The sequence below is a fragment of the Solanum dulcamara genome, chromosome 3 (genome assembly GCF_947179165.1).
Source record: "Solanum dulcamara chromosome 3, daSolDulc1.2, whole genome shotgun sequence".
Classification (NCBI taxonomy): domain Eukaryota; kingdom Viridiplantae; phylum Streptophyta; class Magnoliopsida; order Solanales; family Solanaceae; genus Solanum; species Solanum dulcamara.
The window spans coordinates 79,643,677-79,714,495 of NC_077239.1; the positions used below are offsets into that span (position 1 = coordinate 79,643,677).

The 70,819-nt window shown below is 34.6% G+C and overlaps 8 protein-coding genes across 9 annotated transcripts; 5 read left to right on the forward strand and 3 right to left on the reverse strand.

The window, feature by feature from the left end:
• Positions 1-355: 355 nt before the first annotated feature.
• On the forward strand, positions 356-6,117 carry LOC129883217 (chaperonin CPN60-2, mitochondrial). The gene is made up of 17 exons (XM_055957830.1): positions 356-619; positions 732-756; positions 841-972; positions 2,339-2,498; positions 2,626-2,801; positions 3,125-3,220; positions 3,611-3,715; positions 3,838-3,924; positions 4,018-4,107; positions 4,193-4,273; positions 4,360-4,428; positions 4,621-4,698; positions 4,791-4,886; positions 5,025-5,124; positions 5,203-5,306; positions 5,457-5,641; positions 5,749-6,117. Exons 1-17 carry the CDS (start codon positions 582-584, stop codon positions 5,864-5,866), a joined length of 1,740 nt encoding a protein of 579 aa, XP_055813805.1. The 5' UTR covers positions 356-581; the 3' UTR covers positions 5,867-6,117.
• A 3,472-nt stretch (positions 6,118-9,589) lies between these two features.
• Positions 9,590-18,638, reverse strand: LOC129883219 (PHD finger protein ING1). The gene is made up of 7 exons (XM_055957831.1): positions 18,479-18,638; positions 17,762-17,833; positions 17,009-17,196; positions 16,085-16,148; positions 15,882-15,978; positions 9,994-10,144; positions 9,590-9,906 (listed from the first exon to the last, which is right to left on the reverse strand). Exons 1-7 carry the CDS (start codon positions 18,504-18,506, stop codon positions 9,796-9,798), a joined length of 711 nt encoding a protein of 236 aa, XP_055813806.1. The 5' UTR covers positions 18,507-18,638; the 3' UTR covers positions 9,590-9,795.
• A 10,433-nt stretch (positions 18,639-29,071) lies between these two features.
• LOC129881887 (uncharacterized) lies at positions 29,072-34,069 on the forward strand. Of its 2 annotated transcripts, XM_055956000.1 has the most exons (13): positions 29,074-29,217; positions 29,960-30,177; positions 30,584-30,660; positions 30,805-30,964; positions 31,117-31,141; positions 31,254-31,343; positions 31,505-31,676; positions 31,926-31,999; positions 32,281-32,350; positions 32,604-32,675; positions 32,883-33,016; positions 33,256-33,329; positions 33,572-34,069. In XM_055956000.1, exons 2-13 carry the CDS (start codon positions 29,973-29,975, stop codon positions 33,661-33,663), a joined length of 1,245 nt encoding a protein of 414 aa, XP_055811975.1. In that variant the 5' UTR covers positions 29,074-29,217; positions 29,960-29,972; the 3' UTR covers positions 33,664-34,069. The 2 variants fall into 2 exon arrangements, with proteins under 2 accessions (XP_055811976.1, XP_055811975.1); XM_055956001.1 differs by lacking the exon at positions 33,256-33,329 and having other exon boundaries at positions 29,072-29,217.
• A 1,594-nt stretch (positions 34,070-35,663) lies between these two features.
• On the forward strand, positions 35,664-36,931 carry LOC129881888 (dirigent protein 16-like). The gene is made up of 2 exons (XM_055956002.1): positions 35,664-36,191; positions 36,466-36,931. Exons 1-2 carry the CDS (start codon positions 35,726-35,728, stop codon positions 36,759-36,761), a joined length of 762 nt encoding a protein of 253 aa, XP_055811977.1. The 5' UTR covers positions 35,664-35,725; the 3' UTR covers positions 36,762-36,931.
• Positions 36,932-37,222: 291 nt separating this feature from the next.
• LOC129881889 (F-box/kelch-repeat protein At3g23880-like) lies at positions 37,223-38,587 on the reverse strand. The gene has a single exon (XM_055956003.1). The coding sequence runs from the start codon at positions 38,585-38,587 to the stop codon at positions 37,373-37,375; it is 1,215 nt and encodes a 404-aa protein (XP_055811978.1). The 3' UTR covers positions 37,223-37,372.
• Positions 38,588-39,252: 665 nt separating this feature from the next.
• LOC129883220 (beta-glucuronosyltransferase GlcAT14A) lies at positions 39,253-45,307 on the forward strand. Its single transcript, XM_055957832.1, has 4 exons — positions 39,253-40,063; positions 41,616-41,691; positions 41,817-41,932; positions 44,429-45,307. The coding sequence occupies exons 1-4, from the start codon at positions 39,472-39,474 to the stop codon at positions 44,953-44,955; spliced, it is 1,311 nt and encodes a 436-aa protein (XP_055813807.1). The 5' UTR covers positions 39,253-39,471; the 3' UTR covers positions 44,956-45,307.
• Positions 45,308-46,043: 736 nt separating this feature from the next.
• Positions 46,044-52,642, reverse strand: LOC129883221 (protein PAM71-homolog, chloroplastic). The gene is made up of 10 exons (XM_055957833.1): positions 52,310-52,642; positions 50,849-51,008; positions 49,922-50,105; positions 49,443-49,490; positions 48,783-48,879; positions 47,529-47,692; positions 47,292-47,357; positions 46,877-46,927; positions 46,653-46,757; positions 46,044-46,568 (listed from the first exon to the last, which is right to left on the reverse strand). The coding sequence occupies exons 1-10, from the start codon at positions 52,461-52,463 to the stop codon at positions 46,503-46,505; spliced, it is 1,095 nt and encodes a 364-aa protein (XP_055813808.1). The 5' UTR covers positions 52,464-52,642; the 3' UTR covers positions 46,044-46,502.
• A 6,661-nt stretch (positions 52,643-59,303) lies between these two features.
• LOC129883222 (GATA transcription factor 1-like) lies at positions 59,304-61,643 on the forward strand. Its single transcript, XM_055957836.1, has 2 exons — positions 59,304-59,595; positions 60,786-61,643. Exons 1-2 carry the CDS (start codon positions 59,413-59,415, stop codon positions 61,440-61,442), a joined length of 840 nt encoding a protein of 279 aa, XP_055813811.1. The 5' UTR covers positions 59,304-59,412; the 3' UTR covers positions 61,443-61,643.
• Positions 61,644-70,819: the final 9,176 nt, after the last annotated feature.

Consider the following 70,819-nt stretch of genomic DNA (forward strand, 5'->3'; position numbering starts at 1 on the left):
TTTTATAAATAAGCAGTTGAGTGTTTGGATAAAAGTGCTTATGCCGAAGAAATAAGAAAAATAATGTGAATTTTAGGGTTAAAAGAATAAAAATGGTAGTTTAAGAATTTAGTTTAAATATAAGGGATATAAAAGTAATTTCGATGGTGAAAGAAAATGACTTTAAACACTTATAAAAAAATAATTAGAAATCCTAACTTTTCATTTTTGACTTACTTTAAAAATTTTATGACTTAAAATTAGTATTACGCAAATACCACAATAAATTAAAAAGGCTTATAAGTTGATTTGATCCAAACGGGCTCTTAATGAAGTTTTCTTTTCTTCTTCAAATAAAGAAAAACCCTTTTTTGGGTTAGAAACTTTTGAAGCCCTTAAACCCTCATTCATATAAAACTTTTACATGATATATTGTTTATATGAATTTGAGATAAAACCCTAAAACCCTAGAAGGTGCTTCTTGAGATCTTCTAGACCCTTCCACTTTCCTCCCTAAATAAAATACCTTCATTCTCACTTCTCTCTCTGTCCTTCAAAACCCCTTTCCATTTTCTCTTTCAGCAGCATTTCTCAGTTTCAAAATGTATCGTTTTGCAGCAAATCTTGCTTCTAAAGCCAGGTAATTTGCATATTATGTAACTTGAATTTTTTTTTCATATTTTTTGGTCTTCTGTGTGTTAGAATAATGTAAGTTTTACTTTTAACAAATTCCCATTTTCTTGTTTGTACAGAGTTTCAAGAACCAGTTCCCAACAGGTGAGGTTTTTTTTTATGCATTTTTTGTGTACAGATCAGATTGTTGTTTGTTTTAGCTTGTTGTTTGAAATGGGTTTGTTGCAGATTGGTGAGAGGTTAACTTGGAGTAGAAACTATGCTGCAAAGGATATCAGATTTGGAGTTGAAGCTAGAGGTTTGATGCTTAAAGGTGTTGAGGAGCTTGCTGATGCTGTTAAAGTCACTATGGGTCCAAAGGTAAAAAAATTCTCAACCCCATTTGTGAATATACTCTGTTTGCACTATTTTATGTGGCATTATTGCTATGTGGGTTGTGGGGTGGGGGTGGAATAGTTTATTACATATTTGTATATATAAATATGGTTATTTAGAACTTGTTACCTAGCAGTGTTGTCAAAGGCGCTCTTAAAGCCCTTGAGCGAGTCTCAAAACACATTGAGCACTTCGCCTCGGTTAATGTGCCCCTTCATTGTCGTCATCCATACATACTCTTAAGACTCTTGTCGTTATCAAGGCTCTGAGACAAACTTTTCCTTGCGAATGAGTGTTTCCTTGCGAATGAGTGTTTCCTGAAGAGACCACATCAAACAATTCATATATTATTTTGTTGTAAATGAATTTAATTTCTTTGTCCATATATATGTTATTTGGATGTTTTCTCCATTTGCGCCTTTTCTTATTTTTAAAGGCCATGCTTTATCTGTGCTTTGCACTTAAAGCCTCGATAGACTTTAGAGCTTTTTTGCGTTTTTCGCTTTTGATAATACTGTTACCTAGTTTCCAGATATGTAAAGTCCTTCTGTGTTGTCCAAAAATTCAATTGTTTGACCCTTGGATGGATTACTTGTTACTCAAGATTGTAGCAAAGCTCATTACCCATGGAAAAAAAAACAAAAGATTGTAGTGAAACTCATGTTATGTATCTGAATTTTGGTGAAAGAATCTTGTTTTTAGCAAATTATAGACATCTATTTTCCTACATGTTTACATTGCATATTATGTTGATCTGATGGGTTGTGATGAGACTGTTCTCTTTCATTTGACTTGTTCTTTTGTTGGATCTAATGCTTTAATGCGTACAAAAAATGCAAAAATGTTGGACACGTGCACATAATTTTTTAGAAATTGAAAACATGAATGCAGTTATGCAGGCATGTCAATAGATTCCATCAAGCACTAAAATATTGCTATTTTCAGATGTTCACATGCTTCTTATAGTGTTATGGAAAACACTCATTAGGGGCATATGCAACTTAAATGACATTTTAGAGGGACTCCTGTGTTTAGGTCCCTACTAAGAAAAATTGTTGTACCAGCTGAAAATTATGTCAAGCTGTTGATAAGCTTCTCTCTCTGGTTGGCCAAACTCCAACATTTTGGGCCAACTCGTTCCATTGAAGCAAAAGTGAAATAGTTGCCTTTTTTTCTTATCACTCCTTGCTTCTGCTATTTGAGCTTGGAGAACACTGAGGCAGCAATACTCTCTCTGCCGACATATTTGTAGGAGATGAGAATTATTCATTACCACCATGTCTTCTATGTTTCTGGGGGTAACAGATTCATCATCATCAGTGACAAATGATACTAGATGCTTATTTTTTAGGGGCGTAATGTGGTGATTGAACAAAGTTGGGGTGCACCCAAAGTAACAAAAGATGGCGTCACTGTTGCAAAAAGTATTGAATTCAAGGACAAGATACAAAATGTCGGTGCTAGCCTTGTAAAACAGGTTGCCAATGCCACAAATGATGTTGCTGGTGATGGTAAGTCTTTAGAAGTCCAGTATTGCCTCTACTGCTGGAGTTTGATGTATCTGTCGCTTTGTTGGACTGAATTTATGAATTTCCAGCCTAATACAATTGGTGGTTCTGTCTTTTTTCCGTTTTTCAGGTACCACTTGTGCAACAGTCCTCACCCGAGCAATATTTGCTGAAGGATGCAAGTCAGTGGCAGCTGGTATGAATGCAATGGACCTTAGACGGGGTATTACCATGGCTGTAGATTCTGTTGTGACAAATCTGAAAAGCAGAGCACGGATGATCAGCACATCTGAGGAAATTGCACAGGTATCTTTGCCAGTTTTTAAACTTGCTCATAAAAGTAGTGCTTTTTTTGGCACATACAATTCTCTCTTTTGCAGGCAACCTCCTGCCTCCCCTTCTATAAGCCTGACCCTTCCCAACCTAACACAAGAAAAAGGAGAAGGAAAAGAAAATAAACAGTGAAAAGGAACTCAAAGGGAAGCAATACTAGTAGAAGGGGAAAAAGGCAGAAGTAAAAGATTTCCCAGGAAAGAAGATTTAATTATGCACTGAAGAGTTCTATGTAACTTCTTTGCTCAAGGGATGCACTTATTCCCATAAGATTTTGATATTGTAACTTTTGATAGGTTGGGACTATCTCTGCAAATGGAGAAAGAGTAATTGGCGACCTAATTGCGAAGGCTATGGAGAAAGTAGGCAAGGAGGGAGTCATCACTATTCAAGTAAGTAATTCTATTGTCTATCTATGTATGCAGAGATTGTATGCATCTTTCGGTCACTATGGTCCTAAATTATCGATATGAGCTTTAAAATGTGTGTCCTAAACTAGGAAACTTCTGATTTCAATATGCTCTTGGGATGTGGCTGGAATTGAAGGAGAAGATATCTTTGCTGAGTTCTACTAATGAGACCTGATGAATTTTAGTGGATATATGGAAGAATTTGGGCTAGAAATCTAGCATGTGGAATTTTGATTAATTATTTTGTTGCTCAGTCATGAAAAACATCTTGTCATAGTCCAATTTGTGTCCATTTGCTGTACACTTTGGCTAATATGTGGGAGACTTGTTACTGTAAAGATGTGTAGCTAACTCATTTCTACTATCACACAGGACGGGAAGACGTTGTTCAATGAGTTGGAAGTTGTTGAAGGAATGAAGTTGGATAGAGGTTACATATCACCATACTTCATCACAAATCAGAAGAATCAGAAATGTGTATGTTTTTGGCTTGCTAATCTTAGTTAAGCTGGCACGTGATTGCTTGCTGTGCCAACATTCTTTACATATTTTGCACCATTCTCTTGTTTAGTACTCATTATTCTCCTGATGTCTGGCAGGAACTGGATGACCCACTAATTCTTATTCATGAGAAAAAGATCTCAAGCGTTAATGCTGTTGTGAAAGCATTGGAGTTGGCTCTGAAGGTGATCCTCTTTCTGAGATTTTCAATTTGGTGTCTATGAGATTGATCATGTAGCTGTCTATCTTACTCTTACGGTCTTACTTCATCTATGCAGAGACAAAGGCCTCTCTTAATTGTGGCTGAAGATGTGGACAGTGAAGCACTTGCCACACTTATCTTGAACAAACTCCGTGCTGGAATCAAGGTATGCTGATCTGTATTTCCTGTTGTGTGTGTTGTTCGACTTGTCCTCAGTTTGGTGATTATGTATTGTCTGTAAATGTTTACAGGTTTGTGCCATCAAAGCACCAGGCTTTGGTGAAAACAGGAAAGCTAATTTGCAAGATCTTGCTATTTTAACTGGAGGCCAAGTGAGAACTGTTCTACTGTGAGTATGAGATTGTTGATGTTTGTCTTAATGATAACCTAACCAGCGTCTATTACTGCTGTATGGTAGGTTGTAACAGAAGAGCTTGGACTGAACATTGAAAATGTGGAGTTCGAGATGCTGGGGACATGTAAAAAGGTATTTTTGCTGCGTTATTTGGCTGTAGTAGTTTCTCTTTAGTATATATGTTTTCTTTTGAATGTATAATTGCGTGAGAAAATTGTGCGTAATGTGATCCATGCTTGGTTTTTCTAGTGAGTTCTACGGGGGACTTGACTCTATCTATTTGTCTCTTACTGTCTTAGTCTACTCATGCATTCCTTTTCCTAGGCGAATATCTCTAAGGATGAAACTGTCGTTCTTGATGGTGCTGGTGATAAGAAGTCCATAGAGGAACGATGTGAACAGGTTGGTCTTGCATACTTTTTCACCAATATCGGTACAAGCACTGCACTTCAGCATGGGATTGAGCATATACTCGTGCTCTTTGTATTTGGCAGATTAGATCAACCATTGAACAGAGCACATCTGACTATGACAAGGAGAAGTTGCAGGAAAGACTAGCTAAGATTTCAGGTGGTGTTGCTGTGTTAAAGGTATGCCTTTGTTTGCAACCTGTGTAAATTCAGTTCTAAAGAAGAATTCAAACTTTTCTCTAAGTAGAAAGAAGTTGCAACTGTTAGTTCAGACTCATTATTATAATATGCCATCATAGAAAGTGTATTGATTTTCAGATTGGAGGAGCCAGTGAAGCTGAGGTTGGTGAAAAGAAAGATAGAGTAACTGATGCTTTGAATGCCACAAAGGCTGCAGTGGAGGAAGGAATTGTTCCAGGTTAATATATGTCCGTGAATCCCTAGCAAAATGGGAAGAGCCAATTAGTCGGAGATTATTGATCTTTTTGTCTTGCAGGTGGTGGTGTTGCTCTTCTTTATGCAGCAAGAGAATTGGATAATTTGACAACAGCCAACTTTGACCAGAAGATTGGTGTACAAATTATTCAGAATGCTCTGAAGGTTTGCTATGCTCCCTTTTAATCCTGCTAGTTAGCTTGTAGAAGTATAGTAATTTTGCTCGATGTATAACTTGTGTGGTGATGAGAGGCCCATTTTTGAAAGATCTTGTGTTGTGAATAACTTATGACGTGGTTGAACTTGTGTTTGCAGACACCAGTACATACAATAGCCTCTAACGCTGGAGTAGAGGGTGCTGTCGTGGTTGGTAAACTGTTGGATCAGGAAAACCCTGATCTTGGATATGACGCGGCCAAGGGTGAATATGTAGATATGATAAAGGCAGGAATCATTGATCCAGTGAAAGTGATTAGGACAGCTTTGGTTGATGCTGCCAGGTTAGCATATGACCCCCTATCTATTTTCTTGTTCTTTCGTCATAGGCGTTGACTTCACGTTCTTCTTGGTAACATCCCTTGTACATTGTGCTCTATCATCTATGCAGCGTCTCATCTCTCTTGACCACAACTGAAGCAGTTGTTGTCGAGCTTCCTAAGGATGAAAAGGAAAGTCCAGCAATGGGTGGCGGTATGGGTGGTGGTATGGGTGGCATGGACTTCTAATGGAAAAACCATGAACAGTAATTGCAGCTGCTTGACATACAATTGTTTAGAACAAAGGAAAAATAAATTTAGTGTTGTTTCCCATTTTGATGAATCTTTACGAGAGAAAACGCGCTCATTGTAACCATAGCAAGAGAGACCATTGTGAATTCATGTTTTTGTAGGTTCAAAATTTGTAGTCTTTTATTGAATATGCAGCTTTTTGGTTAACTAAATTTACAGTTCGTTAATGCAATAGTGTGTCCATTTCAGTGCTCACTCTTGTTTTAGTGTCTTTTCTGGTTTAAACTACTATTTGGCGGTGATGAATTTATTCCCCTGGCAGCAAATTATATATAAACTGTTCTGGTCTTTATTTCGAGGTGTTTTAACATGCTTTCTATAGTTTTTTATCATTGTTTTTTGCTTTCGCTATTTCTTGTTTTGACATGCTTTGAAATGTTCTTTTATCTTGAGCTGAGGTCTATCGTAAATAACCTCTTTATCGCTATACTTTTTTCCCTTCATATTTATCCTTAATAATAATTAAAAAGGTAATAGTGGAAAGCAATATTTAGTTTATGTCCTTAAATAATTTTTTAAGAGGTGTACTATAACTCAACAATTCATTACATGGACTAGTGGGAGTATTTAGGATAAAATAGTAAAAAATTAATTAAAATGTCCTTTAATTTTTTGATTTTAAATATGTCATGTGAAAAAATAAAATTAAAGAGTTGCCAAAAAAAAGGAAAAAACATTTTTTTTGAAATAAACTAAAAAGAAGTAAGACAAACAAATTAAAATAAGGAGAGTAGTTAATTATATCATGGTTTTCTAAAATGATAACTATTTTGAATCATCAATTTTTAATAAGAACGACAAGTAAAGTGGACCAGAGGGAGTAACACTTTAAGTCCGGTGAAGAATAACGATGCTTCCTGGTTCAAAATAAATGAATTGTTAGCATTTTTTCCATGTTTCAAAATGAATGATCTTTTCAAAGTCCAAAGATATATTAATTATTTTTTCCTAAATTACCCTTCTTTGTAGTAAGGTTTCAACTATATTTCTAGTTTTGGAAAATATGATTTATGCCTAAGAGGGAATGTGCATTCACAATACTGCCTAACATTTAGAAATCAGATAAATGTAATTAAATAAGATACCCTTTTCACACTACTATTAGTATTAATCAATTATTCATATGGGAATATTCTAAGAATTTAAATATAATTATATTTATTTTTGTTATTTTCAGACACACCTTTGAAGTATAATTAGAATATTCTCTTTTGGTTACTGCAATTTATTTAAGGTATCCCCATATATATATCCATTCTATTGCCATATTTGGCATTTGAAGGTCTTTATGGATATAACTTACATATAATGTAAAAAGTGTTTACAGATACACATAGAAGTATTTTAAGCGATTTGACAGTATAAAAGTCGTCTACCCTCTATATAGAAGTTAAAGCCAAACACAAGAAAATTTGAACATTTTTTTTTTTGGTATGGATTATTCACAAATCGAAGCTATTTTCTTGCTATACATCTTCTTTTTTTTTGGTTTGTGATGGGCCAAAATTTCATGTTTATGTATGGAATGCCCTTCCAAATAATTCCCCTACACTAAGGATTCATTGTGCATCAAAAAATATGATATAGGGTATCAACTGGTCATTTCATGCTAGTATGTTGTTGAAAACTATGTTCTTTTGTCATTTTTGGTGGAATTCTAAGGTTAAAGCTTTTGAGGTATTCAATGATCTTGATTCGTGTGTGAAGGATTCAAATATCACGACTCGTGCAACTGTTTGTCAATGGACTGTGAGGGAAGATGGTTTTTATTTGGCTGATGGTCAAAATGTAGGTTATAAATATGTTGATTGATGAAAGATAATAGTTTATTGGCAGAGTTTTCAACGAGTGAAAGAAGTTCCAGAAAGTAAAGCCCCTTTTGTTGTGTTGGGCAACATGAGCATTGTCCGAGTGAGTAGGCAGCGCCTACCAAGCAAAGCTTTCTTGAAGAGGCAGGGCTGGTTCCTTCGGTGGCCTCCTAAAGTTGGCACCAACTTTTACTTAGACACATTAATTAGGCTTTGTTCATTTTAGACACTTCAAGTAAGGTCTCGATGTGTCATTTTGACACTTTGCGCTGACTTGTCACATTGCGTATGCTGCATCCATTTTGAGCGCGTGAAGAGAGTTTTCTTTTTGAAAAAAATATTTTTTTAATTTTTTTTCTTGTTCTTCATCTTTTCCATTTTCTAGCTACCATTTTTCATCCATGGTGAAATAGATTTGATGATGCCAAATATAAAATGAATTCGAATGCCACGAGATTTCCTCAAGCTTAAATGCCTTTTCTTGTTTTGTTGCATTTTTCCTCCTCGAAATAATTTAAAAAATATCGACAAAGATTTTTAAAATTCTCCAAATCATTTTAAAGCCATCTTCATGTAATAAATTTTTTTAGTAGATTCATTAACTTATAGATCTATAAATCATTGTTCACATATTCTAATTCCTTTGCATATACGAGAATTGATTTTTTTTTCTTCCACTATTTATTAATAAATAATTTTTAGAAGTAAAGAAGAAAAAGTTGTGCTTTTATAAACTAAAATTTTCAAAATAGCTAAAAAAAATTAAAGTGTTTCTGAAGATAATATGGGTAGGGTTGGGGTGGGTGGAGGTGGAGATGAAGATCTGATGGGGTGGGGATGGGGTGGGTGGGGTTGGAGAAGGTGACGGGAGGGGTGGGTGGGGCTGGAGAGACGACTGGGAGGGTGGGTAGGTTAATAGAAATTGTTAATTTTTTTTCAAAAATATCACATGTCATCAAGTTATTGACCATTTTTTTCTACTTAAAAGTTATTATTTGAGAATTATTTTTGATATGTATATGTCACATGTCTTCGTTTAATTCGCCACTTTGACACTTCATCGGCGAGTGCATTACACACACTTTATATATTTGGGTGATTGTCAAAAAAATGTCAAAACGATACATCGAAACCTTACTTGAGGTGTCTAAAATGAACAAAACCTAGTTAAGGTGTCTAAGTGAAAATTGGTGCCAACTTTAGGGGGTCACCGATGGATTAACGTTTTTATTTTCAAATAATTTGGAGAAAGCAGTAAAATTAATTATTTTACCATCTTTTCGAATATCAAAAATATAATAAAGAAGGCTGAAGAAGAGATTTTACAATACAAAAATAAGAAAAAAATTTGCCTAGTTTATTTGTTCTAATATGTAATAGTTCATAGTAATAAATAAGAGTGATTTTTTGTTGAGTCGTGAATTTCTCAATGTATTGAATTATTAATTAGTTTTTTTTCTTTAACAAAAGAACTTAGGTTTTTGTTCTTTACCTAGACGTGGAACCAATCAAGGCAGAACACTAGCCTCATTTTGTAGACGGGTGTAAACAAGTATTCCTTATCCCCGCTCTTGAAGGAAGACGCGGTCTTAACAAGATTCACTGCTACAAGTAGAAGTGAATACCCAATTAGGACATGAATTTTATATGAATCAATGAATCATGACAAGTCATTACTACTAGCAATGACTTCCTCTTTCATTACTTCATTCTTTCCATATCCTTCTCCTTTGTTCGACATGATAACAGGTGATAAGGTGAGGAAAGTCGAAGTTATTTTTTCCATATCCCTCTCCTTTGTTCTGGTAAGTGATTTTTCTGTTACAAACAAAAGAGAGATGACTTGACTAAGTAATTTTAAATAGTTGAATGACCATTTGAGTAATGTACTCCGAAAAGCTTTTACCAGAAGAGTCGAACAATAGACATACATAAGCATTGTCAATAAAACGGCTAAGACATAACAAAATTACAGTAGCACAGTATCTACATAAATTTATTCCATTGCAAAAAAAACGCCAAAAATCAGTATACTAGGCAATTTTTCTGCTGCTACTATCATTTTCCTTTACGCTTCTTTTGCGTTCCTGCACAATCCGAGCAAAACCACTTCCCCTTGGGCTGTTCTTTGAGGCCAACGCAGCCGTAGTGGAACCACTCAATTTTGCACTGTTGGAAGGGCATAATCAATTTTAGCAAATGTTCAATCTAATAAAGTTTAAGGAGATGATTGGTGAAACTTAGCTGAGTACGTACATTAGGATTGTCGCAAGCAACCATTTCACCATAGCTGACTTGATTGCAGAAACAGTATGTTGGTTCGTTTGGATCAACAGGCAGATCCAAATCCATTCCACTTGGTGTTGCTGCAGTGGCTGTAGCTGCAGCTGCTGTAGCAAGACGTGTTCTGCAGAACAAATTATTCCCTTCAACACAAGTTTAATCTATACTACACAAGGACAGATATATACATTCACACAAGAGTTTATCATTCATGCCACAGAAACTGACAGACAACAACAAATCCCACGAGTAGCTTCCCTTGGCGACAGAAACTGACAAATGGCCAAAAAAACGTTGGAACTTGGAAAACTAACACCAAGAGTGAATTAAGTTGGTTAAGTGGCCACGGGAAACCACTTCTTTCCAAACTCATGCATTTTTCTGCAGTAGAAGACCTGAAATGACTTCTGTTACAATGTGAATACTGCTTTTCCAACTAATTATCACACTTTGTAGAAACCCAGTAGATTAAAAAAAAAAAACTAGGTATGTCTTTGGTGCAACACACAAGACAAAGCAGTTTGCGATCCGGCTGTAGTGAGATTTGAGAGGGGATTCTCTGGTTTGCAAAAGATGTATTTATTAAAGCTCAAAAGGAGGGAAATAACTACGAATTAAGAGCACATTGTCAATTATCGCTACTTATTACATGTCCCCTCATGTATGCATTGGCTGCAGTTACTAGAAAGTTTGAGAGACTACAAAGAAACTTTTTGCGGGTCACAAGGAAAAAGGATAAAATGTTTGGTTAGATATTACAAAACAACTACATTTCCGAAAAATGAATAGTAACCTAGGATAAAATATTTGGAGGCAAAAGTACAAGGCAAAATAACATGATATACCTCATTATCTACGTAAATATTTTTGCTAATTGTGAAAAAAGAGAATAAAAAAGAAACGAGCATTTCTCTTGAATCTCTATAAGTAGCATATTTTTCACGTAATCAGCTGAGAGGACAACACATCCCCAAAGAAATGGAGAAAGGAATGGGGGGTCTTAAAAAAATCACACTTCCTATTGAATGTGGATGTTGGATATTATGAAAGGAAGGAAAAATTTAATCGGCAACATAACCTTCAGAGTAAGGGATGAAAGAAAACCAGCTTTGGAATCACAAGTGGTGTAGCAACTGGTGTTGGGACTCACATCCCCGAACATGTGCAAATCTCAAGCAGAAGGAGATGAGAGTACAAGATCTGAAAGTTATGAGAGGAAGAAGTTCATGGGGATGTAAGGGTCAGGAAGAACCTAAAGGACTGACAAGTAGTTGAATTCCAAGATCAAGTCAAAATGTTTCACAAGCAAAGTACATCACATGATTGTCAAAGCTCATGGAGATGGGGTGGGAAGAGAAAGATCGTTTTCAGTGAAATATTATTTTAAGCTCTTTGTAAGGGAGAAATTGGATTTTTCGCATGTATTAAGTTTGAATTCCCACTGTACCAAAAAAGGTTTGCATTCTTACTCTCCTGGAAGCAAGGGAGCAATATTGGCTTCGTGTGCAAATGTTCACGTGAAGATGTCACCAGCACTTCCTACGTTATCTGGTGGCAACTCGTTTGTGGTGTGATATTTTGAGATGGTTTGGACTGCCATGGGCTATGCAAGGCACAGGAAGGAGGTGCTCTCTGGCTAAAAGTTTAGAAGGAGAAGGAGAAGAGTCTGGGATATTTCCCCATTAGCATCCATGTGGGTAGAGCCTAAGCCAGGATTTTGAGAAGATGGGTGCACCATTGCTTTTAAGATAAGATATAAAATTTTATAGTGACAACAACTTGGCGAGCAAAAGATAATTCTATTATCACAAAAAACATCATCAGTTTACAATTGTACTCAACGAAATTTCATACTTTGAAACAACAACATCATACCCAGAGAAATCCCACAAGTGGGGTTTGGGGAGGGTAGAATGTACGTAGACTTTACCACTACCTCATGGAGGTAGAGAGTCTGTTTTCGAAAGATCCTCGGTTCAAGTGCAACAATTCCAGGTACAAAGAAGAAGGAGATAGTGAAGAAAATATAGCAAGTAACAAGTAAACAATGCAAAGTCTACCAAAAGGGAGCAAAAACAACAACAAAATAGTGCGATAATCGAAACACAAAAAATAACATATTAGGATAGATTATTGAAAAACAAACAATGATAAATATAAAAAACAAGAACTACAATAACTAGTACAATGGCAAACACCAACCACCCTAAGCAAGACAACACTACACTATCTACTAACCATCTACCCTAATACATAACCTCCACAGTCTACACCCTCATACTTTGAAAGCGATCCATAACAACATCATTACTTACCGTTGCAAATACCTTACGCTCTATCTTACAAACTAAACAACCAATCAAAAATTCTTCACCAATGCTATTATGTAGATAAGTTTTTATGAGCTTCATGGAGGAGAATGGTCTTTCCACGCTTGCGGTAGCAATAAGTAAAATTAATGTCAGCTTCACAAGTAAATAAACAAGAGATCAAGTTTGATCCAATTTTGTTTTTGCCATCGCAATAGCAAACTAATAATTTTAAAGAAACAAAGTTATCGTAGATCATTTATCAAAAATTATAATTTTTAGAGATAATCTTCATATTTCTTAGATGTAACTTGTAAGCAATACAATTTTTTTAAGAAAACCCAAAATCAAAGCCCCGTGCATTTTGGTTTAGCTAGTTTGCTTCCCAAGAAGAGGAATCATGAACGGAAAGGAAAGAATGAGATGCCAATTTGGCCTATGCGATGGTGATTTAGCATTAAGGTCTTAGAGCGATAAAAAGGCAATACCAATTAGATTGGGGTTTTAGTTTTGCGATAAATTGGGATTAGACAGTGATACTATAATATATAACAATATAATTTTTGGGATGGAGAAACCTCAAAGTGTTCCAAGCTACGGAAACAAGAGCTTTTTCTTTAGAATAAAGAAAGGAAAAGAAGGAAATAAGTTTTGTGGGCTGGGGCTGCTATCGATGTTGTTAGAAGAGAGAAAGAGGGTTTAAATGGAAAAAAGGACAGCTGCTAAAGAAGAGAGAAAGAGGTTTAAAAGTAAAAAAAGGAGCGCTGCTTTGCAGCTTTAGAAATAAAAAAGGAAAAAAACTAAGACGAAAATGAAATCAAGCGGATTCGATCCCTCGGCCATCAAATGGGATTCACTCAGACTAGAGCTCAAGCCAGTGAACCATTCAACCTCTTTTGACCAATGGTTCCTTCAGATACTACTAGATATATTCAACAAATTATACACATAATATATCTAGTTTAGTCGGGTGACCACAAGTTCACGTGAACCATATTTTATATGGTAAATTTGCCACTGCGTGTGGGCCTGTGGAAGGAAAGAAGTAGGAGAACTTTGGATGGATAGAGAATAGCTATGCAATGTTTGAGCAATAGCCTCTCATTTCTAGTATCTTTTTGATGCACCTATGAAGTTCCAGCTTGTATAAATGATTGGTTGTCGTACTTAGAAAGTCATATTATGTTGTAGATTCTCTACTTTTGGTATACTTCTATTACACGAGAGATTTTACCATTGTATATAAAATTATTTACCTAATAAAAAAAACTGAGGGTTCCTTACATAAGAGCTTTAGATTACATGAAATTAAAAAAATTAGGCAAACAAGGAAAGTATAAACTAAGGTATGTTTCCTAAATAAGGAAGTTTACATTGACGCAACTTTCCTAAATACCCAAAACACCTAATTATATCATTACCATTTAGAACATTTCATACCTTTAATAGATATATCTAAATATAAGTGCAATAGTTTCTGGAATTTCATATTACGTTGTAAATTCTCCACTTTTTGGTATACTTCTAGTACATGAGAGATTTTACCATTGTTAATAAAATTATTTACCTAATAAGAAAATTGAGGCAAACGAGGAAAGTATAAACTAAAGTAAGTATCCTAAATAAGGAAGTTTACATTGAGGCAACTTTCCAAATACCCAAAACTCCTAATTATATCATTACCATTTAGAACATTTCATACCTTTAATAGATATATCAAAATATAAGTGCAATAGTCTCTTGAATTTCATATTATGTTGTAGATTCTCTACTTTTTGGTATACTTCTAGTACATGAGACATTTTACCATTGTTAATAAAATTATTTACCAAATAAAAAAATTGAGGGTTTCTTACACGAGTTTAGATTACATGAAATAAAACACAAAACTGGGCAAATGAGGAAAGTATAAACTAAGGTAAGTTCCCAAATAAGGAAGTAAACATTGAGGCAACTTTCCTAAATACCCAAAACTCCTAATTATATCATTACCATTTAGAACATTTCAAACCTTTAATACATATATCTAAATATAAGTGCAAGTCTCTTGAATTTCATATTATGTTGTAGATTCTCTACTTTTTGGTATACTTCTAGTACACGAGAGATTTTACCATCGTTAATAAAATTATTTACCTATTTTATCAAAAATAAAATTATTTACCTAATAAAAAAAACTGAGGGTTCCTTACTTATAGATTACATGAAAGAAAAAAAACTAGGCAAACGAGGAAAGTATAAACTAAGGTAAGTTTCCTAAATAAGGAAGTTTACATGGAGACAACTTTCCTAAATACCGAAAACTCCTACTTATATCATTACCATTTAGAATATTTCATTCCTTTAATAGATATATCTAAATATAAGTGCAATAGTCTCTTGAATTTCAACATGCCCTGTCAAACCCAAGGTGATAAAGCAAATCAAAATGGGAAAATCAATTCAAGTATAGCAGACGAAATTACTGTTGACTTGACTTTATGACACAAGTATACCACAAGCAATCAAAACGGGAAAATCAAGTCAAGTATATTCGTTTCTCCAAAAAGTCATTGGTAATGCACACCAAAAGATGCTTCTTGCAGCATACACCGAAAAGAAATGTATTCCCATTAATGAAAGAGGTATGATGACACAAATATCCAAGACATCATCAGCTTAGCTTGAATCGGCCGCTGAAGAGTAACTGGAAAAGTGATCAAACAATGGTGAAAAATTCAATGTTCAAGGGAGATCAATATCTAAAATCTAATAACAGGAAAAAAGAAGAGACGAAAACTCTCGGCACAATTGAAAATCAAAACTCAAATGAGGACTTCAGTGCACAAACTCTAGTACCATGAAAGAAGGAAGAGAAGAAGATCTCTAAGACAATGAGCAGAAATTCAATCTTTAAAGGAGGAACTCAATACTCATACACTTACACAATTATTAAAATATGAAAAGGAGTTTGGAGGAATGGATAGAATAGTGGTCTACGAGACGGTGCCACCAGGGGCGGATACAACATGTTTGGTGCAGGTTCCCGAGAATCCAATAGCTTTTGCTGAAATCCTATAAATGTATTAAAATATTCCCTAACTATTTATATTTTTTTATTGTGAACTAGTATTATCGTATATTAGCTAGAAGTCATCATAAGAACCCATAAATTTCAATCTTGGATCCGCCCCCACCTTTGGGTGCCACCAAAATGATCACCAAAAAAGACGCATAATAGTCATCAGGGAAAAGAACAAGAATATCGAACTTATGAAAAGAAGAAGAAGCTTTGGCAAAGTAGACATCATAAACAGGCCATCAGTAGGGCGGTGTTACATTGGTCTTTACTGATGACATAGAGGCTCTGATACCATATGAAAATTAAAAAAAATGGAACTTGTCTAGAATTGGTTGGTGAATAACATAACTAAAAGCTCCTTGTAAGAAAAATTTTAAGCTGAAGCAAATAAGGAAAGTTGCGGATATACCGATATAGCAAGTTTCCTAAGAAAAGAACATTCAGTGATTACTATGACGGCTTTATATTCAGGAAAAAGATATAGCACTTACTTCTTACGCCCTCCCTTGCCCTCACCAGACCTTCCAGATTTGACATTATTTTCTACAGCAGTAGCAGGAGCTCCAGTAACAACAGCAGTATCCATTTCTGCATAAAAGGGAATCCATAAAGAGAAAATTGTTCTACAGTCAGAGAATGAGTAAGTTTGGCCATTGTTCTTGGTGAAAAGATGAGGAAACTGATACAGACATACCTCTTCGGAGATCTTCGTCAGACTTTTTCAAGTACTGATCGAGCTGCTGAATATGAGCATCTACCTGTTGCAAGAATTTTCTCACTGATTGCCATAAAGAGTTGATTAATGATGCAATAATAAACAAAACCTACTACTCTTACCAAACCTCAATTTCAAACCACACAATGATCACTTCATCTGAAAAAAGAATAAAAACAATAGTGTATACCAGAGAAACAATATGTGTACAACCAGTCATTGACTCCTTTTCATTTTATCAGTTTGTATTTACGCAGGATATTCATTCAGCTAACACCTGCCAAATCTTGTCTTAGTGCATCTTGGAGCAAATTTTCAAGGAAGTTAACATCTAAAAATTAGTCTTATAAGGGATTCAGCAACCTAAACTAAGTTCATGTTTGGGTTGCTCAAATAAAAATCTAACAGAAGCTCCTTAGATAGTGGCCCTAGGAATTTATTCAACTTTCTTGGGACATGATTTTATGATCACAATTCACAATTATGATCATTTTTGTGTCCTTGAAATGTCAAAATGAAGATTTTCTCATCCACCATATAGTCAAACAGGGACTTGGTAATAATCGTTATTCAAAACGACTCTCTAGGTAATGCCGAAATGTTTCTCTTTTGTAATTCAGGAACAAGGGAATTTAGACAAATACTTTCTTCTACAGGTCAAGCATTAACAATTTTTTTCAAAGATTAACTCATAAACATTTCTACATTCTATCCCGTTCAAGCATCAAGTTTATAAGACTAACTTCACCAGGATAGTCCTCATCCAACTTACAAAGGAAGCTAAAAATAGGAGAATGAACAATTAAGCTTAAAGCAAATGCTCCTAGAATAGATTGAACTGTGAATATTGAACGAAACATTTTGCTTGATGTAGAAAGAAGATGCAGTTCCCAAAATCCCTACCAGATCATATGCCTGAGCAGCTAATGCAACTTTCTCATCAGCAATTCTGATTGCATGCTTTTGCTCATCCAATGCCTCGTCAGAGAATTTGATTAGTGAAGAGTCTGGTGTCACATTACCAGCCTTAATACGCTGTATCATATCCTCTATTTCTTTCTCACAACGTTGTTCATTTTGTATCTGGACTCCTGCTCAGAAAATAAAAGCACTTATTTGGTAATAATGCCACACACTAAGCAATGAAGAAACAGCATACACCATTAAACCTGCTGTGCTTGTGTCGAGCTACTAAAACAGCAATGCTAAATGCTATTGAGAATCTTACAAAATTACCCTATTTTCCCTTCTCCAATCAGGAGTATATTTATAAATATCGTTTTTTGCATTCTAAAAAAGAACAAAGGGGCAGTGGCAATCAAAATCTCAAAGCATTACTGTTTTGTTCTGCAATTTAACGAGGATATGCCAGTGAATCTTCTACTACACTAGGTAATTGCATTAGCAGACATTTCATTAGATATAATGCAAGGGGACTCCATGAAGATTAAGCTTCATGTCAGCATGTGACAAAGACAGCTCCTTATTCCACTCAAAATGCATAACATTTCCAGATTCAGAAAATTATCAGTCGACTCAACATTGTACAAGTGTACTTAACTAAGCACATCGCAATGGAAATTTAGAAAGCAACTAACTTGCATAAGAAAACATTAATAGTCCAATAATATATAAAATTTGCACTATAAGTAATACCTTGCAGACTTTTATCTAAATCACGCAGCAACGCATACTTCCTCCGCAAATGGTTTGGAAGAGCTTCGATATCTGAGACAATGTCAACAATGTAGCAACTTGTTAGAAATCAAAGCATAATTGCACAAAGGAGCTAATTCCTCTATAATTAATCACACATCACTCTTGCACAGACAATACTTAAAATCATGCTCGAGTATTTCGCATTGCTTAGGCAGCGCTTCAATTCAGGGACCAGAACAGTAAGGCATGCATATTATCGCTAATGGGTTCTGTCATGAAGTGGGTACCACTAAACAATAATCATTTCACTTAATCATCAATATTGACTTAATCTAATCCAATTTAGCTCCAAAAAAATAATCAAATTGATCAAAAACCATAAGCTACACGTAAATTCTCATTGGCTATTCATTTAATTCTTCAGATAGCACCACTAGATGTGGAAATTCTCGTATTCCGAATTGGATGAGTATTCTTGTTTATATAATTATGGCTATAAACACTTCGTTTTTGTTCCTATTAACAAAACATCCCAATTTTCATCGCAAGCAAAACATGACAACTATTTTGCCACAACATCCTTAAAATAGTAGTGAAATCTTTTCTCAAATTTAGGCTTTTGAATTTGAAACCAAAATTGAATCTATAAAACAGTAATTGGAACAGATAAAAATTATTAAAAAATCCAAAATAAAAATAAAAATTGAAACTTACTGGCTTGAAATTCTTCGATGAATGACATTTTCCTGAGAATCTTCCCGCCAGCGATGAATTATTGATTTTGTGTTTCAAGCCCTAATTTTTAATTAGTCCAACGACATTTATACCCCTAAAGTTTTTGGATTGTGTAAATCTGTCTTCTGAAGAGTTTTTATTTTATTTCCAAGAGAAGATATGGGCATTTTGTTTATTAAAAAAGTCCAAATAGTCATTTACTTTGACTATTACATTAAAATGATTTTTTTAGGGAAAATTTAAGGAAAAAATATAATTATCGAACTTACATTGCAAAAATATAGCTTAAATTACAATATAAATCTTTAGCCCAAAACTCAATCCGATATATAATAATACATAAAACTTTCATATATTTTATACAAAAGTGTTTAAAAACTTGATATACAATATTATATATTCGATATACGATATTATACAAAATTATAAGAAGTATTTATTTGTCCATATACAATAATATACAATTTTATAGACTATTATATAAAAATTGACTTCGTCTTCTTCCTTGAATCCAAGCATCATATCTATCCAATAACACCTCAAAAACTACACTAAATCACTCAAAAATTCAGATTTAGGATTCTCAATTTGTAATTGATTTTTCGCAACAACATCCACTTGAAACATAGCTTATTTGCAGAAATTCGATTTTCAAACTAATAAGTTTCGAACCCCAATAATAGTTGAACACTAATTATTAATATGTAGTCGATTTTTCTTACATCTGACAATTTTGTTGTTACTTAGATATTTTTTTAAAGATCTTTTTGAAAGGAATTGAGAGAGGCGGTATCCATTGATCAATGATTATATATCTGTGATTTTCGTTTTGTGCACGCTAAATCATGAATTAATAATTGTTACGTTTTTCTAAAAAAGAAATCTCAAATTGTGTCGAAAATTTCATTTTTGAAATAGTTACAAAATCTCCATAAATATAATTTAACATTGTTCCATGCTATTTCCACGAGATTTCTTTTAAAGAAAATTCTCAAAAAAAAGAAGTAGATCAACGAATAATATGCCGATATTTATATACTATTCCTTGTTGATTATGAGGAAACATAGGAAGTTAGATTAGCTAAAAGATGATTATCGGTTCAAGAACCCTCTTTCACATAACACTTGCATATATAATGCCTATATTCCAGCTAAACTTCAACAAATCCACATTTCACTTGCTCCCAAAAATAAGGGAACTGACTCACTCTAAAAGACACAACTAAAACCAATTATATCATACCTAACAACTTATATCATTATTACTAAGATCTTATCAATGTACTAAAAGAACAAAAAAGGCAGTTCAAATCATTTTTTTTATAATTATCATTGTCGGTATAATCTTAAAAAAAGCATCAAACAAAAACAGAAATAACATTTGAAAAGGGTAAGTAAAAAGACATTTAAACATAAATCATAGTTGTGCACATGGCAAGAAATGATTTGAACTATGTCACCTACTAGCTAATAGAGTAATAATTTTAAATCCCAAATTTCCGAAGAATAATTGATTGTTTCAAAAATATTATTTTATTTTCGTAACTTCTAAAAATTATTTAAAATATCCATAAGTTTGTATTATAATTTTATAATGAACATGTTTCGTGAAAAAAAAAATTATAACATAATTGATAACAATCAATAACAATAAAATAACAATATATACAAGAACAATATATTAACCGCATTAAAAATAAATTGTTCTTTTTTTCTTAATCTTATCACTCAAACTATTCTTTTTCGGAGGAGGTAGATAGGGATGTTATTTAATGGTGTTGGTTGACCACGTTAATGGAGTAAGTTGGTAAATAAATATTTGTTAGAATTAATAAATGATTGGTGTATTTATAAAATACAAAAGTTTGGGGTGATTTTTAAATTTTTAAAACTTCCCAAACTTGGGAACTTTGGATGTTTGCCAAATATATTTGCCAAGTAATGACAAATCATATGGCCAAATACCAGTTCCCAAGCTTTTTTCAAATTTTTCCCAAAAATTATTTGAAGTGTATCAGAGAAATTAATTAAGTTTGCACGTAAAAAATATGTTAAAGATATAATTAAATAAATTAAAAGCATGATGTGTGTATATATATAGGTGAAATGGGATAACACACTTTTTCCAATATTTTTCACTTTTTTTTTCATGGTTCTTGTTAATGATGATTTGCTTAATGTGTAATCAACAAGATTATGAAAATTGATATAGCCTCGAGCACCGCTCCATCTGTCCAACGGTACTTACAGTAATATAATTAATTAATTATAATTCCCCTCAAACGCGTAATTAACATGGACCCATTTTTCTATTAAAAAAGAGTTTAATTTATGGACACCGTCAAGGCATCAATGTAAATAATTTTTATATCATTTTGTCATTTTTATTTGTTATAATAAGTTACATGTCTTATTTATAAAATTATAAATCTCACATTTTTAAAAAGTTCATCTGTAGATATCTATAGAGTAAACTATTGGATAAAAAATTGGAATACTTACAATGTATATAACTTAAATTTAAGAAAAAGATTCAAATTTGTCAATAAATTTCATTTCGATGCTCAAATTACTATTTATTTCAATTGAGCACCTGAATATATGATGACTGGCGTGTTTTGATTCAAATTTTGAATTTTTTTTTGGGAGTGATCTCAAAGAGAACATGCATGCTGTCATGGATATAGGGTCAAACTTGTTTGCACTAACCTAATTTGTCATCTTTTGTTCGTCTTGCATGGCACAAAGTCTTTAAAAACAATCAGTGTCTGCTTTTTTCTTTTCCTTCCATCCATGAGTGTTCGGAGTGCTTGGAGTCCCGATTAAATTCAAATCGTGCATTAGAGGATTTATTCGGAGGCGGCGCTTTCAACGGAATTTTCTTCATTCCTAGGGCTCTAACCCAAGACATCTGGTTAAAGATAAAGCAGTACCACCACTGCACCACAACTCATGTCGGTCAAAGTGTCTGCTTTTACAAGCCCATATCCTCTTTTTTCCTCTTCACTCTTTTACTCTTTTTTTTTTATCTTTTGACTAACAATTTTAAGAATTAATAAGATTTGGCAAAAATTGATTAATTAACTCATATGTGAAAATATGATAGGGGATAAAGAAAAGTACTTCAAGTTTTCATTTTTTCCTTGATTTGGTGTTGAACATTCTGATAATTAATACTTTAAAGGACCAATTAAACGTAAACTTGGTTAATCAAACACAACATATTACATGATTATCCTAGCTAGGCGTTATATTGTGGGAAAGAAAATAAAACCATGTGTTAGATGATAAAAATATGAGGCTCAAAGACGGATTTAGAATTTTTAGGTTATGAGTTTTGGATCACAATGTTCACTGGGTTCTGAATGATTATTTATACATATTAGGTGATATTTTTAAACTCAAAATTGATACATTAATTTGAACTAAAATTACTGAATTCCACTGAACTAATAACTATAACGGTGAATTCGTATCTGATAGGGTAACTTAGAAACACTTATGGGTAAATATTTATGAAAGAGATTAATCCCTTGATTTATTTCATTAACCACAATAGTTTATATACACAAATACAAGAGTATAATTAGGATATAATTAAGAAAACTAAATATCTCTATATTAGGAACTAGATAAACTAAATATCTCTATATTACGAACTAAATATATACAATCTGTCAGAATATATTTTTATATATTCTAACACACCCCCGCAGTCGAAGCGGGAGGTCGCCGAATGTTAAGACTGTCCCAAAAATCCTCAAATAACACCAACGGAAGGCCTTTGGTGAAGATATCTGCAATCTGATAACGAGAGGGGACATGTAACACTCGAACCTGGCCACGAGCCACCTTTTTCCGTACAAAATGTATATTCATCTCAATGTGCTTAGTGCGTTGATGCTGAACAGGATTACCAGCCTGATAAATAGCACTAACATTATCAATATAAACCAAAGTAGCCCGCGGAATAGGACAATGAAGTTCCAAAAGCAAGTTTCGCAACCAACATGACTCAGAAACCATATTGACAACCCCTCGGTATTCTACCTCTGCACTCAAACGGGACAAAGTAGCTTGACGTTTGGCGGACCATGAGATCAAGTTATCACCCATACAAACACAATAATCCGAAGTCGAATGTCGTGTATGAGACAAGAATGGTTGTGGAAGAGGGATAAAGGTGAAGACCATAATCCAAAGTACCTTGTAGGTAGCGCACGATGCGCTTGAGAGCGTGCATGTGCTCATCATGTGGGTCATGCATGAATAAACATACCTGTTGCATATCATAAGTAATATCCGGTCTCGTGAATATGAGGTATTGCAGTGCCCCTGCAAGACTCCGATAAAGAGATGGGTCCTCAAAATAGTATGCTCATAGTAGCCCCAAGCTTCGATTTTGGAGAAACCGGAGTAGGAGATGACTTACATGATGGCATGCCAACTCGGTCAATGATCTCGGCCGCATACTTCCTTTGAGATAAAAATAAACCACTTGTATGATGAGTGACAGCAATGCCTAAAAAATAACTTAACTGGCCCAAATCCTTCATAGCAAATTTGGAGCTAAGAAGCGATATGATAGGCCGACGGAGCACATCAGAGGAAGCAGTTAAAATAATATCATCGACATACAATAAAAGATAAGCCATAAAAGTACCTTGATGATAAACAAACAAGGAATGATCGGTCTTACTGTGAGAAAACCCAAGGGTACGGACATAATCAGCAAATTGCTTATACCAAACCCGTAGAGCTTGTTTTAGCCTATAAAGAGATTTCTTTAGCAAACATATATGATTAGGTCTATCAGGATCCCGATATCCCAAAGGTTGATACATGTAAACAGTCTCTATAAGTTTGTCATGTAAGAAAGCATTTTTGACGTCAAGTTGATGAATCGGCCATGCCTTGGAGAGAGCCAAACTAAGAACCGTATGAATAGTCGCCGGTTTGACAACTGGATTAAATGTCTCACCACAATCCACGCCAATCTGTTGGATTTTATCATCACCTACAAGACGAGCTTTATGTCACTAAACGAACCATCAGATTTTTCTTTATGAGCAAAAATCCACATACACCGAATAATATTAACATTTGGAGGATGGGACACCAATTACCACGTCTTATTTTGAATAATAGCATTATATTCATCATCCATAGCTAATTTTTAATTAGGGTCACGAAGAGCAGACACAGGGTTACAGGGTAAAGGGGACTTCGAGACGAATGTAAGAAGGTTGAAGGACCTTTTAGACTTATAAATCCCATGCTGACTCTTAGTAACAAGATTGGTGGGTAGACTAGAAGGAGAGATGGGAGTGGGTGGAGGAGGAGAGTTAGGTGGGAGAGCGGAAGAAGATGTTGGGGCCGACCCAGTAGGCAGCGAAGGAGCGATCTGCCCAGGTGAGGGGGCAGATCTGCTGACTGGGCACAGCGGATGTGCAGCGGTGCGGGAGAAAGATGGTGATCCGATGGATTTGTGGAGGTAGTGAGATGACGAACCACATAGAGAGATAGTCCATCGTTTAAAAATTGGTATGTGTGATTTTGAGGAGTATGTAACTTGAAAAAAGAAAATTGCGGCTCATCAAATATTACGTGATGACTAATGATAATTTTTTGAGATGATAAATCAAAATATTTATACCCACGATGTTGTGACAGATATCCCAAAAAAAACACGGAGTTGACCGGAGTTGAAGTTTGTTATGAGTGTGGAGGGAATAAGAGGATAACATAAACACTAAAATACATGAAGATGGAAATGAAAGGGATTCTTCCGATAAAGAATGCGAACAGGGGATTGATAGTTTACCAGTTTATGAGGAAGAATATTGAGAAGATAAATTGTCATTTGCAAAGCATGATGCCAAAAGTAAGGAGAAAGGAAAGAATGGGCCAATAAGGTGTGAACAATGTTATTAATCATACGGATTTGTCTTTTGGCTTTTCCATTTTGAGGAGATGTGTGAGGACATGACAATCGAAACGACAGGCCATTGGCTCTACAGGAGTCCCAAAAGGGGCTATTATCAAATTTCTTGTCATTATCATATTGAATATTCTTGATGTCCCTCTCAAAGTGAGTTCGAATAAATGTCTTGAAAGTTAAAAATATGGAAAAGGTTTGTGATTTGTGTGATAAAGGAAACGTCCACAAGAATTTAGAATAATTATTCATAAACAAGACATAATATCGATGACCTGAGGAATTCAAAACGGGTGATGTCCAAAGATCTCTATGTATAATATCAAATGGCATAAGAGAGCTAGAATTCGAAGCATAAAATGGAAACTTAACATGTTTTCCAAGAGGACAAGAGTGACAAATACGAACATCTCTACTTGGATTACAATCAATCAATTTATTCTTCCTAAGGATAATCAACACAGGTGCTCCTGGGTGACCCAAACGAACATGTCAAAGATATGGTGCCAAAGCAGCAAAAGTAGATGATGAAGTGACTGAATTGGTGATTGGATAAAGCTCTCCCTAACTGTTACACCTCATTACCAGCCTCTTCTTCTGAAAATCCTTCATAAAAAATCTAAGGAATCAAAATTAACAGAGACAGAGTTATCAGTGGTAAATTTACGGACGGACAATAAATTTTTAACTAGGTGATAGGCATGAAGGACATTGTTTAAGTGCAAGAGAGGACACGGAGAAGACAAAGTCGTGTGATCATAGCCATGAATTGGAATTGATTGACCATTACCAACAAGTTTACCACGTTTATTGATCTTATTAAAATAAGATGTGAGGTTACCTTGCGTGGATGTCATGTGAGAAGTGGCACCGATGTCCATGTACCAATTTGCATCCGGAGGAGTGATCCCAAGAGTATGCATGGTGGATTCAATGTCTATAGGAATAGTGGCTGTCGTATAGTCCTGCTGAGGTCGGGGGACAAGAACACTGTTGCTCTCCAAACGCACACGCAAGTATACGTGGTCTCAAAAGTAATATAGTGGCTCTTTTTGAGAGCCGAATGTCAAACCTACAGGGAATATGCAACTAGACTCAGTTAACTTTATAATGAATTGAATTATTAGTGTGTGTCTTAAATATTTGAGTTTGTTTATATCTACTAATGATTTTATCAAAACTAGGTGCAAACTACGTAAAAGATGTCAAATAGAATTTATCAATTTCAAGAAGAGTCCTTGGGTTGTAGCAATTTAAGATTTCCAGTTTAATATTCATTACCTTGGTATCCAAGAGGTTCCCAATTACTGATTTACAGGGTTGATTTTACAATTATGATTTTTCAATCTCTAATTGCCTATTCTTGTTGACAGCTTAACTACATTGTTGAGCGGGGATAAGCATGAACCAACAAAAATGCCTTAATCTTTTCATCCTGTTTAGCAACCAAACATGGTGTATAGATATGTGTCACAATCATTCTATACACTAATTGTTCTAGACAACTCAAACAAATATGCTCCTTATATTCTAGTGTTCTATCTTCCTTTCATCTTCCGAGTTAAGGATAGACAACAAATATGTTCCAATGGTGATCAAGCATTAAAATAATTAAAAACAAGAATAAAAGAGTAACTTCATATGAAACCCATTTTCAACCAAAGCAAACAAGAATTAAACTTTCATCTTATGGCTACAACCCAAGAACAAGGGGATTTAGCCTCTCATAGTTTGTGAGGCAATTACATGAAATATTTCTAACATAAATTTGGATCTAAGATGAAAAAGAAGGGAGAAAATATCACCAAACTAGGCCTTGATTCGTCTTTCTTCCGCCTCTTCCCAACAAGAACAAGTACTCTTGATATAAAATGTAAAAGTGCTCTTTATAGCACCAAAAAATGCGTTGTTAAAGCAATCACACTAAAGTCCACGATGCGGACTTGTCTTGTTTCAATATACATTTCATTTTTCCGCTTTTGGGATGAATTCAACTTGCACATGTCCAAGGTCCGCAATGTGGACTTGTCACGGACCACACTGCCTGGCCAAATAATTTCACATTTCAATTTTTGATCAATATATTACCAAGGTCCGCGACGTGGACTTGTCGCGGACCACACTATTTTGTCAAATATTTTTACGTTTTGATTTTGATAAACATAATTCCAAGGTCCGCGACGCGGAGTTGTCGCGGACCACACTGTCTCGTAAAATAATTCCCTTTTTTTGTTTATTGATTCTTCATGTCCAAGGTCCGCGACGCGGACTTGTTGCGGACCACACTGCCTCGCCAAATACATTCCATGTGTTTGGAGTAAAAAGTGTAGGGACTTACTCCGTGATGTCGATTTGCGTTGTTGCAGTGGATTTTAGTTGCCTTGTGATTTTATTTCTCCCTTGAGTCTTAATTTCCATCAAATCATGCTTCTTATGTCCATTTGTACTCACTTAGACCTGAAAGTTTCTAAACATGCTATTTAGTTGCAATAATACAAAGTATGCACATTATGAACTCAACTTTAGGAGTTTTGTTTTCAAATCTGGCAATAATATATGGGTTTTATTTACTATTGGGCACGTAAATGTGCCCAAGATCAAACACCCACTCGTGGTGGCTGCTGCTGCTGTCCATAATTGGATTGAGACCAAGAAATTAAAGGATATGAACACGGTGATATATCCCAAGAACTCCATAATTCCATCTACGGCCACTGCTGCCCTCCAGCCCATGGAGAAGAGGGCGGAGAGTTCTGCCCCACTGACTGCTGCCAAGTGCCGTACCTGTTGCCGCCTCCCAACTAACCACGATGGCCTGCATTACCGCCACTGCCGGAAGCTCCTTTGCCGCCTCCACGACCACCATTGTTGTTGCGATATATTCCCCCATTATTGCTTCGGTTGTGGTTCTTCTTTCCACCATTAGAATTGCAGTTGGAAGATGAATTATAAGGAACATTAGGAGGAACCTCGAACGAGCGAGCAACTAAGGTAGCGGAGGAGCTTTGGGCCACTTTCTTAGCACGGCCAGCCTCCTCAAGAGTGAGCATCGAATGGGCTTGATAAAATTGAGGCAACCGGTCACGTTGGCGAATAAGAGTGGCCATATCTTGGTAGGGCTTGGTAAGGCCAGAGACCAGTTGAAGAACTAGTCGATCGTTAGAGACCGGGGAGCCGACATTCTTGAGTTGATCCGCCAGAGATTTGAGATGTTGACAATAGGCAGAGACATTCAGAAAATTTGCCATGTCGACATGAGTGAAGTCGTACTCAAGGGTGAGAGCACGAGAGTGTTTGTTATCCTAGAATATGTCACGCAAGTGATTCCAAACCTTCATCTTTGTGGTGTCGGGTTCCAGAATTGTATGCAAAAAATCATGAGAGATAGTAGCTTAGAGCCATTGGAGAATGGTGGCATCCAAGGTGGACCACAGTTCTTTGTCCTCCTCTTGTTGAGGTCTTTTCTTCGTGCCCGCTTTTGGAGGAATAATATGATCAATCACCCGATGGGATCTTGCATGAATCTTAAAGAGTTCCGTCCATGTGGAATATTGTACGTTCTCCATTTCAAGAGTGATGGGAACATGGTTCTTAATGTTGGATACAACAAGAGCAGGATGAAAGGAAGATTTGGAGTTAGACATGGTGATTGAGAAGAGAGAAAGAGGGAGAGGAGGGGGGCGGCGGTAGCAGGAATTCGAGAAGAAGAAGAAGGTTTGATCGTGACCTAGAAATCTGATACCATGAAAGAGATTAATCCCTTGATTTATTTCATTAACCTCAAAAGTTTATATACACAAATACATGAGTATAATTGGGCTATAATTAAGGAAACTAAATATCTCTATATAAGGAACTAAATAAACTAAATATCTCTATATTAGGAACTAAATATATATAATCTGTTACAATCTGTCAGAATATATTTTCATATATTCTAACAATTTAGGTTACATAAGTTGCAACATTTAAAATGTAACATGTTAAAATATATTAATAGCGTATAGTTTGTTTACACTATCAAAATAAGAGCAATTTAGTGTATTAAGCTTCCACTATGCATGAGGTCCGAAGAAGAGTTGGACCACTACAAAGGTCTATTGTATGCAATCTCACCTTACATTCATGAACTTTGAATCTTGGTTTTGCTTCTGATTCTATGTTATAGCCTCTTGCATACACGTAAGGTAAGATTGCGTATAATAGATCTTTACGGTTCCGACCATTTTCCAAATCCCTCATATAACAAAAGCTTAGTGCATTGGCTGCTTTTTTTTTTAAATGTGAAATAAATGAAACTCAATATGTACAACACTGCTAAGCCAAACTATATTATGTATAATAAATTCCAGCGTCTATTCACTTCTATAGTTATAGTCAGGGTACTCTGCATGTGAAAAGGTTGGTAGTTGTTATTCATGCTTCAATTATTTAATATAACCTCTCTTCTTTATAAAATTGAAAAACAATCATTCTCAATAGCAGAATTTAATACTTCCATCCGTTTTAATTTATTTGTCTGATTTTAACTTGACACAGAGTTTAAGAAAGTAAAAAAGACTTTTGAATTTTATAGTTTTAAAATCTTATGATTTTAAACATAGCATGTGGAAATTCAGAATTAAAGAGTTCCAAAAAGGAAAGAGATGTTATTTTTTAAACGGAGGGAATATAAAATTATAAAGAGCCTCATTCTCTCTCACATGCTTTAGAGGGTCTTGCTTACTTGCACTTAAGTCTTAAACTCACACCTCCAGCTCAATCTTCAAGAAAATAAAAGGTTAGAATTTACTTTTTACTTTGATAGCTTTAAGTAAATGTTTCTTATATTATAATCATTCTGTATTACTTGTTCTTAATATGCTTTCTTCATTCTAGATTGTCCACTATATTGGCCAATATATAGGCTTAGTTTTCTTCTGTGTTTTGAACAAGCTTACAAGTTTAACCAATTAACTCATTGTTACAAAGTCCAATTCTAGTGAAACAAATGCAGGTACATTTTTGGTTATAGTGGGAATTATAAACAATTGTAATGTCTTGCTTAATGCTTCACACAAGAGAATAATTGGTCCTATACATGGGATGCTTTATTATTTGTCTAATTTGGTGTGAAATCCAAATAGTTAAATTTTCCTTGGTAGTTAATAGTTGGTAAACAGATAGAAAACTAGATGATTTTAACTAGAACTCTTCATTGTACCTTATTTTGTACGTACTAATGAAGTATGAAGATCCATCATAAATTGGTTAGTTTTACGTTGACTGTCAGCTTACTACAACCCTCCTCCTGATTTGGGATATGCAATGTGAGCAAGCTCACACAAGTGGAGTTATTGTAGCTTATTTTATTAGCAATAGTAAATTTTCTCCTTCACAAGTTATTAATATTTAATTTCTGAAAAGCTTAAGCAATTTTGAGTGTTTGACTATGATTGTTGTTCTATGTTGTGCAAGCAATCCAATTTTTCAAAATATTTTGGATTTAATTCTAACAGAGGAAGGGTGCTATTGCTTTAAAGGTTAAGAGGCAAGATGTTAGAAGACAAAATAGATGACAATGAGATAGATCAATGGGGAGAATTCCCTGTAGTATTACAACAGAAGAGTATGGAATATTCAATTAAAAGCAAGAGATCCTCGCGAGCTCGTTATTCCTATGGCATTATATTCTTGATAACAAATCTTATAGCTTGGTTCGTCCGTGATTATGGTGAAAGGGTTCTTCCTCTGCTTCATTGTAAGTCCAAAATTCTTACCGTTCCACATCATTGACATTGCAAACTTTCTGTCAAATATAGCTAGCAATGAGGAACACAGAGTTCAATTTTCGTTCTCAACTCATGACCAATATGGCATCTGGATGGATGATCAGGTCATGGCCATAACGGTCTTTTATGACATGATCAATAACTCACTTCATTTTCAGTTAGGCCTTATGGTTCATTTCAATCTTACATATGACTTAGGTTCTGCTTTCTGTACAACTGTTTCTAATAATTTCACAATATATGCCTCTTGAAAACTATTTAATATATACTTACTATAGTGATAGTCATCTTGTTACCTAAAATCACCGTTTACATTCTTCTGGCAACTCTAACAAGGAACTTGATTATATTTCCTGTTTCAAACTTTATCTGCAGATTCAAAAGCATGTGGAAATGGCGGAAGTGAATGTTCTCATACGATGGGGGTTCTTCGTGTGAGTTTAGGTTGTTCTGTATCCTTTTCCTTAAGCATGTGTTTCTGTATAAATATGTGAAGATTTTGAAATGCTTTCTTCTGTTCTTTAATGTTACCGTTTTCGTTTGATAAATAAATGAGAAAAATCTTTCATTCTTGCATCCTTGACATACATTATTAGGTTTTCTTTTTAGTAATGTTTTTTACAACATGTTTCACAAGCAAGTTGTATGACGTTCGCAATGTATGGCATTCTGGATGGTGGATTTTGAAGTTTGTCATGTTGATCATTTTTACGGTGATTCCATTTTTCATCCCCTCTGATTACATCCAGTTATACGGTAAGTTAATGCTTAAGCTTTCTGATCAAAGCATTTCATTGTAGCTTCATATGAAGTTTTCCATTGAATACAACTTCCATGTTAGTTATTGTCTGATTATACTTAGTTACTTGAAATACCAAAGTAAACGGGAATTGCTATCTTTCCTGCAGGTGAATTTGCTCGAGTAGGTGCAGGGTAATATTCACATCCATTATTTCACTTCTCTTCTACCACAAGGGTCCGAAAAATAGTGGCTCAAAGTATATATAATACTGCAGTTGACACTATTTTTGTTATGTATTTGCAGAGTTTTTCTCATCCTTCAGTTAATAAGTGTGATCGAGTTCATCACGTGGTGGAATAACTATTGGATGCCTGATGAAAGAAAGAAACAAAGGTATAGTTATCGCTTTCAGCCTTATATTTTTCCAAAGCAAGTAGACCTTTAGGATATATCGTCTCAGGCTACATCAATTATGAAAAGCGAGTCCTTTGTATCCAAATGAAGTTTTTTAACTATAGTGTACTTACATTATATCGTTTTTTTTGTCATAGCAGCTGCTCCCTTGGCTTATTCATGTCGACAGTATGTTACATTGCTTCCATTTGTGGAATTGTCGTGATGTATGTCATTTATGCCTCCAAAACATCATGCATTCTGAACATATTCTTTATCTCCTGGACTGCAATTCTGCTGGTAGTAATGATGGCTGTATCTTTACACTCTAAGGTATGCTTTTATTACAAACTAGCTTCCCTTCGGATATTTTCCTGGATGGTAAAAGAGTTTTTCAAGCACCTCTTTTAAGCCAAACTATGGAAAGATGCAATAATTTCTGTGATGGACTTATTTATCACTATGCTTACACACTTTTCTGGTTTTTGATCGTCCCATCTGCTCGATCATCTTTAAGGTAGCTAAAACTGATTCTATTGACGAGTCCACATGTTATTAATACATGTTTAGCTTATTTTGCAGGTAAATAGGGGACTTTTATCTTCTGGGATAATGGCTTCTTATGTTGTCTTTCTCTGTTGGAGTGCTATTCGAAGGTCAGAAACCTTGTGCTGATATTTTTATTTTGCTTTGGAGTTGTCCTCTTCTCTTATTTGTTTAGTCTGTGAACTCGACATTCAGTCTCAGCGAGTGCATAGATCAAAATGATCAAAATGTTTAGTTTGTTGGATGATCATCCCTATAATAAAAGCATATTTGACAGGGCGATAAGCGCATGTTTAACTGAAAACTTACCATTCTTTCCCTTTCCTAATGTAGTAGTTGTTTGGCTGTCACTTATGTGATGAAGTCGATTTTGGTGACACTTTGTTTACAGTGAGCCTGTCACTCAGAAATGCAGCTCTCAGCAACAAAACAGCGCGCATGGTGGTTGGACTACTGTAATTGTAAGTTGTTTTTTCATCTTGTTTTGCTTACTTGTACTCATGCTTTTTAAATTTCATCTATATGTATGCATATGTTAATGTCATCAACTTTTGTTCAAGATTAACTAATGTATTCGAGGCTGATTATATTTCATAAACATGTCTCACATTCCCCTTTATCCTTGAGGACAGAGATAATCTGTTTAATCTTCATTTGAATCTCTCATTTCACATGCTTCACTGGTTCACTATCTTTCTTTTCCTGGTAAAATAGGGCTTCTTGATTGCTATATGTGCCATCGTCATGGCAACGTTCTCCACTGGCATCGACTCACAAACATTTCAGGTGTTCTTGACTTTCTTTATCAGTAAACAAAACAAGATTGAATGATCAATCTTAGAAGTTATAGTTTCTCCTGTATGGATCCTCAATGTCTATGTCACTCTATCTGTTCCATTCTGATAGACAGAAGGCGCAAAAATCTCAAATCATCTTTCGTGTGTATTTTCCTTTTTGCTGATACATGACTATATCTTCTTGCTCTTGTTATAGTTTCGCAAGGATAAAGTTCAATCAGAGGATGACGTTCCGTATAAGTATGGCTTCTTCCACCTAGTGTTCTCCTTAGGAGCAATGTACTTTGCTATGCTATTCATCAGTTGGAATCTTGATGGTTTGCCTAGAAAGTAAGTACTATATATTAATACCTTGCTTAAGTTTCTTTTTTCTGTTGAGTCGAAGATCTATCGGAAACAGACTCTCTACCTTACAAAGGTAGAGTAAAGGTCCGCGTACATCCTACTCTCCCCAAATCCTCACTTGTGGATTACACTGAGTATGTTGTTGTCGTCTAGAATATTAACTTTGAACATGTGATAATTGCTATAGCAGCAAGCAATTTGCTTCAATTTTCTTGTTTTAACAGATGGAGTATTGATGTTGGTTGGGCTAGTACATGGGTAAAGATAGTGAATGAGTGGTTTGCTGCCACAATTTATTGTAAGTCAATTTAGCTTGAACTAATTTTTGAGTGAACAATTGATCAACTTTTTATGTTTATTGCGCTAGAGTCATAACATTAGTTTTTGTAATGAAAAATTAACTCAAATAATAGAAGATAAAAAATGTCCAAATTGCCAAATTTGTGAAATTAACTCAAATAATGGAATGATCATCTGTGAAATCAAAGTCTATGCAATTCATCATGTATTTCTTACATTCTTCACCTCTCATGAATACAGTGTGGAAATTGATATTGCCAGTAGTGAGACAGACAAAAGTAATGGATCATGAAGAGACAGAACAAGAAATGGACAACTCAACTTCAGTGTGATTTTTGTTCCTAGATAAGTGTCACTGGGGCTATGTTTGTTCGAATTTTTCAAAAATTTCGACGATTGTGTATGGTCGAATGCTTCAAAAGTTAAATGTTTTTTGAGAATAAGACACGGACGTGAGAACATAGGTTGTAGGCAGTAAAGGTGGCAAAATGGGTAAAATGAACAACCAATGGATGACAAAATTTACATGAGTTCAACGGTTGTTAAGTGGGTGATAAATGGTTATTTCATGTTATAAAATAATTTATTGGTAAAGATTCAAAATAATTTACATGAGCCAATTTATCACCCTTCATTTACTCTTTTTACCACTTGTTTTGTATCATGTGTTTGTCATTTTTTAAAAAATGTACTTTTAGGCCTTGTAGATTCTTATTATCATGGGAAAGTTGATGAATTATAAAATCCCCTATTCTTTTTGTTTGTTTTTAATCTTTATGCAAGTCGTTGATTTAGAAAGTTCTCAGTGATATAATATCTGAAAATTTTAATAATGAAAACTTTATAATTTTCAAAATTGAACCTTTCATTAACAAGTAGAGACGAAATTTTTATATACTGATAATGTAAAAGTATTTTTACACTATCAAGTTACATAAAAAAATTATTACAGACAACTACATTCTCATAATAAGAGATATATAGTATTAATTACGCAGAATGAGGCTTACGATCTTATTTTAACTATACTAGCTATATTTTAATTATTTAGAATTTAAAAGTTATATTTTAAAAAATTACAAAAAATACTCTAAATCACAGATCATTTAGTTAAAACTATTTCGAAATTTGTAATTCACAAAGAAAATGGTTGACATCTTAAAATAATAACAATGTAAATTCCCAAAGTTTTATATCTCGATTGGACAAACATAATCGATAATTTTTCACGAGTTTTTCTGAACTAATGCTCTAATAAAGAAGTTAGAATAGTGATTTTTTTTCCAGTTACAAAGGACATGCTTTGCCTACTCCCTCCTTGTATCCACTAGCGCTTTTGTCAACAACATAAGCAGACTTCTATGGCTACTTGTTAGTAATAACAAAAAAAAACAATATAAAATAAATTATTTCTTAACTCGCAAAAAAAAAGGAAAAAATGGAAGCTAAAAATGAAAAAAAAAAAGAAAAAAAAAAAGAAGCGAGAACAAAGATGGATTAGGTTTTACAAGTAGACTAATATCATCATTATCTTCTCTGTAATGGACCAGTCTATAAAATTAATTATACTAGCTTTTTACTAATAATTTCCCCTTTCCACTTAGATACACATATTTAAAGCATCCATAATGACTAAAAGAGATATTACAGAATAAATAATTTGTACATATTCTAAAATATATTTTTTGAATTTTTTATATATAAATTCCTGATTCCGTCATTGAATTTAAATCATATTCACTCACAGGACAATTAATTTATGCACCATCTGTTCAATTTAACCATTGACAAGTTATTACTAATTTTTTTCAAGTTACCGTATCGAGCTTGCTATATTAAACTTGTTGTTGTAGGTCTATTTAAGTCGATGGTGTAAAGCACAAAAAAAATTAAACTCGAATATAGACAGAAAAAAAAGGAGATAAAATGTTGTGCCTTTTATTACATAGGGGGTACCGGGGGGTACCGGGGGGGGGGGGGGAGGGAGGGAATGGAGGAGGAGATTACAAGCTGGAGAATCAAATCCTCATCAATAAAGTGAAAGTTTTGGTAATCAGCCAACTGAGCTACTAAAATTCCTTACCGGTTAAGAATTTGTTACTGCAAACAGTTTTCCCCAAATAATATTATTATCTTTATCATATGGAAGAATTTTGAGACCTTATTATAAAGTTATAATATTAAACAAAATCTTGTAAGGTTCTGTTGCACTTGCCACACTAAGGAAACTCCAACAACACCATTTTTATTCTCACAACAAATCCACCTCCTTTTTAAAAACTATATAAACTACAAATCTTGTGTTCATTTTCATACTCAACCAAGAAGAAGAAAAAACATCTCAATCCAAAATCCCACAAGCAAAAGAAAGAAGGAAAAAAAAAATCTCAAAAAATGTTCATCAAATTTGCAATTTTATTTGTATTACTATTTGTATCCATCAAATTTTCACCCTTTGTAGTTGCAATTGATCATGCAAGTACACTACCACAAGAACCAATTCTTGAATTGTACATGCACGATATTCTTGGAGGAAATAATCCAACAGCTCGACCAATAACCGGTTTATTAGGCAACATTTATAGTGGACAAATACCATTTGCTAGGCCACTTGGTTTTCAACCACCAGAAGATGGTGTTGCAATTCCAAATGCTAATGGTGCAATGCCAACATTCAATATCAATGGTGTTCCATTAGGGACAGGGCTAGCAGGCACAATATTTGCTGGAGGAAATAATAATAATAATAATAATAATAATGGACAAAAGGTGAATACCCAATTAGGCCCTGATGGCTTAGGGCTTGGTTTCGGAACCATCACGGTTATCGATGACTTCTTGACATTGTCTCCTGAATTAGGTACAGTAGACACGTAATTTTTGACCTTACCCATCTTTTTAAAACTGGATACGAGTTTAAATTATCTTTTTTATGTGTCACTTTAATATCTGAGTTATATTGAAAACTGTAAAAAATAGTACTTGACAATTAAACACTTTAACTTTGAGTATTCATCATGCCTTTATTTCTTTATATCTCGACTCCGCTAGTGAAAATTCTAGTTCCATGCCTCCGCCACTATTTAGGAGATGTAATATTGAGTGATTTTTTATTTACATTCTTGATTTTACAGGTACACAAAATCTTGGAAAAGCACAAGGAGTATATGTTGCAAGTTCAGCTGATGGAAGTACTCAAATGATGGCATTTACAGCTATGTTTGAAGGAGGTGAATATGGTGATAGTCTAAATTTCTTTGGAGTTTATAGAATTGGAAGTACAATGTCAAGAATTTCAGTAACAGGAGGAACTGGTAAATTTAAAAACGCGTGTGGATTCGCAGAAATTCGTTCACTTATACCACCTGGTCAACATGTTACTGATGGTGCAGAGACATTGTTGAGGATTACTGTTCATCTTACTTACTGAATTTGCTTTAATTTGATGTAATTTTGTGTTTGTTATATATCACTAAGAAAAAAAAATGTAACAGATTGTGTTTTGTGTGATGACTATGAATATTAGCTTTGATTTTGTGTTACATGTCTTGTCTCATTGTGGCAAAAGTGAATATAAATTGATATCTTTGGTGTTCTTAATGACTCAGTTTTCTTTTCTGTCAACTCTATTTATTCCTCTATCTGTAGAGTATATTGAATGTACTGAGGAATAAGGAAAATTGGAAAACATTTTTGAAAGAGTGGGATGTGTGCAGACCTTGCCCTTATCTTTGTAGGACAGAGAGGTTCTTTTTGATAGACCCTCGGCTCAAAAGAATATGTTTCAATCACTATGTTCTTAAATCCAATGCAGGTAGCAGAGTTTATGGAAACAACAGCAGAAACACAAAAGTTACCAAGTTTTAAATACTTATCAGATGACACAAAACAAGATTGAATGCACAATAATGTTAATACCTATAGTAAAACTTCAAATTTGAAGACAAAAATTGAACAAGCACAGAAATGAAACATGTTAAAACATTAACAGATTCATCAAATGTAAACACAAGAAGGAATACACGAGTACTAGCTAGTATTTTACCACTCTTGCATCTCGAATGTATTTTCAGAACTGTCAAGATTAGGGGAAACAAGGCTCTCAGCATAGACAGTTGCTGCTCCAACACCATTACCATCCATTTCATGAATCTCCACGCGTTTGTACTCATCATTCCTCGCGTCATACACCATAACATGTGTTCCATCGTGTAACAACACTTCACCGATGTCTGATACACACAATGGTGAAATACAAGGCCCTACTCCAGCTATATAAGGAAGAGAAACAGATTTAATCCAAGACCCTTTCGCGTTATACTCCTTCATTATCCATACATCCAACTTAACTTTATAATAGTCACAAAACAAACAAAGAAAATTCCCTAATTTCTCTAATGCCGAATTCAGAGTCCCTAGTTCAAAATCACTTGAATCTCCTAATGGTCTTGAGGGAAAACCATCATAATTAGGCAATGATAAATTCCCAAATTTCTCATTTTCCAAATTAAGTGAAACAATATCCCAAAAAATACAACATCCATCATTATGTGCCACTGCCCAATGAAGACATCCATTCAAGAAAACACCAGAGTCAGAGGAAAAAAGTGCATCACAATATTTATTCATCATTTTCCAAGAATTTGCCCTTAAACTATATATTTTGATATTTGCACCATACACATAGTGAATACCATAAACCCCATAAATCTCAACAACTTTATAATCATCATTAGACTCATCATAACCAAAACCATAAGTAACATCACATCTTGAATACTTAGTACCACTAGAAAAAGGCAAATTCTTGTTTTTTCTAGTAGATGGATTCCACAAATACAAGTTATTATTGTACATACCAATACAAATCAAGAACAATCCATTACAAAAAGAAACTCCAGCTATTATATTAGATGGATTCCAAGGGAAATTGAGCTTGTTGACACAAAGAATGGATTTTTCATGCAATGCAGAATAAAGGGTGCAAGAATATAGAGTATGAGGAAGATACATGGAGAGTAAAAGGAGATTTTTGTGTGATAATTTGTTGTTTCTTGATGATGATATTTTTAAATGGGATTTGGCAAAATGAGAAGATGAAATTAAGGAAAGCCATGATTTTGAAACACATTTGAATTTCAAGAGTGATTTTACTGGTAATCTTGAAAGTATTTCTATGATGATTTCTGATGGAAAATTTGGAATATGTATTTGATCATTGGAAATGGAGTTTTTCATCTCATTGGTTGTGGCCATAATTGGCTTCAGGATTTGAAGAATGCTCTCAATTAGTTGACTAATAAATGAAAATATACCAAGCTTGACAACAAAGTTTTCTTTTTTCAATATTCCAATGATCAACTCATATAATTAATTAATTCCACTCTTTAACATATTCTGTGATTTGTTGTCATATTCTAGATCCCACAAGTTTAGAACTTTATAATTACTCTAGTATTCTATTTTTACTTGTCCAGTATTGACTTGACACACTTCTTAAAAATAATAAATAAAATGATAATTTTATTATATCACCCTTTGTATATAATAAACACAATATTTTAAAAAATGACTATAATTAATAATAAGGTTTAATTAAGACACTAAGTGTAGTTCTTCGTTCTAAATTAGATGCCTTATCCGATTCGAGCTTTGATATGAGATCACCTTTGTTTGAGAACACTTTACTATTTAACGTAAAACTTTTTGACACAAATCTAAATTTAGTTGGTTTTTAATAAGCATATTAGACAAAAATGAGATATTTATGTTTTTCTTTTGATTTTTCGCTTAGTGTCCAGCATGAACCCGACTAATACTCATTCACCCAATATAGAGCTTATTAGGAGGAAGCGTATACTAGTCGGGGCTTGAAATAGAGATTTTGGTTACTCCGCTATTGCATCATATCATTTGATAGTTTATTTATCAATATTTGCAAATATGGATATTCTAGAAACACTTCGTGCCGCCCATTCACTTCCCAAATTTGAATAAGCCAAATCAATAATCAAATCATAGACAATAGAGCAGTGTGACTTACAAAACCAAAGAAAAAAACCAAAACCATATACTAGTAACATTCTTACATATAATAACCACATTCCTATTTCAACAACCTGTCTGTAAATCCCAAGAAAATGCACCACCACCCTCCTCCACCAACCATCACCAGAACCACCACCACCATCAAAATCTCAACACCCTTTATCATTTTTTCCACCACTATCTTCTCACTTCTCCTTATTCTTTCCTTCTCCTTCACTTCTTCCCCTACACCCCACCCCCACTCCCAACAACCCCACCCTTCTCTTTTCCCCAATCATCAACCCCATCGTCTCCTCTTTCATCAAAACCCAAATGACCAAAATGCTCTCCTACCCCCACCCCCTTCCATAGCTTACCTCATCTCTGGATCCACAAAAGACACTTCAAGAATCATCCGTTTACTCTTTGCAGTATACCATCCAAGAAATCAGTATCTTCTTCATCTTGATAGAAAAGCTTCTCAATATGAACGTGACAATCTTGCACTGTATATTCAATCTGTGCCTCTTTTTAAAGCTGCCCAGAATGTGAATCTTATTGGAAAAGCTGATTTTGTTTACCCAATTGGCTCTTCTGCTTTATCTGCTACCCTTCATGGAGCTTCCATTCTTCTACGTGTTTCTGCTCACTGGGATTGGTTTATTAATCTCTCTGCTGATGATTACCCACTTGTTACACAAGATGGTATGAATTATGTGTGAAGATTTAATCTTTTTCTTAGTATATATGTGTAAAGATTTAATCTTTTTCTGAGTATGTATGTGTAAAGATTTAATCTTGTTGGTGTTTTTACTGGATTTAGTGTCTGTTGATTATCCAATTGGTAGTCAATACTCTACATGCACATTGGATAATCTTAAAGATATGCTCTGTTTAGTGTTTGTTTAGTGTAAAGATTTAATCTTGTTTTGAGAAGTATGTGTAAAGATTTAATCTTTTTGGCGTTTTTACTGGATTTCGTGTGTGCTGATTATCCAGCTGTTAGTTAAAACTCTATATGCATATTGAATAATGTTGAAGATGTGCTCTGTTTAGTGTAAAGATTTTGGTTTTTACTGGATTTAGTTTGTGCTGATTATGAAATTGTTAGTCAAAACTCTATATGCATATTGGATAATGTTAAAGATATGCTCTCTTTAGTGTAAAGATTTAATCTTTTTGGCGTTTTTACTGGATTTAGTGTCTGCTGATTATCAAATTGTTAGTCAAAACTCTATATGAATATTGGATAATGTTAAAGATATGCTCTGTTTAGTGTTTGTTTTAGTGTAAAGATTTAATATTTTTGGTGTTTGGTATCACTAATTTGTTGATCTGTGTGAACTGTTTGTTACTGGATTTAGTGTGTGCTGATAATCCAATTGTTACTCAAGACACTAAGATATGCATATTAAATAATGTTAAAGATGTGTTCTTTTTAGTGTTTGTTGAGTAACTGAAGTATGCTTCTACTGATATTTTTAGCTTACGTAGGAACTGATTTTTAGTGAATTTGGGATCCTAATTATATGTTTGCCAAGGATGGAATATTTGTAGAATATCACTTATTTGACAGTGACAACACTTTGTCGTAAGGAGTTATCCGGTCATCGTGTAAGTACAACAACAACATACCCAGTGTAGTTTCACAAATGGGGTCTGGAGAGGGTAAGATGTACACAACATTACTGCCAGGGACGGACGTAGAAGCCAACTTATGGCTCGCTCGAACCAGTAGTTTTAGTTCAAACCCTGTATTTGTATTAAGAAATTCACATGTAGAACCCACTTACTAACACCTGATATTGCTAGGAAATACTGGTTCCGCCTCTGCTTATTGCCCTTAGCAAAAATGTGCCATTGTGGGACCTTGGACTTAAGCTTTGCAGTCCAAATTGTTATCCTTTTGTTGTACAAGTAGTAAAGTTTTGTCTGCATGAAGTAACAACAAAAACATCTCTTATCCCGAGTGATTTGAGTTTGTCTTGGCTCTCTACATTGATAGAATGCTGAAGGAAAAAAATGATTAGGATATTTAAGTTGTTATTTTTCTAGGATGTAAGCTGGTACTTTTTCTTGACTTTGGTATTAATGGATGTACAGATGTATTTTCCTTTTCCTTTAGTGTTTATCACTTCAATAGAGGCATTAAAATTAGATTCTATTCAATGGATCCGGACTCATTTCTCACTACAATGCAGTTTCATTTAGGTAATGACTGATGAGTAATCTGATGCTATTTTCTGTTGATTTTCAGATCTTCTACACATTCTGTCATATATGCCCAAGGATCTTAATTTTGTCAACCACTCAAGCTACATAGGGTGGAGAGAGTATGGCCATATCCTTTTCGTATTATAAGTTTCTATCTGTTCTGTTTAAAGCATATATGCACATGGATACAGGCAAGTAATGTATGGTTTTAGATCTTAATACATGAGTATGTTGGATGTTCCAGGTCACGGAAATTGAAACCAATAGTTGTTGATCCTGGGCTCTATCTTGCAGAGGAAGATGAAGTATTTTATGCAACTCAGAAAAGGGAACTGCCTGATGCTTATCAACTATTTTCAGGTCAGATGCTTGCTGGTCATATTTTCTGCATTATGAATGATGGAAGGATGAATATACTTAATTTATTTAATCCCCTTGAAGGTTTGATTGGGGGAAAAATATTAGTCTTGATATGAAGTGGACAACTATAACGCTAGTCACAATCTTTGTTCCTGTTAAAAAGAAAAGAGTAAAAAATGAAGTAGAACATAGAGATTGCAAAAGTAACTTTGAGATGAAGTAGCCCGTTGCACAAAGCATCCCACCTTAGCAGGCTCCGGGGAGGGGCCGCACCCTAAGGGGTGTGATATAGACAACCTACCCTAATGCAAACATTAGTGGCTGCTTCCACGGCTCGAACCTGTGACCTTCAGGTCACACAGAGACAATTTTAAAGTGGTTAAGAGGGCAGAATTTTGTTTCAAGTGTTTGGTTAGAAAGTACAAGTATCCGAGTACCTCTAAATGTCCTTCCTTCCCCAAGGCTTTATGTAGAAAATGCTAAATTAGATGACCATGACTCTAGAAAATCAATTTCATTTTAGAATCAAAATCTTTCAGTCAATGAATCTACAATGCATCACCCATGTTCCAAGTGTCTATTATTTTGGCCTCGACTTCAACAAGGCCCCAAAAGCTTTTTATGCACGGGTGTGTAGGGGCTCTTTGAAATGTACTTTGTGTCTTAAACTTTAAATAGTTCTTGCAAATATTAGGGTGTATCTGGGTACTTTAAGAAAGAAACATATTTTAAATAAGGGAATAGGCTGGAGGTGTGAAAATTAAATGATTGCTGAAGTAATGAATTTAATGGAAACTCGCTTGAATGGTTTATATAAAGCCCAAGGAAATAGCGAAAAAATATTCTTATAAGATACAAAGGCGCAGAATGTGTTTGCACTATTTAGTCTTCAAAATATCAAAAGTATATCAAAGTTTTGCATTTAAAAGAAAAAAATCTTGACTTCATCAAATCAAATTATGACCGCATTTATTAGTTGGGCAATTGAAAAACAAAATGATGCAAAGAGAGACTAATCGCGAAAGTTACTGCATGTTTCACTTTTCTTGCCCTTCTTTCCCGGAAACACTTCTCGAGATACTTTCTCTATTACCCTTTCCTCCATCACTTGTCATCACAACCATTCATCATCCTTTTATTTTTCTATATAATGTTGGTGTCCATACCAGCTTTGCGCACCTCGACAAATTTTGTGGGATACCTGTCACCCCCACCCCCACCCCCACCCCCCACAGCAACAAATACCTATTAACCAAGGTTAGGACAGATGTGAAGAAATCACATAATGTTTTTGTCTGTGCTAGGATTTGAAAGGACAGGCTTGCATCTTTATTGAAATATTTTGTTCAGTTTTGGTAGAAAATACTAGCAGCATAAGAGTAGCTTTAGTTTCACTTGTAGTGTTCTAACTATGTCTGAGCACTAATCAGTTCCTTCCTAGAGAAAACATCTTAACTCCTAAAAAAAGAAAACAATCAAAAGTTGAGCCTATTTTGGTAGTGTTTTCCTTGAACGTGTCTACAATCATTTACCAATCGCAAAAGAACCGAGTTTTATTTGCATAAAAGGCTTGTAACTCTCTTCTTTATGGCTTAAGATATTGTTTTGGTACTACAGAAAGATTTCTTAGTCCATCATGCATGCCTTCCTAAGAAGTTCCTACTTTATACATTCCGTTTCCTTCACCCCTGCTGTTGGTTAAAAAGGACAATAAGTAAATGGGAATGCTTAGAACCTTAGACAAACAAGATTTTATTGGAGTCTGTCCCCTCTACTTGATAAACCCTAAAGTCTTTATTAGTGTGCTCAGCAAGCAATACTGATACATCTAACCAAACTTACTACATTGGATGTATACGTCTTAGATAGATTTAAAAAAGAAGCACACTTGGCAAAAGAACTAAAATTGTGGAGACGATTTAGTACATCTGACACCATTGTAAGCCACCTTTGTTAATTATTACTCTTTCCGTCTCAATTTGTTTGTCTAGTTTTGACTTTGCATGGAGTTTAAAGAAGTAAAGAAGATTTTTGAATCTTGTAGTGTTAAACTAAAGATATGTAAAATATACCTAAATGCCCTTTTAATCATGTGATCTTAAATATGCCATGAGGAAAGTTAGAATTAAAGAGTTGCCAAAAAGGGATAGAGGCATCCTTTTTTTAAATGGACTAATTAGGTAAGTAAGACAAACAAATTGAAACGGAGGGATTAATATGTATCATCCTTCATGATTAGACATTTGCGGGAAAATTGCTTAAAGACATGTTTTCTTGCTACTGCCAGTCCTATATCTCCGAACTGCTTTGATATGCTTTTCCTTGAGCTGAGGGTCTAGTGGAAGCAACATCTCTACCTTCCAAGGTAGGGGTAAGGTCTGATTACACTGGGTTGTTGTAGTAGTACTAAAGCATGCCACCCTATTGTGTTACTGGTGTGATTTGAGTTTAAATTGTTTAAATCTAATACTGGCAAACTTGTCCTCCTGGCTCCAGGGTCTTCATCTACTATCTTGAGTCGGAAGTTTATCGAGTTCTGCATCTTGGGCACGGATAACCTACCCAGGACTCTGCTAATGTACTTGTCAAATTCACCATCCTCGGCATCTGTTTACTTCCCGACCATTCTGTGCAATTCAAGGAAATTCAATAGAACAACAATCAACCACAACATGCGGTATGCTTCATTTAACTCGAGAGAAGAGGTCCGTCCTCTCAATTCCAGTGACTTCAATGACCTGGTGATGAGTGGAGCAGCATTTGCCACACCATTTGAGGCAAACAATCCGATTCTTGACCAGATCGACCATGAACTTCTCCATCACAAGCACGATGAACCAGTGCCTGGCGGGTGGTGTTTAGGTGAAAATGAAACTGGGAAATGTACTCTCTGGGGAGATGCTGAAGTTCTAAGACCAGGTCCAGGAGCAAAGAGGCTGGAAAAAAGATTTGTCCAGATTTTCACTAATGGTACATTTCGTTCTAGTCGATGTATATCTACGAATAAAACTCCCTCAAGATGAGAACATACAGAAGAGACACACTCGAAAATGTTTTCTATCCGAAACATCTCTACCTCCCATAATAGGGGTAGGTCTGCGAACACACTACCCTCTCCAGTCCCACTTGTGTGATTAATTACACTGGGTACGTTGTTGACTAGAAAAAATCACACGAGCAAAAATATACAGAAGACCAAGTATCTCATGTAGTTTTTTGTTAGCAATTTTGATAGAGAGCTGAGTGTTTTATATTGATTTTTTTTATTATTTTTTTAAAAAAAGTAAGGTTGTATATTGGTCTATTGGACTGACTAGCTACTACTAGGGCAATGTAAATCATTTTATAAGATCATGCATCTTATTACTTGTTCAACAGACCCTTGTGGTCGGGCCCTTCCCCGGACCCTGCGCATAGCGGGAGCTTAAGTGCACCGGGCTGCCCTTTTTTTATGCATCTTATTACTTGTTCAACTTTGTGTTTTCATTCAACCACAAGAGCTTAAATGAAGCGATGTGGTCAGTGAAGATTCGCATAGTCACTTCTAGCTTGCTTAGGATTGGGTCATTAGTTGCTGAGTATCTTCTTTCAATCACATGACACAAGAATTCACGAGTGTTGAAGCACCCAAGGGTGTGGGTTAGCAGTAAATGAAGTGGGTGAAAATTATTAGACCAATTTCAAATTTTAATGCGAAAAACGTTATATAACTTTTTCACACGTCTAATGTCTTGATGTGTAAAATTATTCGATACTTGTGGTTATGAGACGTAGTAGATAATCAGTGGGATAGCAGAGGTGCGAGCAAACAAGACAAGACTAATTGGATTTGGATGAAGTCATGGAACACTCAGCCCTGTTTATGGTTTTAATGCCTTTTCCTATGTAAAACAAGATGAAATTGATTGAATTTACAATTTAGCTTTGTTGTGATGAACGTACGACGAGCTCGAGTAAGAAAACATGCAAGAGATTTCAAAGTTGTAACCCCCCATTTGACGAGCTCGAGTAAGAAAACATGCAAGAGATTTCAAAGTTGTAACCCCCCATTTGGGAAATTTCTTGCTCAACCAACTCAATCACCCTCGCGGGTAAATGTATAACAATCAAGTTCAAAGTTAAAAGAGCTCTTTGCTATTCAAATTAGCACATTTTTAACAATGCCAACTTGGGAACAGTAGTACAACTTTTTGTCCTCTTTAATGACAAGTGCTAGAACTTATTACAACAGAAAGAACAGAAATCTTGATTCTTTCACATACTCATACAAAACTTGTACAACAATCATGGAAAAGCATAAACTGTCAGTAAGAATTTCTGATGGGGGCCATAGGATTAGACATACATACACCTCTCTTGTGTTGCCTTAGAACCACTAATATAGTTTCTTCTACTTATCCTACAGATAGTACAAGAATGTCATTGCTTTATGCCAAACATGAACATGTTACTGATCTATGGTATACCAGGAGTTTCCTGCCCTTTACCACTAGCGTTTCTCGCGTATCTATCCAGTATTAATAGAATTCTTAGAACTTCTCAACTTCGTTGGCTCTTCTGTGAAACTTGGTTAAAAGACTCCAAACAAAGTAGCAACAGCAAATATTAAGAATAGGACACCACCCAAGTAGCCAACCTGTTGTAGAACCAAGATAAAGATGCTAAGAATTCGAAATACAATTGTTTAGAGCAGATTCGGAAAAAAAAAGTGCTGGCTTACTAGTTTCTCAGAAATGTAATTGGCAAGAAACCCGCCTCCTAGTATTGCAAAAGATGTAGCAACCAGGTGTCCGGCAATGGCACCACTTGCCACGCCCCATGGAGACTGCGAAATAGAGTCAGTATGGACATGAGGAAATAAATGGAAGTTGGAGATTTCGAAACTGAATTTTGTGGGAAGCTTGGAAAACATATCGTTAGTATTGAGTTTTATAGCAACTGTACCTGAGCTGCACCAAGTGCTATTGTAGCAAGCATTGATCGATCTCCCCATTCCTAAGAAGCAAAAGATGCATTAAGATTCCTAACTTGAATATTACAACAGGCCTCGATGTTCTTTAGCAACTGGATATAGTTACATAAAACTTTCTAGACTTTAATGTTGTGAATGTGAAAACCACTTAAACTAGTTCAAGTCTTCCATGTCACACTCAAAGAACTTACATGAACACTACTAATATATCCAGCAGATAAATAATGATACATTTGACTTGATTTTTTAATTAAATAAATGTTAGCGATCATGAAAGCTTGCATTCTATCTACCGTCTACACTACATCCACCCCTGTTTGCATTGGCTCCTTTTTTGAAAAATAAAGTAGAAAAGAAACAGTGTTGCAACCAGAAGAAGATACTTACAGCAAAAAATACGAGGCTAAAAGACTTCCACAAAATTTCAAGCGGATTTGTGAGCCGTTTTGATGCCTGAAATAGCCATCTATAAAATCGTTAGATGCAAGTAGTGCAAATACGGAGACAGGAAAGAGAAAGAAGTCATTCCCATAAATACATGTTCTGATGTTAAAGACATTTGGAAGGGCAGAATACTCAGAGAATAAAACAGCATTTATGAGTGGCATTCAGCAGCTTGTTCACCTTTTCCTTCACAAGCTCCTCAGCTTCTGCAAATTCATCAAGTTCTTGACTACTCTTTTCACCAGTCTCAACATCGTTGCTTGGAAGTTCCCATGCATCTTTAATTGATTTGAGACCAAAAAAGAACAAGAGTGCAACAGCCGCATATTCTCCAATAGGCAAGGCTGTTGTGAAAAATAATTAGGAATTTCAAATGAATATCAAGCAAAAATCAAGAAGGAGAACACAAACAAACAAAAGATGGTACATGGAAATTTAGTTGGTGGGCAATGTGTTATGCCCAAACAGTGAAGGAAGTTGTTTCTAGCTGGTAAGGGAAGAAAATAAAGGAGCTCAAGATAGTTTGTCTATCATTCTAGGCTTCTAGCATGCATCTTGAATGGTTGGAAAGGAGGGAAACTTTAGATTCTTTGAGGGACATGCAATCGTGTATGAAATATAGGTCATTGCAAGCTCTGGATTTTGTGTAACTTGAGTGGTTGTGGTGGCCAAAAGGGTGTGGGGCAGTGTTATCAAAAGCGAAAAGCGCAAAAAAGCTCTAAGGTCTGTTGGGACTTTAAGAGCAGAATGAAAAATGGAAAAAGCGCAAATGGAGAATAAATACAAATATATATGTTTAGTCCAAGACTAATAATTATAAGCATGAACAACAAATGTATATGGACAAAGAAATTGAAAAAACAATAAAGTAAATTATTAATTGTTTACTATAGCCTCTTCAGGAAATGCTCATTGACAAGGAAAAGTATGTCTTAGAGCCTTAACGGCGACACTAAAGCGCACATTAAGCAAGGGCGAAGCGCTCAACATGTTCTGAGCCTTGCTTCAGGGCTTAAGCACGCCTTTGACAACACTGGTGTGGTGTTAGTGGGCATGTGCATGAGAAGGTACAATAGGAGAAACAAACACTAAAATACCACTGCAGTCTATATTGCGCAGGAAGAGACATTATCATGCAGAGTAAGAAGCACTATATAACCAAACTTGCCGAGGGAATGTTAAGTTATAATATTCTATGGATCGGCATACTTGGATCAGCCAGTCATAATGTACCCAAATAAACTTATCATTAAGCTTTCTGCCAACTACTGAGCATATTAACCATTTACTTTCTGAGAACATGAATCCAATTTAGGATAAGTTCACTTCAACAAAAGAAAATACTAAGTAAGATGTGCCAATATATAAAGATCCCAAGGAGCCAATCTGAAAACCAAAGATAAAAACAAATCACAGTCCCAAGGTCTAACTTACTTGTTTGAAATTGAGCAGGTACTGAATGAAAGATCCGTCCTATTATGACAGAGAAGACTGTCATAAGTGAAAGAGCACCCATTGATCCCAAAAGGACCTGATCATCGATGCAATTCAAGTAAGATCAAGCATTGTACACAACAAACGTGACTACAATATTACATTTCTGTATCGCAGTAGCAAGAAATACTAACACCAAACTGCATTATATCGACATTCAATCTACGAACTTGTGTGCCTGCGTCTATATTAAGCCACATTTTTATATTTCAACAAGTTCCAAGAAGTTTTTAATTCATTTTCTTTCACATAATTAGGCTAGATTATAACTCCTAAATAATAATTAGATGATGAAAATGGATTGTGTCCTTTTCAGTTTGATCAATAATTCTACAAACAAATCCTGCAACCACCAAATGATCGTAATTTAGGATCCCCATCCTCAAAATTTCTGGCAGTAATGATAGCCTATAAGGAAAGAATGCTACAAGATACAAAAAAGAAATAGTTTTAGGTATGAAACCTTCAAGTGGATTGCTTTAAAGATATACCTAAGTTCAGTCACAATTATTCACTTTTATATTCTTAAAACTTAATATCCTTAGATGAAAAACGGATAGAAAAGGAGAAGTAAGGGACAAGGAACGCAAAAGTTCATACCAGGATTCTCTTATATTGCATGGCCAAGAGGGCAGCGATGAAAAATGTCTGTTGAATTGCATATTAAAGAATGAATTAGTTAGATTTTTTGAATAAGCCAAATTATCTCAAAACTAGCATAGGACAAAAGCGGATCCCAGATTAAATAACCCAAAATCAATTAGCACGGAATACATTCATATCAGTGGAATCATGTACAGGGTCACAAGGCTCATTCTGAAAGCATCAAAGTTTTTCAATAAAGAACACCAAAGAGAGAAACTTTTTCTAATAGATGCATAAATGCTTAGCCATGATTATGTGTCACACCACTTTTACACCTACAAGGTATTTGTGTCACAGCCAGATATAAGACACTAGCACTATCCGTACAAAGAGAATGAAAAGGTAAAAAACCAAAGAAATGAAAGGGCAAAAAGAAGTCACGAGTTCAGGAAAAGGTAATAAATATAGCATATTGTGCCAATCTCTCCTTTTACCTTGTCTCCAATCTCAGAAACAAATATCAATGAGAATGCAGCAGTGAACCCTGATTTTGCAAATGCTGCAATGAGTGATGAAGGTCCTCCTTTTGTGAAGGCAATCAGTGAAAATACTAAAGCACATCCACATAGCACAAGAGCTATAGAGAGAGGATAAGGAATTTGACTAGGAAGTGCCTCACTGCCATTCATGAAAGTTTAACATACATAAGTTTCATATGTTGTGAAAGTTCCGACTATTTAGTTCGTTGCAATCAAAATAAAACCTATTTCCTCATACTAAGAAATGCATGAAGATAGCTAGAAAGTCATAAGAGATTATGTTGACAAATTTTAAAAAAACTAAGATTCTATAACTTAATACATGATGTAACAAAATATGATTGCAGCGTGGACCTCTTCCTTTCATTCTTAGAGTGAAAGAAAACTTGATCAAATTGCAGTCTATGATTATCATTACACTGACGGTTGAAGTCATTATACATGCTCTTTTTTATTTGTGTGTTTTCTAAAAGAAATACTTGAAGTTTTATTATGTAACCAAAACTCCTGAAACATAGGCCACATGCCGAAAGTAGAGGTATCTGTTGAACGTTGACAGATCCTTTTGATCAAGCTGGATTAAATACTTAAACATGGCACTCTTGGTAAATCCAGCCATTGGCAGGATACTATGTATACAACAACAACAACATACCCAGTGAAATCCCACAAGTGGGTAGGATACTATGTATACCACAAACCAAATACACTCTTACTCTAGGCACCCCTACAAAAGATTTAGCAGCCTATCTTTCTCCCCATATACTAGTAAACAACATGCTCTTTATGCAGAAAATAAATTTAAAGTATTCACCAAACTTTTCACAATTTTGTTTGTGGATAGAAATTCTCTTTGTTTAATTGCTAAGTTATATAGCGTACATTTTCGATGAACCATCGGTAGATGGCTGATTGACTGGAACATTGTGGCTTTCGTTTCCTTGATTTTCTTCGAAACTTCCAGATCCAACACCAACATTAGATGCATATGGTATAATTCTACTATGCCTTCGCTGCAACTTTGAGAGTGCTGTACATCTTACTACAAGTAACAAGGCATGAGTTAGTAATGAAATAGAGCAACATGTTACAAGATGTAGTAATCAGAAAGGAAACAATAAAAGAATCAAATTCTACTAGGAATATTATAAAGTGATGAATCAAAATTCAGAAATTATCTTGGTGGGGATTAAGAAAGTTCATCTGACAGAAAAGTGGCATCTCGCATCTAATATTAAGGGAATTTGTTTACTATCTTAAGGCGTCTTTCACTCTATAAACTAAATCACTTGCAGGATTGAAGTAATATAGAGTTCAAAAGCCCTCATATATGTATTAAGTAGCAATTGGCATGTATCGTAATGTAAAAAATTATCTTAAGCCATAAATATATCTGATACACTGATACTCCATTTTTTCCTGAATTAGATCACCTAGCGACTATAAGTCAAGCTGCATTGTCTTTGACCATGATTTGTTCAAACATTTTTCTAACTGAATGCATGAAAAAGCAATAAATCCAACTGAATAGTAGTCAGACTAAATTGTCTTTGACCAACAAACATTAAATTGGAATAACTTCAACTTAGCTACCTTCCCACCAAAAGAGGAATGCCAGAAAAGGCCTAAAGCTTCTAGTTTATTTAATATAGATTCATTCAGTATTTTTTATACAAAAATGTGATAGCAATGAAGTCCAGGCCTGCTTGCGCACACCTTGAACTATTCCACCTTACCACCCACCAGCACAACTACCGAGCAACCCTATCCACTAAGATTTAGAAAGAAATGAAAGAAATCACCAAACGTTTTTTGTCTCGATTTGTACCCTGGTCTCCCATGGTTTTGACACACAGCATTACCACTAGGCTACACTCGTGGGTGCTCATTAAATAGTTTTACACGAATGATGGTTGTTGAGTTCACCTTTGTGCCACATGCACTGAAGCTAAAACACTATGACATAAGCTAAAACACTGAAGCCCAAATAAACTTCCTCATAAGAAGTATCATATTATCTCAATAAAAATCCAAATTAGCAAACACCCAACTGGAGCAATAAGCTACCATCCAACTCCTCAAACAATATACTAACAACAGCAACAACAACAACAACAACAACAGTGTAATCCCACTAAGTGGGGTCTAGGATTGGCACAGTATATGCACACCCTACTCCTATTGACCTCATAACAAATCAATGTCAAAAATAGCATACTATGCCCAATTGCTCATAACTTTAAATGGGGCATCTCTAAATTCACTTTACTACTAGCATACACACAAATCAATCAAATTTAATTCTTGAACTCAAAATCGAAAAGGGTATTCAGAAAAACTTACATAAAGATGAATGTACAGATGAAAAAGGCAAAATTATCCTTGTGGGTATTGATGGTTTGCTAGGGAATGAATCCAATACATTCAAAAATGAAAACTTTTTCTTCCCATAACTTGATGCTATAGAATTAGATGTTTCAAGAGCCAACCCCTGCATTTTTCTTAATTCTATGAACTAATAACTAAAAAAGATTGTTTTTTTCCTTAACTATATAATCATTTATATAAATAAAAAAATTAAAAAATATTGGATTCTTCTACACTTTTTCAGAAAAGTAGTTGTAACCCAGAAATTGAAGAACTGATTGGCAGTGTGGAGTTCTTGGGATTTTACTGATGCCACGTACCATCATGGATCTTTTCAGATAAACTGATTGAAGTTACAAAACGACGTCGCTTTGAAGATGTGGATTTGGGCTCTTTTTCATCTTGGGTTGGATTGTTAGACTAAGCCCAAGAAGAGTTGTTCCTTGGAATTTGGGGAATCGCGTTTCAATTTATGTGGAGGTGTGACATAGAAATAGGATAATTTTTTCAGTCATGTATTTGTAAAATAGTCATTAAACAAAGGAATTTCAAAATTTGTATGTCATGGAGTTTCACCTGTACAATTTGAAAATGCATGTACAATGACTATTTTTTAATTACAGGAGCTAAAAAGTGACTATTTGTGAATTTTATTGGTGTTTGATTGATCGTGGAGTTTAAGAAAAAAAAATACTTTTAAAACTTAGATCATAAATCTGGATGAGATCTTTTTAGTTACAAAAGCATACCACTAATTATAAATAAAATATCGTAATATGTCGGTCACTGATAAAGAAATATGCGGAGTATAACTTTGTTAAAATAACCTTAGAAACAAAAAAAAATAGAACCTTATGTACATTGAGTTTTTGGGATTATTTTAACTTTTTGAAGCTCGAATGGTCATTTGATTACTTCAGATCTCACTTTTGTGTGATTATAAAGAGTATGTTGATACTGAATGGTCATTTGATCAAGAATGTTTCATGTTGTTAATCAATGAATTTGACCAAGTAAAGATAATATTAAATCCACAATACCAATTTAACAATTTCCAAAAGCATGTTACATGCTATATATACGTTTGATATACATATCAAGATTGAATAAGTCATGATGAGAAGAACAAGTATCATGCACAATGACTTAAATTATTATTTTTCAAGAATACCTCTTCAAGGAGTATCTTCACATATGTTATGAAGTTTCGAGTACCGCAATTGTTATGAAGTTTTGAATTCCACATTTGAAAACTCCTCACCATTGCTAATGATAATGAATTACTTATTTATTCATACAAAGAATTATATGCACATTACTATTAACTAGGGAATCGAAAACGGTATGAGAAAAAATATGACGAAAATCGAGCTCATCAAGGTACATTCACTATGTAAAGGACACCATTGATATCACTAGAAAATAAGCCTCGATAGTAAGAACCATGGAAATTTCATGGACACTTAGGAACTAGATAAGCCCAAATGTCATAGGGTAAGATAAATCTCAGCTTATATTGAAAGCTTACTTCAATGGAATAAAAAAATAGGAATGAAAAGCTTATCAATATTAAGAAGTCGTGATTCATGAGGATTAAAATTCCTAAATTATTTAATTCCATGTAGATAAATATGTTGAATATATATGTATATGTCTATACCTTCCATCAAATCAAGAATTTCATTGACAATTTGCATATGCAGAATCATATTCTAAGAAGACATATATTCCCTTCACAACATTACTAATGGGTGCAGCCTTTTTTTTTAAAATGTGTTGATTAATTAATTCGATTACCAAAAAAGGGTCGCGTGTGAATAGCCAGGACATTTTTGTTAGGTTCACTAGCAGTGCCTTTGATACGATAGACAAACAATAGATGAGTCATCTTTTTTCATTGGTTGATTATCGAAATCACCTCTTGAAAAAAGCTGACGAAATTAGTTGATCATGTATATTTAGTTTGATCAAGAAAGAAAGAAAGAAATGGCCAGAATATATCTGTGAGCTCCACTAGGATACTAACTTGGTTACCTTGCATTGAATTAGGTAAACATAGATTTGTGTTATGTTACCAATGTCCTTGTCCAAGTATGAAACACGTACGACTCTTATGAGTATGTACAATCAGGGCGGAGTCAAAGGGTTCATTCGAATTTTCTTCGACGGAAAATTATACTATTTATGTATGATTGAAATTATTATTTTTATGTATGTATAGTAGATGTCGAACCCCCTACAACTAGTTCATATGTTTGAATTACTTGATGAAAATTCTGACTCCATTACTGATCACGATTACTGCATGCTCAAATGTATATTGTGTACTTTAGGCGATAACTTCTTCATTTTTTGACATTCCGAACATCGATTTGTGTTGTAATCTGTTGTGAAGAAGTTGGTATGAAGCAAAGATGAAGGATCGTATAGTAAAAGTTCACATGTATCAAATAAAAAAAGTTAAATATTTTTTCAGATGTTCCAAATAAAAAAAGTACTATCATATAAATTGACAATGAATATTATTATTTGTTTTATGAGTGATGAAGATAAAGGAATATAACATTAGTAGCACTTATACTCGTTGTCAACAAAGCAAAAGAGGAATCTAGACTTTTTTAATTTGTTCTTGTAGCTTCACTTTACTAGGGCAGAAAAATTTGTTTACAATCAAATAATTGTTGAGGCTTATATGATTGCTTATCAACTTCGAAGGGACAATAATGTACTTCCAAAATTTATATATTAATTAATTTGCATATGTGATGAATGTTAGTTTTACGGTGGTTCACGTGTTAGTTTTAAGCCTTACATCATTAAATTCTAATTGGATAAATAAGGGAAGTTTATTTTGATTATAACTCATTAACTCCCCACTATCTACTTGATGGAGTCTTTTACTCTTGGGATTTTGAATACGCAAAGATAAAGAAAGAAAAAAAACAAAATTGATTTTATTTAGAAAGAAAAGTGTTTCCGCTTAATTTCGTTAAAGAAAAGAAAGTTATGACTAATTGAATTACTATAGTTGTCGGTTAAATGTGAAAATCATGCACTTCCACAATCCTAAATAATGACAGAATTTTATATCAGTTTGTTTATGTACACAATTTGTTAAATTCTTACAATGAATCAAGCTCGTGACATGTATTGTTCATTTTAACTCAACAAATATTGAGTTTGTTCCTTGAGCTACACCATTACCTAACACAAAAGCAAATGTACGATGTGCATTTTTGTATGTCAGTACAAAATTCTTCATTTTCCTCTTTTAGTTCGATAAAAAAAATCATCTAAAGTATTGTGTGTGACCATACATCAAATACATGCCAACCTCGAAGCATGTTAATCCGTCTTTAATTTCTTATTGATTCAATTATAAATTTAGCATATTAGCTGATCGCGATAATAGATAAATTAAATCGTATAACAGTCCAAATCAAATCGAACCACCCAATAAACAATGCCCTACCCGTCCGCTAGCGTCACATATTATAACTATATATATATTTTAAATAGAGAAAACTAAAAGCTAAATGTCTAATTATTAATACATAAATTGGATTGACTTTTCTAGACAAGAAAAAATAAAAATGAAAAAATTAAGATACTAACTCTTGACTAATCAAACAATTGAGTTGAGAGTCACTAAGTATTAGTGATTTTCTTCAAGTACTTAAATTTATATAAATATTGAATAATGCATACAATAATTTTTTTTAATTTCTTATCTGATATTTAGAATTTGCGTTAAAATTTAATTAAATTTAAATTCATATAAAAATATTATTTCATAAAAAAAATAGTTTTGTACCCTTAACTCGATTGTCGAACAATAAACAAAGTTATTTTTTTTAATTTCTCACCCAATATCTGATATTCGCTATTTAGATTAAAGAATAAAGTTATGCAAGGCACATAAGATTGACTCTTTTTCTAAGGATATACACGTGAGTGTCACATGCAAAATGGGAGAGTAGTTGGACGCATCACTCACGGAGGTTCAAAAACGTGGTGGGTCCCTCTTGAACATGCATGTGGACCCTACGTAGCATAGTTTTTGAAAATTAATTATTAATAGACAGAATGAAAATATTCAAAGCTTCTAAAGAACAATAACAATATATCGGTATACTTCTACAAGTGAAATCTCACAAAGCTTATGTGCAATTTTTTTTTTTTATGAAGTAGAAAGGTTATTTTTATGAACTCACTCTAGTCAAAAATAACAAACATCTTTTAAAATAGGTAATTGTTTTAGATATTACTGTTAATCATATAAGTTGTTATATTATGCATTATAGTTTTTTTTATAAATATTCTTTTGACCTTGGATAATTTTCACTTTTTTCGAAATATAATTCTAAAAAATTGTTTGTACATAAAATTGTTATAACTTTTCAGAATTCAAAATCACTTTAAAATATCCAAAAATTGACTTCAATTCATAAAAATAAATATTTTTTTTAAAAAAAAATCACAATTCTTTTATCCAAACTTTCACTAAATTTTCTTCAATTCCTTCTCCAATTAAAATCTCTGTCTTCAATTTCAATTTGTTATAATTCAAATTTCAAACCTTTGACTCACGAATTTAAAAATATTTTCCCCAAAAGAAAAAAAAATCCCAAATCATGACAATTTGAGTGAAATCACAAAAACTCACAAAATTATCGCCGTCACGTGCGGTGTCGGAGAGTCAAAATTATTACTTTCTTTTTCAAAAAATTAAACCAAAAAAACAAAAAATGCGTGTCAGTTTATTATTGGGTATCTGACGTGTGATTTGGAGCCTATGGGAACAAGGACACATCGGTGCAATCGCCCCGGCCCGTTGCGTAAGCGGCCCGCATTCAATTAAAAGACAAAAATACCCTCGTAATTAGATTTATTAGCAATCATATCCCAACAAGTAACAAGACAGGTATTGTTTTTCATGTTCATGCAAACGTTCAGTGTACTTTCACTTGTCATGTAGCAATCATTTGGAGTATTCAATATTGCTTTCCATTATTATAATCGAATATCTGAATACATAATAAAACGCTAAAATTAGACACATTTTATTTAAAATAAAGTGTTCATCACGTAAATAAATTTATCACTTAAAATATAACTAGTTAAATTAACTTTAATAAATTATAAAATCTCGAATTCGTTCTAATTAAAGTTGGTGTGTATAACTAAATGAGATTGGACATATTTTGCCTGATTAACTGCACTCTTGATCCTACTTTATATGTTGCAATTTTGTGTACAAGTGTCAAATTATCTAATATTTGGGTTGAATACTTCATTTTTTTTATAATAAAATTTATATATTTAAAAATAATAAAAATAAAGTATAATAAGTCGTAACTATTAACAATTCAAATAAATTAAAAAATATATGGAAAATTACAATAAAAACTTATTTCTCTTTAAATGATGACTGTGTCACATAAAATGAATCATATGAACTGAATTTTTGAGTTTTTTTTCTCATCTAAAATAATTGAATTTTTCAAAGTTCAAAATTAGATATTTGAATTTTTTTTCTTCATATTTGTCTTTTTCTTTAATGAAGTTTGATATTTTTTAGGAGATGAATTACACTACTTACAAAGTTATATTTATGATTTCACAAAGAAGAATAGTGGAAAGTGTGATTTAAATTATATCTTTGATATTTTTCTTAATAAATGTGCATTGCCTCACAAATTCAATTAAAATAAAATATAGGGAGTATTTTACTAAAATGAGTGTTAAATTAGTAAATTAATCGTATAAAATAGAATAACTTAATTGATTAACTAAATAAAACATTTCTTTCTTGGTGATAGTAATTCGAAAGGATGCAATTTAATTTTCCTTAATATGAAATTAATTGATCTCTTTTCCGCATTCTAAACACCTTCTCAAATTTATTTATTTTTATATTATTATCAACATTTATGTATGAATAATAAATATATGAGCACCGTTAAAATTTGCTAAGAAGATTGCATTCCTTTAACGTAATATCAAGTTTTGAATTTCAAAGGATCATAACGAACATAAATTTTCCAATAGCAGTATATTGTATCCAATATGCAATTTTCCTTCATTCTTTAGTCGAATGTCTATTAGAAATAAAATTAATATTTTGACGTATATCCGTCGTAATAAATATGCATATCGCGATAAATCAAAATAATTCAAACTTATTTAGATCAAAGATTTTTTTTGAGTAAAAATAACGCAAAATTAATATTTTATCGTATATAATAAATGTGCATATCGAGACAAATAAAAATGATTTCAAATTTGAAACAATATTAGATTTACTTCAATATTCAAAAGTCAAAACAATAAGAGTAATTGCAAAATTTTAGATTTTCAGTAATCAAACAACTCAAAGATCTCGTAAATATTTTTTTCCAACTTTATTTTATCCATGTTAATTTTTTTAAAATGGCAATCCAATTTGTCTAATCCTAATTACAAAAGAATAAAAGGAAAACAGTTTCAACTTTCTTTACTAAATGCAATGCTTGAAACTGGTAAATGGTAATTAATGCAAAATACATATTTTTTACACACATATATTATCATTATCAATTATTATTAAATATCACATGCTATTATTATAATTTTTAATTAAATGCTTAATTTGATGTAAATATCATGTAAAAATAATAATTTGCCATTGGAAATGTGGAGTAGGGAAATAAAAACTAAAAAGGACTATATGTAAAATGTAATATCTTTCATGTGCATTTTAAGAAAGACAATTAATCTTTCCTTTTTACTTTATCACATTTTTTTTTAACAGTCAAACAATATAAATTTTAATTAAAATTTTGAAATATAATTTTACAATATATTGAGATGAGAAAAATCGTAACTTCATTATTGATAATAATAATAATAATACTCCTTAAAAAGGGAACCACCCACCTACCAAACTATTTATTTATTTATTAATTTATTTTCCTTTTCCCTTTCCTTTTCTTTTTCTTTTTTCTCTCAAAACAAAACCAAACCAAACCCTTATTTCATTTTCCCTCTTTCTATTTTACCTTTTTCCTCTCTGTGTGTGAAGAAAAAAAAAAGAAAAAATGAAAATGGAGGATTTGGACCCAACTGCATGTTTCATGGTGGATGATGACCTTCTCAACTTCTCTTTGGAAGAGGAAACTGTAGAAGAAGATGATGAAAAATCAACCAATACTAGCAAAGACCCACTTTCTTATTCTTCTTCATCTTCAACAAACCCACTTGTTAGCCTTCTTCCCCACTCTGTAAGTCCTAAAATTTCACTGAATCTTCTGTTTTTTTGTTCGATTTTAGCCTTTTATCGTACTCCGGGGGGTAACCCGGAGTTTTTTTGGCCGGAAATGTTGTGACTCGGTGTTTTTGGGTGAGTCGACTCGGACGAGTTGAACCACCCTGTTTAAGAGTTTTGATTTTTTTTAGGTTCGAACCCGAGACGTATGATTGTGAAATTACCCTTTTGAGATGGCTGTTCTAGGGCTTTGGAGAGTATTTTTGTAAATGATGGTGGAAAAGGTGGGTAGTTTTGAAACGGTTGTTGAGGGAAAACTAGAAAGTTGATTTACAGGCTGAAAGTTGTGAGGCGTTAGGAGAAATCGATTTTTTTGGACCATTTTACCCTTGAAACCCTAAACGTTGAAGAATCATGGATGTATGACATGTGGGGGACTGGTCTTTAAGAAAAAAAAGTTTTTTTGTTTTTTAAATTTAATTTAATTTAGTAATAAAAATTGGCATTTTTTTGCTGAATGAAATGAAATGTGGGGTTATTTTAGGAATTTTGGAATGTCTTTATGATTGGGGCATTTGTTGTCACTATGTCTGAGCTGTACAAATAAATGTGCCAGATCAGTTTCAACTTGCATTTCACTATTTTGAAGGACATTTTTGTCCCTAACATCAATGTTAATTTACCCCCCAATTTGTCAAAGTTGTGAATTGTCCTAGTTGGAATTTTGACTTTTAATTTTCCTCAATTTATGTTTTTCTTGAGCCTAAGTGGCTATCGGAAACACATCTCTAGCTGAGACACATATACTTGAGGGGTATCAAACAATCTCTTTGTTAAAAAATTACACGTAAAAACATTTTTTTATGTATATATAATACGTATTGACACCTGTGACTTCTACGTGATTTTACTTTTTATATTTTGATACCTCTTAGCTCCACCAGTGCACACAAGGTAGGTGTAAGTTGTATGTACACCCCACCCTCCCCAGGCCCTACTTATGGTATCTCGCTGTGTATGTTGTTCTTGGACCGTGTACAATGTCTAAGCCTAGAACATAACTAGATTCCCTCCTAGCTATGGTTAATTATTACTCCTATTTCTTAAAAGAAAACTTGTAAATTGAACAATTAAAAAGAAAAGAGTTGTATTGGTTGTTTGAAATAAGTGGCTTAATTGAGATCATTAACATATTGCATTTTGCAGGAATGTGTAGAGGAAGAATTGGAATGGCTGTCAAACAAAGATGCATTTCCAGCAATAGAACTTGGCATTCTTTCCGAGAACCCAGGTATGGTATTTGATCACCATAGCCCGGTTTCGGTGCTGGAGAATAGTAGCAGCACCAGCCACAGCAATGGCAATGGCGTTGCTAATGGAAATGCGTATATGAGCTGCTGTGTCAACTTAAAAGTCCCGGTTAATTATCCTGTTCGTGCACGGAGCAAGAGAAGACGTAGAAGGCGAAGAGGCGGGTTTGCTGACATGCCAAGCGAGCATTGTCTGCCGGTGAGTCAACCGAGTTTCAAGAACGTCAAGCAGCGTGAGCCATTGCTTTCGTTACCGATTAATTCAGCTAAGAGTGCTGCTGCTAGCATTGGGAGGAGGTGCCAACACTGTGGAGCTGATAAGACCCCACAATGGCGGGCAGGTCCTCTGGGGCCAAAAACACTCTGTAATGCTTGTGGTGTGCGCTATAAGTCAGGAAGGCTGTTGCCAGAGTATCGCCCTGCGAATAGCCCTACTTTCTCAGCTGCTGCGCATTCCAATTCCCACCGGAAGGTTTTGGAGATGAGAAAGCATAAGATTGGAGTAGGAGGAATGTTGATTCATGAAGCTTGTGGATATAGGGTAGGACAGTAGTGAGTCATCTGCAGCGTCTTTTCGGACATTTTTCTTCTTCATTTACTATAGTTAGCATAGACTCTAGGTTTTTGTTGTAACGGTCGTGATAGTCAGTGATTTGTTTTGGTTTTCCATCAAAATCCACTAGGAATTTTGAACTTAGTGTGTTTTATTATATGCTTTTAAGATAGAAATCCAGAAAGAAGAGCTCCTAACAAAGATTTGGTTGTTTTTTCAATCCTGCCTACTTACCTTATGTTTTGCATGGGTTGGAAATGATACATTTTTGAGTCTTGAGAATGATGTCTGTGGCAGTTGCTGGAAATGTATTTGCTATAACTGCTAACTAACCAGTTTTAGCAGTTGCAGAAGGTGTAGCTCGCTCGAGATGGATGTTTTGAAGGTTAAAGTGTTCTAATTGTTTGAGGGGTTTGATCATCTTGCTCTGGTTTACCCCTTTATGTAATGAATGTCTTGTAATGTTCTTGTTTGTATGAAGAAAAGAAAGAAGATGGAACTTATATGCAGAGTTCTCATGTTATGTAGTGGCTGTTGAATGATTATATTCTGAGCAGTCGTCCATGTTTGATTGTTGAAGCTGAAGAATTGTTTGCTGGACGAATTTGAAACTCGAATCTGAGCAGTATTGAGTTCTCTTGTTTTCTGTGTTGTGTTGCATCAACTTGTTCGACGAAAAAAGCAGGGAGTTTGACATAATGACCATTTCCTGACTATAAATGGCTGGTTTTTCTTGTTCCACGAAAGCTTTTTTGGTTGATAGATGGCTTCTCTTTTGTCCTGCACATTTACTTTCAGTGCTGAAGGACTAGTATGAAGCGTTGAGTTGGGATAGAGATATTGAGTGAGTTTGTCCCTAGCATATTACTTCACAAGTCTGCTAATATGCATGGACAATGTTAGATAATTATAGATATTTGTTTCAAATGTATTTTGGTGATAATCGTGGTGTTCATGTCAGATTGTGTGCATCTCGATTAATTCATGGAGTATCACTACCTCCCACCAGCACAATCATCGGTGATTCTGTCCTCCAAAGTTAGAAAATCGCTTTTTGTTTTTGATTTTCCTGGAATTTGAACCTAGGCTTATTGTGCGCTCCTGCAATTCATTAACGGCTTGGCTACACCTTCAAATGTATGACAATGCCCACTTTGTATCTAAATGAAAATCTCCTCCCTATCAGCAGAAGCAGTCAATTATAGATATTTGAAACCTTCAAATTTATTCCTGTTCGGAGCAATCAAGCGTGTGACCTAGGAGTCAATAAAATGAGCAAAAACTACAAGAGATCCAAGTTCATATCCTAACAGAGAACAAATCTTATGTGGTTCTTTTTCATCTGCTTAGCTTTGGTCAGCCGAGTTATTCAATAATTGTGCTAGTACGAGTTAACAGGCATTGAGTAAAATACTCATATTTTTGTTGGGATAAGGTTTGACAATGTCCACCATTTTCTTTTATCTGTTTACTAGCTCACTAGTTAGGTAGAGTAGAAGTGACAATACAAAATGTTAGTGATATTTTTTTTTTCTTTGCTTTGTGCTTATCAGTGACTTGGATCCTGTCCTTTGATAGTGGTCATGCTGGCTTTTTCTTTGATCTTGATGGCTTAACATTTGCTTTAGTCAGTTCCTGTAGATGACACTGAACTTTTGTTGTGTTGTGCATTTTATAAAACTTCTTGTTTGTGAATTATATTAATTTTATTGAAGATCTTTATAGATTAGTCAAAGGCGGCTGCACTGATGTATATTTCTGTGTGGCTGCCATTTTCTCTTGGTGTCACTAATATGTGTGTTGTTTACTAGTATAATGCATACTAGTTTATGGTTATATATGATGAGAATAATGATTGATTATAAATTATTTACTTATTTTGACTCATGCATAGTTTCAACTTTCAAGGTCAGGTTGCTTTGTGCACGAAGCATCACATGTTAACGCAGGGTCTAGGGAACGGTCACACTCCAAGGGTGTGCGTTGTAGTGGCCTAACTTGATACAAAAATTAATTGTTGATTTCACTGCTCGAAACTGTGACGTATAGGTTATACAAAGACAATTTTAATGTTGCTTCAAACTGTAATCCAACCCGTTGTTCCGACCTCAATCCGGGACTCGACCCGAGATTCCATCCCACCCCCGACTTGAAATCAACATGAGAACAGGCCTCGACTCTCGACCTCATCCCTCGATTCGAGACTCAGAATTATTAAGACCGAACTGGATTCCGATTCTGATCCGGGACCTTACTCCCTTCCCAAAACCTGACTCTCGACCTCAATCTCCCGATCCCAAGGTCGGTTCCTAGGGCCCAGGTTAGGTCGGGTCTTGGTGAATTGTACTTTGACTTCAAATGGAGTGCAGACAAACATTAATGTAAAATATTTTTTGCAAATTGGTTATTAGATTACTGTAGTTCTATTCAGAAATTGAATTCTAAAGTAGAGTACCATTTACTCGTGAAAATATGGGCAAATATGCGTCAACCCGTCTATTACCCAACACTTTTTTTCAACTAACCCACTTTTACTCATATGAACATGACTCATATTACATGAGCATGTTAAATTATTACCCATTTTATGTTCATCTATTTCCAATTCGCTCATATTTAACCCAATCCGTTGCGACCACTAAATTGGTGAATATTAATGAGAATTTGCTAGGAATGACCAGTAGGTTTTAGTGGTTATAAATGCAAAAGCATAAACATAGGCCGGCTCTTGTGGATATAGCCATATTAGGAGATATTCTCTTTCCCAATTGGCAACTTGGCCACAACATAAGTTCCTTTAAATTAATACACAATGCCTTTACTTTCATTTCATATAATAATTCAGTAGCATGCTAGCTTTTCCATGTCAAATCATGGTTCCTCTCAAATATTTACTTGTTTAAAAAATATATTTTGAGATATCTTACTGAAAATTCCGACTCCAACGCTAAGAGAATAATACATAAATTCCACGACTAAGCTACAGAATTCTCTTGTGTGCAATGAATGTAGGGGTCTATTCATGTTTGTCCATATTTTTGGTTTCATTGAGAGAATAAGTGAGACATGTGTCCATGTCTATAAAAGAAATATTCACAAACTATCATCTAATACAAGTAGGGCATCACACAATCTATGTGAAGATTTTCTTTTAGGTTTTAGTGGTGGATATATTCTTTCTTTTTTTGTTGAATATCCTAATTTTCTAAAATTAGCATGATTGGTATGGCATAAAATAGTGACAAAAATACAAAAACATTTTTCGATGAAATTATTTGCATGTGTTTGAATTCTTTACACTGCTAAAAATGTATGAAAATATTTTTTTTACAAATGTCTCACTTGATTTGTAACGCATACTACTACAAATCACTATTTTCCTATTGAAATTTTCAATAAAAAATGTTCAGTGGTTATTTCTATATAGATTTTGATTGATTCGATGAGAAAAGAAAAAAAAATAATATTTTCATACAGAAAAAGTAGGAAGCTTCCTAGTATTTCGATGATAATCTGTTTTTCACCATGTGTTCTCCCAGTGAGCTAGACAACTAGTTATGAATGGAAAATCATATTTTATAACACAATTTTTTTCACTAATTCACGATTAAAACCCATTCTTTCTAATAGTGACGTAATTATCACAAATATATTGTTCTTACATATACAAACCGTAAAAAAATAGGATTCAAATTTCGTGAAAGACCAAAAAAAAAATCATGCTAACTTTTTTCCGTCAATTCTTAGTTTTGATAGTTAGAATTACTTGATGACCGATACATATATTCAAATAACAAATATCCGATAAAATAATTTAAGTGCGTCCTTACTAATCCGAACATCAAGAAAAAACCACTACTCTCATGCCTTTATCTCTTATAATAATAATAACAACAATCTCATCCATTTTTTTAAAAAAAATGTGATGGAGGGTAGGCCCTAATCTAACTTCTTTTTTTTTGGCAACTTTGTTGTTGGCTAGTGAATTTTGTCTTTCAGAAATCAATAAGATATTAGAATTTTTTTTCAATAATTCAGAAGATATTTAAAGACACTCACACATTGTACCATCAATAATTAAGCTTGTCCCTATATGTACAAGCAGAAAATAACTCTAGCAATTAAGATATCTCAAGAAAATCGTAAGGAAAATATCGTAAAATCGAAATGAATATTGGTGTTATGAAATTACGCCCAACTATTATGTTGGAGCGGAATTTTACCCTGTATACATCTAAAAAATAGTGATTACAAAGTTTCTTGTTATTAAAAAAAAAATTGCTTTCAGTTTTTCAAATATATAATTTTCCAAAGACTTGTGTTTTATATTATGCCCTCCGACTTCAATAATGCCTTAAATGCTTCAACTTTGAAATAATCAACCAAAGCCATAAATACGAGCTCATTCAATGTTGAAATGAATGCCATATAAAACCGTTGTGATCCTTTTAAATAAGCAAAAAAAAGGAACCATGCTTGCAACTTGAAAATAAAAGTATTCCCCATAGCATAGTTATTGAAACATCGATTGGCAAATACATTGGATAGTCGAACATTACGTTGTTTGTTTCGATATATTTTAGTTGTTCTAGTGAAATATTATTATAGAAAATATATATAAATGTAACATGATGGGAGAGATTCTGACTATACATCCCAACGAATATCATTGACTAACAACTTTTCGTAAAATAATAATTTTATTACTTATTCACACCGTGAAAGTACCCAAAGACATTTTCTCTCTACAAAAAAAAATTTAATTAAATTACATGGTTTAAAAACTTAAAATTTCATTAAATTCATAGATATTTGATAGTGGAGGGACCAAAATCTTGATTATTAAAGGCTAAATATATGCTTAGGCTAACATTTAAGATTTGCTCATAAATAAGGGACCATAAGTGTAATTTTACCTCCTAATAAGTAATAATTATGAATACTAATTAGAAATATTAGACAAAATCATCACAAACACATCCAAGAAAAAAAAAATTAAAAAGATCAGAAGCACATGATTGAGAAGATATTTTTGTTTAATTATTTTGGTCGGTTAACCCTAACATGCATAGCACATGGAACAAAATGATAGTTATTTGTCTAATTAAACAAAGATAATCATAATTAACAATCATTTGTGCACGGAAAATTTGCTAAATATAATTTTAAATTTTTTAGTGCATTTCTTCCTTTAGATGTTTTTATTTTTACTTTATTTATTTATATAGTTGAGTAGAAGCTTCAATTGATTTTTTGTACGGAAGCGTCTATCGTATCACATGATAAATAATTGCTTTCAATTTAAGAGAGTAAAGACAAATGAAATTAGCATGAAAATTATCTTTATTACGAGACTGATCAAATATGTCGTAAACACCCGAAAGAACTTTACATAGTAGGCTAAAATAAACAGTGACTCTCTGTGGGATGTGCGTTCGATTTTTTGGTTTGATTTTGTGCTATTTGATTTTGGTTTTTTGATTTTGAAAAAGAGTAATCCAATTTAAACAAAAAAAATGGTTTGGCTAGATTTTTCACATTTCAGTTTGGTTATTCGGTTATGTCAATAATTAATAGTATAATTAAAATTATATTTGCATGCTAAAAAAATAAAAATTACAACAACAACAACAACAACGAACCCAGTGTGATCCCACCATGTGGGGTCTGGGGAGGGTAGAGTGTACGCAGACCTAACCCCCACCTTAAAAGGTAGGGCGGCTGTTTCCGAAAGACCCTCGGCTTAAGAGAGAAGAACAAGGGAGGAGAAACAAGGAAAAACAAGGAAAAACAAGACATAGGTCAGTAAAGCCAGGCATATAACAGACAATATAAAGATATAAATAATGAGAGCGATAAAGCGATAAAGTCAGGGTAGGAAAGATCGGGGATAAAGGGGCATTAACTACTATAGATAAAATAGGATACCCAAAGTAGACTGGGCCAACTAATATAAGCAGTAATCCCATGCAAAATCCTATGTTAAGACAAATGAGCGCGACTACGACTACTATGGAGAACCGATCGGCCACCTAGCCCACTATCTTAGTCTGAGTCCTCCATAGCCTCCTATCTAAGGTCATGTCCTCGGAGAGCTGCAACTGTGCCATATCATGTCTAATGACCTCTTCCCAATATTTCTTCGGCCTCCCTTTGCCCCTCCTGAAACCGTCCATAGCCAACCTCTCGCACCTCCGCACTGGAGCATCTGTGTCTCTCCTCTTGACATGCCCAAACCATCTCAGTCTCGCTTCCCGCATCTTGTCCTCCACCGATGCCACTCCTACCTTGTCTCGGATATCTTCATTCCTAATTCTATCCATCCTAGTGTGCCCACACATCCACCGCAGCATTCGCATTTCCGCGACTCTCATCTTCTGGACATGAAGTTTCTTGATTGGCCAACACTCCACCCCGTACAATAGGGTCGGTCTAACCACCACTTTGTAGAACTTGCCTTTGAGTTTTGGTGGCACTTTCTTGTCACACAGCACTCCGGAGGCGAGCCTCCATTTCATCCACCCTGCACTGATGCGGTGTGAAACATCGTCGTCGATATCCCCATCTTCCTGTATAATAGACCCAAGGTATTTGAAGCTTCTTTTCTTTTGAATGGCCTGGGTACCAAGCCTCACTTCCCCGTCAGCCTCACGCGGCAGGCCACTGAAACTGCACTCCAAGTATTCTGTCTTGGTCCTACTCAATTTAAATCCTTTAGACTCCAACGTCTGTCTCCAGCCCTCCAGCTTGTCGTTAACTCCGTTGTGAGTCTCGTCAATCAGGACTATGTCATCTGCGAACAACATACACCAAGGCACCTCACCTTGTATTTGTCTAGTCAATTGATCCATCACCAGGGCGAATAGAAACGGGCTAAGAGTCAATCCCTGGTGCAACCCCATCGTAACAGGAAAGTGCTCCGAGTCCCCCCCTACCGTCCTTACCCTGGTCTTAGCTCCATCATACATGTCTTTAATCGCTCTAATGTATGCCACAGGTAAACATTTCGCCTCCAAGCATCTCCATAGGACCTCCCTTGGAACTTTGTCATAGGCCTTTTCTAGGTCAATAAATATCATGTGTAAGTCCCTTTTCCGCTCCCTATACTGCTCTACCAATCTCCTTAAGATATGAATGGCTTATGTAGTCGAGCGCCCCGGCATAAATCCAAACTGGTTCTCTGAAATAGACACACTACTCCTCACTCTCATTTCTATCACCCTTTCCCACACTTTCATAGTGTGACTTAGCAGCTTGATACCTCTATAGTTGTTGCAGCTTTGAATGTCTCCCTTGTTCTTGTACACGGGAATGATTGTACTCCACCTCCATTCTTCAGGCATCTTCGATGTCCTGAAAATGACATTAAACAGCATAGTCAGCCACTCCAATCCTACCCTACCTGCATTCTTCCAAAATTCCCCAGGGATCTCGTCAGGTCCGGTCGCTTTTCCCCTGCTTATCCTACGAACAGCTCCCATAACCTCCTCAACCTTTATTCTCCTACAATACCCAAAGTCGCGACGCCTATCCAAGTGCTCCAAGTCTCCCAACACAAAGTCTCTGTCCCCTCCTTCGTTCAAGAGTTCGTGAAAGTATGACTGCCATCTCTGTCTAATGCGGGATTCCTGTACCAGTACTTGACCATCCTCGTCCTTGATGTACTTCACTTGATCCAAGTCGCGTGACTTCCTCTCTCTCGCCTTGGCAAGCTTAAATAGCTTCTTATCTCCGCCTTTTTCCTCTAGTTCTTCATAGAGGCGTTCAAAGGCTGCCGTTTTGGCCGTCGAAACTGCCATCTTCGCCTCCTTATTCGCTAACTTATACTTTTTCCTGTTCGTTCGCTTCTCTTCATCATCCTTGCTATATACCAACTTTACATATGCCTGCTTCTTTGCTTCTACCTTTTCCTGGACTTCTCCATTCCACCACCAATCCCCTCGGTGTCCGCCATGGCGGCCTCGTGAGACCCCCAGCACCTCTCTAGCTGTTTCCCTAATGCAGCTGGCCGTCCTATCCCACATACTGCTCGCCTCCCCCCTACTATCCCACGCCCCCATAGCCATCAGCTTCTCCCCCATCTCTAGGGCACTAGACGGAGTCAAACGACCCCACCTAATCCTCGGTCGGTCATCCACGACCCTCTTCTTCTTCTTCCTTCTTATCTCCAAGTCCATGACCAATAGTTTATGTTGGGTCGTAAGGTACTCACTTGGTATGACCTTGCAGTCCTTACAGAGGCTTTTATCCTCTTTTCTAAGTAGCCAGAAGTCTATTTGCGTCGCCGCCCTCGAGCTACGAAAGGTTACCAATTGTTCCTCCTTCTTTGGGAAACTCGAGTTGGCCACCCTTAAACCAAAAGCCTTTGCGAAATCCAAGAGTGAGGCTCCTCCACTATTCCTGCACCCGAAGCCAAATCCTCCATGCACCTCGTCATAGCCCGTCGAAACAGACCCAATGTGCCCATTGAAATCTCCTCCTATGAATAGCTTCTCAGTAGGCGGTATACTGACCACCACTTCGTCCAAGTCCTCCCAAAAGCGCCTTTTTGTCTCCTCGTCCAACCCCACTTGCGGCGCATAGGCACTAATAATGTTCAGGGTGATCCCTTCAACGACTAACTTAATCGTCATCATCCTATCATTTGTCCTCTTAACCTCTACCACTTGATCTCTAAGCTCGCTATCTACTAAGATCCCTACTCCATTCTTAAACCTCGACTTGCCCGAGAACCAAAGTTTGAACCCATCCACCTCCTTAGCTTTAGGTCCTACCCATTTAGTCTCTTGGACGCAAGCTATATTAATCTTCCTCTTCTTAAGAATCTTAACTAACTCTATGGACTTTCCCGATAAGGTCCCAATATTCCAAGACCCTACTCTCAATCTAGAAGCTCCCTCCGCCCCCTTATCCCTCCCAACCCTGGCCCTTGATCCCAACCGAGGACATGACCCTATTCTACCATCGCACACTAAAGCCAGAAAAGCAGAAATACGCTACTGAAAGGTTACTCTCAGATAAACGGACGATCAATAGTATAGCACAAGTTAGCAATTGTTTAAAAACAGTGAGACAGGTACTTAATTTGGCAGTGCAATAAATATTTATAGGCTAAAATATCGGAAATGGACTATTGGAGGTACCAACTCCAAGTTAGTAAAACCTGGTCACTGTCGAAACACTGTTCACTTAAATAAACTTTTTAATATAAGTAACGAGTAAAACTTTAAAACACAATAATTTAAATTATACCAATAGATGTCTAAACATAAAATCTAAACTAAATCATAAAAAAACTTTCAATGAAACTAACTCTAGTTTTAAAATATTATAACATAATACCTATAATTTAGGGAAATAAGAATAGTCAGTGAATT

Bases quoted from the DNA above. Each gene is read 5' to 3' on its own strand.
- LOC129883220 (XM_055957832.1), top strand. From the start codon at position 39,472: ATGCACCACCACCCTCCTCCACCAACCATCACCAGAACCACCACCACC. The intron at 40,064-41,615 runs GTATGAATTATG...GTTGATTTTCAG, and splicing joins CCCACTTGTTACACAAGATG to ATCTTCTACACATTCTGTCA. The intron at 41,933-44,428 runs GTCAGATGCTTG...TCCTGGCTCCAG, and splicing joins TGCTTATCAACTATTTTCAG to GGTCTTCATCTACTATCTTG.
- LOC129881888 (XM_055956002.1), top strand. From the start codon at position 35,726: ATGTTCATCAAATTTGCAATTTTATTTGTATTACTATTTGTATCCATC. The intron at 36,192-36,465 runs GTACAGTAGACA...TTGATTTTACAG, and splicing joins GACATTGTCTCCTGAATTAG to GTACACAAAATCTTGGAAAA.
- LOC129881889 (XM_055956003.1), bottom strand. From the start codon at position 38,587: ATGGCCACAACCAATGAGATGAAAAACTCCATTTCCAATGATCAAATA.
- LOC129883221 (XM_055957833.1), bottom strand. From the start codon at position 52,463: ATGCAGGGGTTGGCTCTTGAAACATCTAATTCTATAGCATCAAGTTAT. The intron at 48,880-49,442 runs GTATGAACTTTT...ATCGATGATCAG, and splicing joins TGCAATATAAGAGAATCCTG to GTCCTTTTGGGATCAATGGG. The intron at 47,358-47,528 runs GTGAACAAGCTG...TGGCTATTTCAG, and splicing joins AGGAGCTTGTGAAGGAAAAG to GCATCAAAACGGCTCACAAA.
- LOC129883219 (XM_055957831.1), bottom strand. From the start codon at position 18,506: ATGTCATTCATCGAAGAATTTCAAGCCA. The intron at 17,834-18,478 runs GTAAGTTTCAAT...ACATTGTCTCAG, and splicing joins CATCGAAGAATTTCAAGCCA to ATATCGAAGCTCTTCCAAAC. The intron at 16,149-17,008 runs GTAGGGATTTTG...TTCTTGCAACAG, and splicing joins CTGCTCAGGCATATGATCTG to GTAGATGCTCATATTCAGCA.
- LOC129881887 (XM_055956000.1), top strand. From the start codon at position 29,973: ATGTTAGAAGACAAAATAGATGACAATGAGATAGATCAATGGGGAGAA. The intron at 30,661-30,804 runs GTATCCTTTTCC...ATACATTATTAG, and splicing joins GTGTGAGTTTAGGTTGTTCT to GTTTTCTTTTTAGTAATGTT. The intron at 32,000-32,280 runs GTCAGAAACCTT...CTTTGTTTACAG, and splicing joins TGTTGGAGTGCTATTCGAAG to TGAGCCTGTCACTCAGAAAT.
- LOC129883222 (XM_055957836.1), top strand. From the start codon at position 59,413: ATGAAAATGGAGGATTTGGACCCAACTGCATGTTTCATGGTGGATGAT. The intron at 59,596-60,785 runs GTAAGTCCTAAA...TGCATTTTGCAG, and splicing joins TTAGCCTTCTTCCCCACTCT to GAATGTGTAGAGGAAGAATT.
- LOC129883217 (XM_055957830.1), top strand. From the start codon at position 582: ATGTATCGTTTTGCAGCAAATCTTGCTTCTAAAGCCAG. The intron at 4,108-4,192 runs GTATGCTGATCT...AAATGTTTACAG, and splicing joins AACTCCGTGCTGGAATCAAG to GTTTGTGCCATCAAAGCACC. The intron at 4,274-4,359 runs GTGAGAACTGTT...GCTGTATGGTAG, and splicing joins CTATTTTAACTGGAGGCCAA to GTTGTAACAGAAGAGCTTGG.